Source organism: Ranitomeya imitator, chromosome 2 (assembly GCF_032444005.1).
Source record: "Ranitomeya imitator isolate aRanImi1 chromosome 2, aRanImi1.pri, whole genome shotgun sequence".
In the NCBI taxonomy this organism is placed as follows: domain Eukaryota; kingdom Metazoa; phylum Chordata; class Amphibia; order Anura; family Dendrobatidae; genus Ranitomeya; species Ranitomeya imitator.
In genome coordinates, this window is record NC_091283.1 from 415850311 (window position 1) to 415922399 (window position 72089).

The 72089-nt window shown below is 45.0% G+C and overlaps 1 protein-coding gene across 1 annotated transcript; it reads right to left on the reverse strand.

The window, feature by feature from the left end:
• Window positions 1-19960: 19960 nt before the first annotated feature.
• Window positions 19961-54815, reverse strand: FSCN2 (fascin actin-bundling protein 2, retinal). Its single transcript, XM_069750755.1, has 5 exons — window positions 53207-54815; window positions 28704-28860; window positions 27036-27157; window positions 23111-23278; window positions 19961-20684 (listed from the first exon to the last, which is right to left on the reverse strand). Exons 1-5 carry the CDS (start codon window positions 54027-54029, stop codon window positions 20479-20481), a joined length of 1476 nt encoding a protein of 491 aa, XP_069606856.1. The 5' UTR covers window positions 54030-54815; the 3' UTR covers window positions 19961-20478.
• Window positions 54816-72089: the final 17274 nt, after the last annotated feature.

Below are 72089 nucleotides of genomic sequence, written 5' to 3' on the forward strand. Positions count from 1 at the left end.
AGTCCATGGCTGCCGGACTACAGTCTGCAAGCCTCTTACTACCTTCAGCATGAGGCATCATGGGGGCAGCAGGGGTCCCGCAGGGAGGAGGCAGTTGGCAGCGCTCTGCTCTGACGGCCACCGGCGACTGACGTGTCCTACTAGTCTTGGTGCTCATCTCTTCTGGATTTCTTGGCATTGCAGATGTTCTCGGCAGCGCGCGTGCATGAGATGTCAGGACGTCTGATCCACAACGGGTGAAATCTGCTGCAAACCCACGACAGTAACGGCACAATTAGCTGCGCTTTATGCCGCTGCGGATCATTGGTCACGTACGGACGTACCCTCATTCATCAATGTGTCCTCATCGCATTCCAGATTACCAGGTGCTGGATTAAAGGAATTGTACAGACTCTCATAACCTGTTTATGTTGCGCCAGTTTTTCCTCGCCACTTGCAGGAAGTTTTCTGCTGATATTGTGAAGGAGGAGGCCGACAGATTTCACCTTACATGGTTCTTGCTTTGGCTTCCTGTTTGTATTGCAAGCGAAACCTGATGAACCTTTTAACGTGATCTTTGCCCTGAAACTGCTCCAGTGTTATTCCATAACAAGCATTTGTGCTAACCATAGTAATCTACCTGGAAACACGAAAAGTCCAGAGGGGCATGTGCCAGGCTTATCGACCCTGGTGGGCAACGTGGCTCACTGGGTGCCCTTATGCAGCTACAACCCCCATTAGATACGGCCTTCTACTGGGAAAACAGCGATGTTTCTGATACATAACTGCGGATGTTGCAGTCACACCCGGGCCCCTGTGCTTCAAGGGCCCAAACATTATCAGTGGCGTGAGATATGTGGGGCTCATAAGCTTCAAGCTACACTGCCGGTATAAAAAATTAAAAAAATTCTGCAACCTTTAGGCTGTGTTCACACGGTCCGGTTTTTTCGCGGTTTTTTCGCGGTTTTTCCCTATAAAAACGCTATAAAACCGCAAAAAAAACGCATACAAGAAGCATCCCATCATTTAGAATGAATTCCGCATGTTTTGTGCACATGATGCGTTTTTTTCCGCATAAAAAACGCATCAGGCACAAAATCCGGACATGCTCATTCTTTTTGCGGTTTTTATGCGGATTTCCCACTACAAAATGCATTGGGAAGTGTCCGGAAAAAAACGCGGAAAAAACGCGGCAAAAACGCGGCAAAACCGCGGGAAAAAAACGCATGCGGATTTCTTCCGGATTTCATGCAGAAAATGTCCGGTTTTTCACAGGAATTTTCTGCATGAATTCCTGAACGTGTGCACTTAGCCTTACATTTACTTTATGTATCAATGCCTCTACATTTACAGGATCTCTGCTTGCTGTGAGTGGATGACCTGACTCCCTTGTGCCACACATGGACTGTCCATGTATTTGGCTGGCGGCTCTCTCGCCCAATATTCCATGCACAGGAGAGCTCCAGCCATTGCCAGACATCTGACATTATGTCATACACAATAAAAGAGAAATTGGACATGTTGGATCCTTATCTGTCAGGGGAGAATCTGAGCCCCCCATACACACCAGATTGTCTGTGGAACTTGTTGAAATCGACAGGTTCAGTGTAAAGTGTATGCACATTCGACTAGGTTAATCATGCATGTGTTTTCAATAGGAAAAGAGAAATAAGCAGATTGCAGGGACGAGTCGGGTCACGCTCATGTACACCAGATTCGTCCCACCTTCAACGGATCCTACATTATCGAACTGGAGGGTCCATGTGCAGCACAGGCGCGTCTCTGCACTCCATATGGACCTCATATGCCCTAATACGGTAACTAAGGGTTACCACTTTAACCCATTATTACCATGGAACACTCCCGCCATGTGGATGGCAGAGGGCCATATCGGGTTATTCGCCTTGGCCATGAAACAGACATTAACCCAGTGCGGTCCAGATGGGTATAGCGCTCCGGCCCTGCCCTTTTTGTTACACGGCCTTTGTTTTTAAATGGGAATACTATGCAGCGCGAACGCGCCTCGTGGACCAATCCTTTACTTCCTCCTTCCAGGCTCTGTCCTTATAAGGTGAAACTTTAGAAATGTTTCTGTGTGAACTCTCCCTTACCCCTCCCCACTCACTGAGAGCCCAGCTCCAAGCCGCTGGCTGCCTGACATTCCTCTGACATTACTGCATAGTGTTGGAGAACATCCCTGCTAGGAGCTGTGCTGCACCTCTCCCCATTCTCTACTGGCTGCTGTACCTCCTCTAACCCTGTTATTTAAAGGGGCGGGAGCATTTAAAGAGACCTCATGCCATAAATGTTATATGGCATGCGATAAATGTTAAATATTTATTTTACTCTCTTTACAGACATCACCGCTGTCCCCATTGGGGTTTACAATATACATTCCCTATCAGTATGTCGTTGGAATGTGGGAGGAAACTGGAGAACCCAGAGGAAACCCACGTAAACATGGAGAGAACATACAAACTGCTTGCAGATGTTGTCCTTGGTGGGATTTGAACCCTGGACCACCAGGGCTGCAAAGCAACAGTGCTAACCACTAATATATATATAAATACATATATATATATATATATATATATATATATAAGATTTTTATGAATTTTCTGTTAATCAGACCCTTTCATTCAGGTGCTAAGCGGCTGATAACATGGGACAATAGCACAGATTTAGAGGGGTCCGCCTGTGTCCTGCTTTATATTCGCAGTGTTACATGAGCAGCTGCTGTGTACCAAGGGAACATGTACTCTGTATCCAGAGCTGTCACGGTGACTTCCGCAGGCCTTGGACAGCGGCCCCTGCATTATTCAAATGGTTTCAATGTCCCTCCTGAATGTTGATTTCCCTTTTTTACTTTTTTTTTTTTCTTTTTTTCGGGGCGTTCAGCCAAAGACAGAAGTGATTCCGTCAGTAGTGAAAGGGGCCAGGTTCCTCTCATGGCTAGTGTTAACAGTACGAGACCATGAACTGGCGGCATAGATCCGGCAATTAACCTATCTCTTGTTTGTTTTTTGGTTGTTTTTTTTTTTTTACAAATGACATACTTATGTGATATGACTAAAAGTATGTGAACCCCTGAAAAATTACCTCTGTGACACTAGAAGAGGAAGTTACATGAAATGAAAATCCAAATTGGTTTCCCCAAGAGTAGCTGCACTGAAGCTTGACGGTTTTATGACTGCACCATGCTTGGCACTGTTATGTGATTATTGTGGTTGCCTCACTGGCACTGTTATGAAGGCTCTCTCCCTGGCAGTGCTATGAAGGCTCTCTATCTTGTACCGCTATGAAGGCTCTCTCCCTGGCACTGTTATGAAGGCTCTCTCCCTGGCACTGTTATGAAGGCTCTCTCCCTGGCACTGTTATGAAGGCTTTCTCCCTGGCACTGTTATGAAGGCTCTCTCCCTGGCACTGTTATGAAGGCTCTCTCCCTGGCACTGTTATGAAGGCTCTCTCCCTGGCACTGTTATGAAGGCTCTCTCCCTGGCACTGTTATGAAGGCTCTCTCCCTGGCACTGTTATGAAGGCTCTCTCCCTGGCACTGTTATGAAGGCTTTCTCCCTGGCACTGTTATGAAGGCTCTCTCCCTGGCACTGTTATGAAGGCTTTCTCCCTGGCACTGTTATGAAGGCTCTCTCCCTGGCACTGTTATGAAGATTCTCTCCCTGGCACTGTTATGAAGGCTCTCTCCCTGGCACTGTTATGAAGGCTCTCTCCCTGGCACTGTTATGAAGGCTCTCTCCCTGGCACTGTTATGAAGGCTCTCTCCCTGGCACTGTTATGAAGGCTTTCTCCGTGTCACTGTTATGAAGGCTTTCTCCCTGGCACTGTTATGAAGGCTCTCTCCCTGGCACCGTTATGAAGGCTGTCTAACCGGCAATGTTATGAAGACTCTCTCCCTGGCACTGTTATGAAGACTCTCTCTCTGGCACTACAATGAAGGCTCTCTCCCTGGCAGTGCTATGAAGGCTCTCTTTCTTGCACCGCTATGAAGGCTCTCTCCCTGGCACTGTTATGAAGGCTCTCTATCTTGTACCGCTATGAAGGCTCTCTCCCTGGCACTGTTATGAAGGCTCTCTCCCTGGCACCGTTATGAAGGCTGTCTAACCGGCAATGTTATGAAGACTCTCTCCCTGGCACTGTTATGAAGACTCTCTCTCTGGCACTACAATGAAGGCTCTCTCCCTGGCAGTGCTATGAAGGCTCTCTTTCTTGCACCGCTATGAAGGCTCTCTCCCTGGCACTGTTATGAAGGCTCTCTATCTTGTACCGCTATGAAGGCTCTCTCCCTGGCACTGTTATGAAGGCTCCCTCACTGGCACTGTTATGAAGACTCTCTCCCTGGCACTGTTATGAAGGCTCCCTCACTGGCACTGTTATGAAGGCTCTCTCCCTGGCACTGTTATGAAGGCTCTCTCCCTGGCACTGTTATGAAGGCTCCCTCACTGGCACTGTTATGAAGGCTCTCTCCCTGGCACTACAATGAAGGCTCTCTTTCTTGTACCGCTATGAAGGCTTTCTCCCTGGCACTGTTATGAAGGCTCTCTCCCTGGCACTGTTATGAAGGCTCTCTCCCTGGCACTGTTATGAAGACTCTCTCCCTGGCACTGTTATGAAGGCTCTCTCCCTGGCACTGTTATGAAGGCTCTCTCCGTGTCACTGTTATGAAGGCTCTCTCACTGGCACTGTTATGAAGACTCTCTCCCTGGCACTGTTATGAAGGCTCTCTTTCTTGTACCGCTATGAAGGCTTTCTCCCTGGCACTGTTATGAAGGCTTTCTCCCTGGCACTGTTATGAAGGCTCTCTCCGTGTCACTGTTATGAAGGCTACCTCACTGGCACTGTTATGAAAGCTCCCTCACTGGCACTGTTATGAAGGCTCTCTCCCTGGCACTACAATGAAGGCTCTCTTTCTTGTACCGCTATGAAGGCTTTCTCCCTGGCACTGTTATGAAGGCTCTCTCCCTGGCACTGTTATGAAGGCTCTCTCCCTGGCACTGTTATGAAGGCTCTTTACCTGGCACTATTATGAAGGTTCTCTACCCAGCACTGTTATGAAGGCTCTCTCCCTGGCACTGTTATGAAGACTCTCTCCCTGGCACTGTTATAAAGGTTCTCTCCCTGGCACTGTTATGAAGGCTCTTTCCCTGGCACTGTTATGAAGGCTCTTTACCTGGCACTATTATGAAGGTTCTCTACCCAGCACTATTATGAAGGCTCTCTCCCTGGCACTGTTATGAAGACTCTCTCCCTGGCACTGTTATAAAGGTTCTCTCCCTGGCACTGTTATGAAGGCTCTTTCCCTGGCACTGTTATGAAGGCTCTTTCCCTGGCACTGTTATGAAGGCTCTCTATCCAGCACTGTTATGAAGGTTCTCTACCCGGCACTGTTATGAAGGCTCCTTCCCTGGCACTGCAATGAAGGCTTTCTCCCTGGCACTGTTATGAAGGCTCTCTCCCTGGCACTGTTATGAAGGCTCTTTACCTGGCACTATTATGAAGGTTCTCTACCCAGCACTGTTATGAAGGCTCTCTCCCTGGCACTGTTATGAAGACTCTCTCCCTGGCACTGTTATAAAGGTTCTCTCCCTGGCACTGTTATAAAGGTTCTCTCCCTGGCACTGTTATGAAGGCTCTTTCCCTGGCACTGTTATGAAGGCTCTTTCCCTGGCACTGTTATGAAGGCTCTTTCCCTGGCACTGTTATGAAGGCTCTCTATCCAGCACTGTTATGAAGGTTCTCTACCCGGCACTGTTATGAAGGCTCCTTCCCTGGCACTGCAATGAAGGCTCTCTTTCTTGCACCGCTATGAAGACTCTCTATCTTGTACCGCTATGAAGGCTTTCTCCCTGGCACTGTTATGAAGGCTCTCTCCCTGGCACTGTTATGAAGGCTCTCTCCCTGGCACTGTTATGAAGGCTCTTTACCTGGCACTATTATGAAGGTTCTCTACCCAGCACTGTTATGAAGGCTCTCTCCCTGGCACTGTTATGAAGACTCTCTCCCTGGCACTGTTATAAAGGTTCTCTCCCTGGCACTGTTATAAAGGTTCTCTCCCTGGCACTGTTATGAAGGCTCTTTCCCTGGCACTGTTATGAAGGCTCTTTCCCTGGCACTGTTATGAAGGCTCTTTCCCTGGCACTGTTATGAAGGCTCTCTATCCAGCACTGTTATGAAGGTTCTCTACCCGGCACTGTTATGAAGGCTCCTTCCCTGGCACTGCAATGAAGGCTCTCTTTCTTGCACCGCAATGAAGGCTCTCTTTCTTGCACCGCTATGAAGACTCTCTATCTTGTACCGCTATGAAGGCTTTCTCCCTGGCACTGTTATGAAGGCTCTCTCCCTGGCACTGTTATGAAGGCTCTCTCCCTGGCACTGTTATGAAGGCTCTCTCCCTGGCACTGTTATGAAGGCTCTCTCCCTGGCACTGTTATGAAGGCTCTCTCCCTGGCACTGTTATGAAGGCTCTCTCCCTGGCACTGTTATGAAGGCTCTCTCACTGGCACTGTTATGAAGACTTTCTCCCTGGCACTGTTATGAAGGCTCTCTCACTCGCACCACTATGAAGGCTATCCCTGGCACCGTTTTATGATTACTCAGTTTGGCTATAATGGGAAGACACTGTGCTATCAGCAATGTCACTACTGGTATGGGGGCACTGGGGCTTGCACTGTTATGAGGTCTTTCTTCTTAGCAATGCTACGTAAATATTGTGACTGGCGATGTTAGACTGGCTCACATATGGGGCACCCTGGGTAGAAGTGAGAATGAGGGGGTGCCATTTTCAATGAGCTGAAGCATTGTATTTGGCCCCCACATTCCTGGCCCTGCACAGGGAGAGGAGCCACTATCAGCCATTCAGGGCACTGGAGGGCTGTGGTACCTGGCAGCGCCCTGATGTCAATGGAATTCCTTGGGATGAATTAACTTTATCTTGGTTACATAAACTTTACAGAGACGTCTGTCCAGAGTCCTGGGAATGTGTAAGGAGCCGTCCAGAGACGGCTGGAGGGAAAATCACTCTGCAGATTACCTACATATGAAGACGGGAGGGGGGCTTTTTCTTCCTCTGCATTCCTGCCTAATATTAATTTAGGGTAATTGTCCCCCACCCCAGGTGACACCTAATGTGGACACTCAAGTTAGGGGTGACTGCAGTGCACCTCATTTAACCTTTGTCAGGCTGCATAATTTTACAACGTTAACAGGCTGCAGAGGTACAATTGTACCTTCATATATATTTTATTGAAATTTGGCCAATATATTCTGGACCAAAACTGCAGAGATGTCACGAAATTTCAGCCCTCTACGGCTTTTCAAAAAAAAAAAGTTATTGCAATTTTAAAACGGAATAGTTACAATTGTACCTACTCAGCCGGACGAAGGTTAAAAAATACAAATAAAACTGCAGCCTGTCAATTCTTGCAGCACTTCTTTTTCCATTGAATGGATGAAAAGATACTGACAAAAATCACGTAATGTGCACAGCGTTCTCCTGCAAGCACTTTGTGTTTTTCATGCTGCAGAAAAGCACTGTGTGAACATACCTTAGCAAATCCTGCTCCCTGCGGCTCACCATCCTGTCAGCTACTACTCATAGGTGGTGCTTGGGAGAGTTTCTTTTGTTCTGTGAGGGCAGTCCCACACATCCAGATAATTCCGGTACCGGAAAAATCGGTACCGGAATTATCCGTGTGCCCGTGCGTTTCTGTGGCACATCAGTGTGGCACACGTGTGCCGACTGGGTACCACATGCACCGTGCAGGAGACAGCGCTAGAGATAAGTGCTGTCCCCTGGATCTTTATTATAAACACGAGAAACAAAAAAAAAAGGATTATTGATATCTTCTCTACAGCAAACGCTGCTGCTGAGAAGATATGAATGGCGGCTTCAGCACCACATGGGGGGGACAACGCTTACTGTAGCGCTGTCTCCTGCACGGCACACGGACTGCACATGGACAACGTCCATGTGCGGTACGTGTTTTACACGGACCCATTGACTTTAATGGGTCCGTGTAATCCGTGCGCTCCCACGAACACTGACATGTCTCCGTGTTTTCCAAACGGACACACGGTCCGTGAAAACACGCTGACATGTGCAGAGACACATTGATTTCAATGTGTCTACGTGAGTCAGTGTCTCCGGTACGTGAGGAAACTGTCACCTCACGTACCGGAGCCACTGACGTGTGAAACCGGCCTGAGAGAGAGCTTTTTTGCATATTTTTCTCCCATGGAGCATTGGCTGAGCACTCCATACTCCAAGTCGTCCCCCCAACAACGAGTTAAATACATTTTGATAAATAGGACCCTACGTTCATCGATGACACAACTGCCTGTCTGAGGGTCCCCTAAACATATTTATCGCAGGTCGATAGGATCCGCTATCAACTTGTGATTGATGGGGAGAAGAGAAAAATACATCCTCTATTCAGACTTAGTTACATTTTTGTGAAATTGCAAAATTTGAGTTTTGCTGAGAAGCGGTAAAAATGGTGACATTTTACAGTTTTGCTGTGATCACAGCAAAAAAAATGCATGTCTGCATACTGTGGATGAAGATTCGCAGGACCTGGTCTAGCTGACACATTAGTAGTCCATGGTTGCCAGACCAAGACCCTGCGAACCTCACACAAGCCATGTGCCCCCTCTGATTTGTAGGCCACCACCATGTTGCGACTTTGCTGGGCCTACTAATCAGAAAGGTTTCCGTGGAGGTGCAGAGGTTCTCTGGGCTCTGGTCTGGACCACCGATGAGACCACTGGACCAGGGTCTCTTTGATTCTGAAATTGCATTTTTTTTTAAGTCTTATTGTACGCGAACGCAAAATTGAAAAATGCGTCAGTTCGCAGTGAAACGACTTGGAGATTTTTGATGCATTTTTCACCACATGGTCATCGAGGACTGATATTAATACACCTATAGTATAAAGACCACTCAGCCCGGATTGCAGATGTCTGCCGGTCATAGGGTCCGGCAGCTCTTGCCTCTCATGCGTAAGTGGAGCACATGTGGCCTCCCTCTGAAATGTCCTTATAAGGAAGGGTATAGAGACGCCTTGTGATTGCAAAACGCTGCCGCCTCCTAATGTAAAGCCCTGCAAACCAAGCAGGAAGCCGATGGTTATCACAGGGGCCGGAAACAATACACCCAGTCGTGACTGCCGTGCAGCACCAGGTTGAAAAGAATAATAATAATAAAAAAAAGTAAATAAAATTTTAAATTAAACAAATAAAAATTGAAAAAAAAATGTGATTATGCACGGCCTGACTACTGCTAAGCTGCACTCCCATTATCTGCTGACAGCACGAATCCAGCGGTGAGCTTGAGTTCCACAGAACTGACAGCATCGGAGGGCGATGAGACTTGGCAAAAGGTCTCCAGACGAATAAATCAGATTATATATGAATTAATTTAAGGGGCGAACCGACCTTTAAATGAATAGTCTGATTGTAACCAAAAGTATATTTTTCCCTTGGATTGTCCCAAAAATAAAACTGTAAGGCCACGTACACACGTTGCGGAAATTGGTGCGGATTTTTCCAGACTGATTTTGGTAAATCCGCAGGTAAACCGCACTGCGGATTACCTGCGGAATTACCACGGATTTACCGCGCTTTTTTTGTGGATTCCACCTGCAGTTTTACACCTGCGGTTTTCTATTATGGAGCAGGTGTAAACCGCTGCAGAATCCGCACAAAGAATTGACATGCTGCAGAATAAACCATGCTACGGTTCGGCACGTTTTTCCGCAGCATCTGCACCGCGGATTTTGGTTTCCATAGGTTTACATGGTACTGTAAGCTCAGGGAATACTGCTGCGAATCCGCAGCGGCCAATCCGCTGCGGATCCGCAGCAAAATCCGCAACGTGTGAACATGGCCTAAAGATATGGGACTTAAAACGGTTGGGAATCGAGAAAAGCTGGATGGGAGCCTCCCTTTTGCTTTTGTGGTAATTAGACATAAAAAGCAGTTCCCTAATAAAAATGTTAACAACCTGACCTCCTATCATGCAGGGGGAAGGTAGATGACGATGTAAAAGAGGACATTTTACAGAATGCAGATCACGGAACGGAGAGAATGGAAGGAGGTTTCTGCTCTGAAACAATGGATACTGGAAGCCTGTGCTAGCATTTCTTCTGTGGTGTTGCTATCAGTGGGTCAAGAGTGGGAGACGATTATTGCATTGACAATCCAACACAATGGGCAGCACTTTGAACACATTTTATAAGTGGTCATAAACTTGTAAATAACTCATGAAAGAATAAAGTTATGTTAAAACCAAGCACACCATTGTTTTTCTTGTAAAATTCTCTAAAAGTTTGATGTGTCACATGACCCTCTTCCCTTTGGAAAAAATAAAGTTGGATCCAAAATGGCCGACTTCAAAATGGCTGCCATGATCACCACCCATCTTGAAAAGTTTTCCCCTCCCATATACTAATGTGCCACAAACAGGAAGTTGATATCACCAACCATTCCCATTTTATTTAGGTGTATCCATATAAATGGCCCACCCTGTATGTACACAGTGACTGCACCAGCAGAATAGTGAGTTCAGCTTTGGAGCATAAGACACGGAATTATTCAGCTGCACATGCCTGATCGTAGGTCACTGCACTACAACATCAGGTAGTTGTCAGCAAGTGATACTTTACCTGACTTTCCTGGGGACAGGATATCTTCAAGACGCCTTATATGTATTGTAACCTGAGCCAGAGGAGTTAGATAGCAGCAGGACATCCCTAGCCTGGGCAATTACATTATGATGATTAACCCCTACATTCACTCACTTTTACTATTTTACTGCCAGTCTTCACTGTTCTGGCATTGTATTCATGAACCAGGAGGAACAGGATGAACCATATTAAATAAAAGCATTACAGCATAGCTTCTAATGCTTTATTTGTTGGAGGTAAAATAAAAGCAGAATGGCAACCCAGATAACCTGGCATCCACTAAAACCATCTGCAAGCAGGTTAGCTGTTGGTGAATTTGCTTTTATGTCTATCTACTGTATAATTGTCTAAGGGTCACTTCTCTCTTTCTGTCTGTCTGTCACGGATATTCATTGGTCGCGGCCTCTGCCTGTCATGGAAATCCAAGTCGCTGATTGGTCGTGGCAAAACGCCCACGACCATTGCCATGACCAATCAGCGACGAGCACAGTCCGGCGGCAAAATGGCCGTTCCTTCCTCCCCGCAGTCAGTGCCCGCTCCATACTCCCCTCCAGTCAGCGCTCACACAGGGTTAATGGCAGCGTTAACGGACCGCGGTGTAATGCACTCCAATAATGCAGCTATTAACCCTGTGTGACCAACTTTTTACTATTGATGCTGTGTAAAGATCTAATGTTACTAATAATAATAATAAAAAAAGGTTATTCTCACCCTCCGACGTGGCGCGCTGTCCTAGGCAGTGCAAGCGGCAGGTTCCGGTGCCAAGGATGCTATGCGAGAAGGACCTTCCATGACGTCACTGTCATGTGACCGCGACGTCACTGTCATGTGACCGCAACGTCATCACAGGTCCTGCGCTCATACCAACCCTGGGACCGGAAGCTGCCGCGTGCACCGCACACAGGCGCCAGGACTTCAAGGGGCAGGACTTGAAGGGGCCTTTGGAAGGTGAATATAAGTTTTTTTTTAATTTTAAGTTTTTTAACCACGCATATAGTGCCCACATTGCTATATACTACGTGGGCTGTGTTACATACTGCGTGGGCTCTGTTATACACTATGTAACTGTGCAATACACTACGTGACTGTTATATACTACGTGGGCAGTGCAATATACTACGTGCCTGTGCAATATACTACGTGGCTCTACAATATACCACATGGCTCTGCTACGTGACTGACCAAGATACTACGTACCTGTGCAATACACTACATGGCTGTGGTATATACTACGTGGCTGTGTTATATACTACGTAGCTCTGCTATATACTATGTATGCTGTGTTACATACTACGTAGCTCTGTTATATACTACATCGGTTTTGTTATATACTACGTCACTGTGCAATATAGTACATAGCCTGTGCTATATACTACCTACATATTCTAGAATACCTGATACGTTAGAATCGGGCCACCATCTAGTTTTATCATAATTATGTTTTATATGTACACCGCTTAAAGGGGTTGTCCAGCTACAGGATGTTGATGACTTTTAATTGAGAGAGGTCATCAAAATGAGATGGGTGGGGATCCAATACCCGGCACCAAAATCGGGTGGCCCAGTGTAAACATGTCGGACTGAGGAGTTGTATGTGTTTATAACCTATAGAAATGATATCACTACTTTCATCAGAGGTTCGGAGAAATGAGCGGTGCTGCGTACGTCCTCATTACAAGCTCTCTCCCCATAGAATGCCCCCTGCTAACTGCCACAGCTCTGAAAGGGGTTGTAATCCTGCTTATCCAGGGTCCTGAATGGAAAGAATGCCCGAATGTGTAATGATATTTACAAAACACACCAGGTATTGCAACTCGACCCCATTGAAGTGAATGAAGCTGAGCCACAATACCACACAGAACCCATAGTGTTTCTTACAGAGAGCAGCCATGTTTTACTAATCCTGGAGGGCCCCTTTTTATAGCACTTCCTACTGTCTGTCACCAGCCTTCCCATAGATAGGTCAGTATCGTGTTGTGCCCATTTCCTTTCCATTTAAATTCATTAATCCTAAAAACTTGCATACTATAAGGAAGCAGAGGTCTAAGGGGTAAGGTTTCTCCTTTTGGAGAGTGACAAAGCAGCTCTGTCACAAGGAGAAACGTTACCCCTTAGACCCCAGTCCAGAGCCTCTCACCTAGCCTAATCAGTTTTCACGCTTTGCACTGACGAGGGCCAAGAGCCCCAAACACCGTGTCTGCGAATTGAGATACTGATTTGGCTTTTATCCTAAGTCATATTGCAAGACTCGTTAAAGGTTTGATTGTGACTTGTAGGATCGCTACTTCCAACAGGTGGCGCTATAGAGTTCAAGATCTCTTTTTCTCTAAAGAGGCAATTTGCATATAAAGAAGCAGAAATTTTGATCAGGGTGGTGGGGAAAGTTGTAGTGGCAGCCATACCAGTTGTCACTCAACAGGTTGGGTCTTTACTTGTTTTTCAAGGATAAAAGGCACCTTGGGCAGTTGGCACTAGCTAGGCATGCAGGGCTTCCATGTGAGCAGCCGTGTGTTTTACAATGATGGCGAGGATCTATATTACGCAGCACACGATCTATAGTCACAGCCAGTTCTGCTTCCTCCTTCATGCGCAGTGTGGATGTCTATGTATCTCCTTATATAGAGAAATACGTGGTGCTGAATGTGATCACGTCCTGTAAATACCAATAACCACAGGGGGCATCACAGGAGATGCTGATAATCCCGTATAGCACCGATTGTCCAGAGGTGATCCTGTATAGTAATGCCCGCCATCACTCGCCTCTGATTGTAACATCGCTGCTGGCACCATTGGTGTTATTCACAAGTGCAGCCGGGTGTAGAAGAGGTCCATAATAGGCAGAGGGCTCATGAACAGACCTTGTGCAAAAAGGAGAGAAAAAAAATGGCACTATTCATAACTCACACAACTTGAAAGAGTAACGGCACACACCTCGCGATTATTCGGGAACTTCAGGTGCTTCATCAAATGCAAGATTTTAGTGAAACTTCAAAGAGAGGAAAGGCGGCACACTCTGTCCCATAAATATGTCTTTAACTACAGATTCATTAAAGAGTGGATGCAGGAGAATGCAGGTGCAAGAGACGGCTGACGTCTGTTTCGCACACAATGGTGCTTTAACAGGTCCAAACAACATCATGAACAGACCTAGGTATTGCTCTCGTAAATTGCTTCATGGTGCCTACTCACTACAGCAAGTGATAGAGACTAGGGGAGAATATTACCTGACTAGATAAAGACTGAGTATAGGCTCGGGCAGACTGTCTCAGGTAAGTGCAGACTATATCAAGACTAGTAGACTTTATTCTGAGAAAATGCAAAATAAGGATTTTGAAGAGCTGGTGCAGGCTATGGGAAGGGTAGGTGCAGGCTATGGGAACGGTGGGAGCAAGCTATGGGATGGGTAGGTGCAAGCTATGAGAAGGGTAGGTGCAGGCTATGGGAAGGGTGGGTGCAAGCTACGGGTACGGTAGGCCAATCTATGGGAAGGGTAGGCCAATCTATGGGAAGGGTAGGTGCAAGTTATGAGAAGGGTAGGTGCAGGCTATGGGAAGGGTAGGTGCAGGCTATGGGAAGGGTGGGTGCGAGCTATGCAATGGGTAGGTGCAAGCTATGAGAAGGGTAGGTGCAAGCTATGGAAGGGTAGGCCAATCTATGGGAAGGGAAGGTGCAAGCTATGGGTAGGGTGGGTGCAAGCTATGGGAAGGGTGTGTGCAAGCTATGGGAAGGGTAGGTGCAAGCTATGGGTATGGTAGGCCAATCTATGGGAAGGGTGGGTGCAAGCTATGGAAGGGTAGGCCACTCTATGGGAACGGTAGGCTAATCTATGGGAAGGATAGGTGCAAGCTATGGAAAGGGTACATGCAGGCTAGGAAAGGTAGGGGCAAGCTATGGGAAGGGTAGGCGCAGGCTATGGGAAGGGTAGACTCAGGCTACGAAATGGGTAGGCGTGGGCTATGGGTTGGGTAGGCGCCGGCAACGGGTTGGGAAGGCGTGGGCTATGGGAAAGGCAGATGTCGGCTATGGGAAGGACAGGCGTGGGCTATGGGAAGGGTAGGCTCGGGCTAGTTTTAGAGTAGGCCCAAGCTATGGGAAGGTAAGGCGTGGGCTATATAAAGACAGTGCAGGCTTGATGAGGAGTAAAGTGAATATGATCCAGACTGGATATACACTAAGGTGAAGATTTGGTGCTGACTAAATGAAGTGGTGACAGCTAATTACAGATTACATGCATAACCAATGGTGTATAGAGATTACCTGCAGATTATGGATATATACAGATTACATGCCTACCCCGGGTACGTACAGATTACATGCAGACCTCGGGTGTGTGCAGATTACATGCAGACCCTGGATGTATACACATTACATGCAGACCGAGGGGGAAGGTTTGCACAGATTACAAGCAGACCTCGGGTGTGTACAATTTACATGCAGACCCTGGATGTATACTCATTACATGCAGACCGGGGGGGAGGGGGTGTACAGATAACATGCAGACCCCGGGTGTGTACACATTACATGCAGACCCGGGTGTATACAGTTTACGTGCAGACCCCGGGAGTGTACAGATTACATGCAGACCCCGGGTGTGTACACATTACATGCAGACATCAAGTGTGTACACATTACATGCAGACCCTGGATGTATAAACATTACATGCAGACCCCAGGTGTGTACAGATTACATGCAGACACCGGGTGTGTACACATTACATGCAGACTCCGGGTGTGTACACATTATTTGCTGACTCCAGGTGTTTACAGATTACATGCAGACCCTGGATGTATATACATTACATGCAGACTCCGGGTGTGTACAGATTACATGCAGACCCCGGGTGTGTACAGATTACATGCAGACCCCGGGTGTGTACACATTACATGCAGAACCCGGGTGTCTACACATTATTTGCTGACTCCAGGTGTGTACAGATTACATGCAGACCCTGGATGTATACACATTACATGCAGACTCCGGGTGTGTACAGATTACATGCAGACCCTGGATGTATACACATTACATGCAGACTCCGGGTGTGTACAGATTATATGCAGACCCCGGGTGTGTACAGATTACATGCAGACCCCGGCTGTGTACAGATTACATGCAGACCCCGGGTGTATACACATTACATACAGACCCTGGATGTATACACATTACATGCATACCCCGGATGTATAAACATTACATGCAGACCCCGGATGTATAAACATTACATGCAGACCCCAGATGTATACACATTACATGCAGACCCCGGATGTATACACATTACATGCAGACCCCGGGTGTGTACACATTACATGCAGACCCCGGGTGTGTACACATTACATGCAGACCCCGGGTGTGTACACATTATTTGCTGACTCCAGGTGTGTACAGATTACATGCAGACCCTGGATGTATACACATTACATGCAGACTCCGGGTGTGTACAGATTACATGCAGACCCTGGGTGTGTACAGATTACATGCAGATCCCGGGTGTGTACAGATTACATGCAGACCCCGGGTGTGTACACATTACATACAGACCCCGGGTGTATACACATTACATGCTGACTCCAGGTGTGTAAAGATTATATGCAGGCCCCGGGTGTATCCACATTATATGCAGACCCTGCGTGTGTACACATTATATGCAGACATCGGGTGTGTACACATTACATGCAGACCCTGGATGTATACACATTACATGCAGACCCTGGATGTATACACATTACATGCAGACCCCGGGTGTGTACACATTACATGCAAACCACGGGTGTGTACACATTACATGCAGACCCCAGATGTGTAAACATTACATGCTGACTAAAGGTGTGTGCAGATTATATGCAGACCCCCGGTGTGTACAGATTACATGCAGACACTGGATGTATACACATTATATGCAGACCCCGGGTGCGTACACATTACATGCAGACCCTGGGCGTGTACAGATTACATGCAGACCCCGGGTGTGTACAGATTACATGCAGACCGGGGGGTGTACACATTACATGCAGACGGGGGGTGTACAGATTACATGCAGACCGGGGGGGTGTACAGATTACATGCAGACCCCGGGTGTGTACACATTACATGCAGACCCCGGGTGTGTACAGATTACATGCAGACCCCGGGTGTGTACACATTACATGCAGACTGGGGGGGTGTACACATTACATGCAGACCCCGGGTGTGTACAGATGACATGCAGACCGGGGGGTGTACAGATTACATGCAGACCGGGGGGGGGGGGGGGGTACAGATTACATGCAGACCGGGGGGGTGTACAGATTACATGCAAACACCGGGTGTGTACACATTACATGCAGACCCCAGGTGTGTACAGATTACATGCAGACCCCGGGTGTGTACAGATTACATGCAGACCCTGGGTGTGTACAGATTACATGCAGACCGGGGGGTGTACAGATTACATGCAGACCCCAGGTCTGTACACATTACATGGGGGGGGGGGTGGAGGTTTGTACAGATTGTGTATGTTTATGGTTGATAGTAAGACTATAAATATAGATGTTTCTGATTACAGTTTGCAGCACATAAAGGGTTACGTAAATTCTATTGAGGATGAGGGGAAAAAAAGCATTAGTTCCTCTGAGCCAAAATACTAGTGGCCAAAAAGGGACTTCCAATTTAGGGAAGGAGATTATGCAGTGGGAGGGCCCCGGACTGTGAGAGCAAAGGGTGCGATCCTCTCATCTCCCCACATATGGTAACGGCAAGGCCTGGTCCACCACTGGGGCTGACCCTCCCACTGCACGGCCATTGTGCAAAACAGGACAGGGGTGACGCTGCAACCTCAGCGGTTGCCTGACCGCAGCTCGGGGTGCATTGTGCAATCATGGCGTCATTACTGCCGAGTAGACAGCTAACGCTGGGGGGTTGAGCAACAACAAAGACCTAATGTACGATTTAGGCCTCCTGACAGAATTTGATCATTTAAAGGGATTGTCCACTTTGAATGTCCACTTTGCGCAGACAGGCTGCAGGGATGGCTTGCTATTGGCGCCCAATCATCTCCCATTGCAATCAACGAACCATTCCTACATGTGCAGGGGCTCTCCATCCTAGTGATAATGATCCATGGATGAAACTAGCTGCCATATATGATCCTAGCACACATTTTATTTTTTTTACATGGGGTCATAATTTTGAATCATGATTCTTTGCAGCAAATGCCACATTAATACCTTTACCAGCAGGTGCGGCTGCCATAAAGCATCCACTTTTACTGCTGTATGTGTGGGAGGGGCAGTGACAACCACTCTGTCCGCTGTTTCTCTTCTTCCTCATTTTTTTTGCCATCCTTTAAGCACCCGCCACCAATATTCTGGCTGCCAAACTACAAACACAGTGGCACGCCAAATTCAGAATGCTCTTGACTGATCCAGTTAAAGGGGATGTCCAGGATTAAAAAAAATATGGCTGCTTTCTTCCAAATCAGTGCCACCCCTGTCTACTGGTTGTGTCTGGTATTGCAGCTGAGCTCCACTGAACATGTTAGTTGTCCACGTAGATATTTGCTAAAATTTTTTTGCTTTAGGCGAAGTCTATACAGCGACATTGGCCGTCCTGCATTGCGCCACCATAGAAGTGAATAGTGACTCCTACACGGCTCAGGGCCAAGTAAGTTGCAAAAAATCCAACCCCATTCACCTCCATAGTCCCGCGATGTAGCAGTGAGCGAGCCTCAGTCATGGCCTGTAGCCCTAGCCTTAAAGAAAGGGTCCCGTATACATTGCCCTATAATATGGGGTCTTTTCAGCACAGCAATTAGTGACTGGGGGGGTTGTCTTCTCACTGCTTTGAAAAATGGTTCTAATGTTCAGTGTCTGTAGAAAAAAAATGAAAGCATTTCTTCACACAGGGTCACAGCTGCAGCTCTATAGACGGCGTGACCGCTTGACCCTTCGCTTTATTGTGTGCATGTATCTTTAAAAAAAGGGATTTTTTTTTTACTGTCCACACCATAATAGCAGTATAAGCTTCCTTCCTGCTGGAATTAACCCATTCTGTGCCCCTGCACATGCAAGAGAGATGACGCCGCTTTGCTGCACGGGTCGAGGGTCTTGGAGGGACTTTTTGGAGGGGCATTCTGTCCCTAGATGGCTGTGTCACTTGGGTTGCTTGCTTATTAGGGGGCATTCTGACACTATATGGATGCCCTAGTATGGTTGCTATGGGTTACAACACACTAGGAGGCATTCCAACACCACATGGATGCTCTAGTACGGTTGCTATTACCACATGGATGCCCTAGTACGGTTGCTATTGGTTACAGGACAATCAGCATGCATTGTAATCTGACTACTGCATAAAGAGGATCCAATGTGGTTGCCATGGGTTACAGTGAATTCAGCGTACATTCTGTGACGAGTGCTCTTGTTAGGTTGCTATGGGTTACAGCACATCACAGTGTGTCATCTCACTATATGCAGGATTCAGATTGATTCCTATGGGTTACAACAATTTGGGGCATTCCGCAAATGTGGTGTCTCCAAACTGATCGCTAAGGGCTACAACACTTGGGCATGCAGTCTGACAAAACATGGATGCTTTATTTGGGTTGCTATGGGTTACAGCACATCGGGGAGATCTTACTATTTAGAAGATCTAGTTTGGTCCCTATGGGTTACAACACATTTGTGAAGCATTCTAACACTACACGGATGCACTAGTTGGGTTGCCATGGGTTACAGCGCATTGAGAGTGCATTCTGTGATTGCATAGGTGGTTTTGTTGGGTTGCTATGGGTTACAGCACATTATTGATCATCCTGTGATTATTTGGTGCCTCCAGATTGGCTTCTATGGGTTACAGCATATTATAGGGGGAGCCAGCTATGGGTTACAGCTAATTTGGAGTGTTCTATGACTACATAGATGCTTTTGTTTGGTTGCAGCACATTATTGGGGTCATTTGGACACTATATAAGGATCCAGTTTGGTTGCTACAGGTTGCAGAACATTTTAAGGAACATTTAATCACTCTGTAGAGGATCAGCTTGGTTGCTATGGGTTACAGTACGTTAGGAGTGCCATCTGTGACTAAATGGATGCTTTAGTTTGGTTCCTGAGGGTTACAGCACATTGTGGGGTATATGGTCACTATGTTGAGGATCCAGTTTGGTTGCTATAGTTTACCAATTCACCCATGAGTTAGGCAAGTAACCCATTTTTTGCCAAGTCCATGAGTGGATGTATAAATATCTGTCATGGTGGTCCCACATGAGACGTATTCTGGAGTCACAGACTGAGAGCCACAAACGTTTCATGGATTTGCCAACAAGTTCATCTTTATTGATATTATGAGTGAATGCAGCACCTCAATTAAAAATGGTATAAAAAAGACCCCCTATCCGGTAGAAGGAGAGCCGCTCTCTCTGAGCTGCGTATAGCGTTCTCTTAACCCTCATCTGGCTGCATTGGTAGCCACTCTTCTAAATTACGCAGTATGTAATCGCTGCAATTGTCCAGCACGTGTCCACGTTTCTATTATTGGTCCCTCTAAATCATGTGCCGGAGAAGTAGAGGCTAAATTACATATCTAAACCTATGCTAATTATAATAAATTATTGAGATAATTACATGCATTTCCCATGAGCCTAGTGGGATGTTGTCTGTGGAGGGCAATTATGTCCATGGGACATTGTGAACCATAAATTAGAAGCTGGTCACCATTTGGCTCACTGCTCGCCTCTCTACGAACTCATTTGTTGTGCCAGTCTTTGACCCTTGTCCTCGAAGCTGACAATCTAATGTCCTCTAGACCTAAGCTGTGGTGGCTGGTGACTCAGTATTCCCAGAGGGTGGCAGAGATTACAGATTCTGCGTCTGCCTTTAGGGTGCCTGCTTGGTCCCCACGTAGATATTTGCCATTTTTGCCCTTAATGGCCACGCGGTTATATTCTCGAAACTCGAAAAAGAAATCTTCAGACATGTCTCCATCAGAGCAAATCATGCCATTGCTGGAGATGTACCAGAACTTTCCACCCTGACCTATAAGAAATAAAGCAGAAATTTAGTTTTATGAACTATAAAAGAAATAAACACACACTATACGGAGAAAACTATTGGGACAACCGTCTTAATTATTAAATTCACGCTTTTCAGCCAGTCCCAGTGTATAACATCCAGCCCCTTACATTCAGTGCATAACCGCCAGTCCCATTGTCTCCGGTGTATTACATCCAGCCCATCGTCCCCCTGGTGTATAACCTTCGGCCCCTCGCCCCTGGTTTATAACCTCTGGCCCCTCTCCCCCAGTGTATAACATCCAGCCCCTTACTTCCAGTTCATATCCGCCGCCAGACCCATTGCCTCCAGTGTATAACATCCAGCCCCTCGCTCCTGGTGTATAACCTCGGGCCCCTCTCCCCTGGTTTATAACCTCTGGCCCCTCTCCCCCAGTGTATAAGATCCAGCCCCTTACTTCCAGTTCATATCCGCCGCCAGACCCATTGCCTCCAGTGTATAACATCCAGCCCCTCGCTCCTGGTGTATAACCTCCGGCCCCTCTCTCCCAGTGTATAACACCCGGCCCCATTGCCCATGGCGTAAAATATCAGGCCCCATGCTCCGATGTACATATAACATTTGGTCCCTCGCCCCTGGTATATAATATCTGGCCCCTCATCCCCGGTATATAATGTCCAGCTCCCCACCCTGCTAAGCCGTTGGCCTTTACTAACATTACATAATGGCTCGTCTACAACAACCGATACAGAGCAATGGAAAAACAGGGAACCCAGGCAAGAAAGTAGGTGAAAAAATATATTTATATTTATTGGTTATAATAAAATGTGGCAAACAATATTCCATAAAATAAAATCATACAAACAATGCGCGCGTATGCTGGACCAGGATATAAAAGGTATGCCAGAAATATGTGCATAAATAATTATTTAATAGCCCCTAAAAAAGTCAATATATAGCTTAAAACCCATATACTTTGTTTAAAAAGTGAAAGTGACAAAACAAACAGGGAAGTATATAACTACATGAAGTAGTGAATTAAAGGACAATTAAATATGAAAGCAGTATTAACTGTATAAAAACAGTGCAATGTGAAAAACAATCAAAGTAATGTGAAGGACAAGCAGTTCCTAATATGACTCCGCGCTCTCTTTATAAGCCATAAAATGAAAATAGTGCAGCATGAGAGCAAGTGATATAACAGAGTATAATGGGTCTAAATAGAGATTGGTATACCTTTAGGGGGTTAATAGGTCCAGTATGCAAGCGCCCCGACGTGCGTTTCGGAACAAGTCCTTCGTCAGGGGTAAGATAATGGCTCGTGGTAAAAAGCTCCCTGATACCAGTGTGATATTCAAGCAGCTGCATGCAGCCTTACATCACCAAGCACAATGCCGAGTGTCAGATGGAGTGGTGTAAAGATGCCACTACTGGACTCCGGAGGAAACGTGTTCTGTGCAGTGACAGATCACACTTCTCTATCTAACATCGGATGAACGATTCTGGGTTTGGTGAATGCCAGGAGAACTTTACCCGCCTCACTGCATTGTGCCAGCTGCACAGTTTTATGGAGAAGGGATAATGCTATAGCAGCACTTTTCAGGTGTTAGCCTCTGCTCTTTAGGTTCAGTGAAGACATTTTGGATAGTTGTAGCTTCCAACTTTATGGAAACACAAACAAGGACTATAAAGAGATTGGGAAGTTTGGTGGGAAGAACATGACCACCCAGAGAGAACCCAGACCACAAACTAATCCAACACCTTTTTGATAAACTAGACCGGAGATTGCGAGCCTATAGATTTAGAATGGAAGCTCCTGTAGGTGACCCAATACTTTGGTTCATATAGTGTATGAATATTGATATGAGAGAAATAAATATTATATAGACTAGATGGCAGCCCGATTCTAAAGAATCGGGAGTCTAGAATCCATATATACTTTATTTATTCAAATGTAAGAATAATACAATTAATAAATAATAGTAAGAAAGAACAAAAATAATAGGCAGTATATGGAGAAAACACCAAACAAAAGTTCAAAATTGGTGTGAAAATGTCACTGAACCACTTCACAACTAAATATATATAGTTTTGGTAAATGGTATTATCATTTTTTTGACGAAATTCGGCAGGAGCTTGAAGAGCAACGTCACTGGGCCCGCCTCCACGCAGTAGAAACTTGCTGTGAGGTAAAAATTCAAAAATCACACCAAAATGGCGGGCGGAGTGTGTCACAGTACGGCACGTTTCTGATTGGTCGCTCGCAGCAGGCGGCAACCAATCAGACACTGGACACTGTTGACGTCACTTATCTCCGGACATTAGCTCCGGACATTAGCTCCGGACAGGAAGTTGGCACAAATTGCAGGAAGTAGTATTCTAGGCAATTATATATTAGATAGATATGTGATAGACAAATACACATGACTAGATAGTATGGGATATCTAACCTTTGATTTGATAGGCTCCGTTATTAAATATGATCTGAAAGACGTCGTAAGATGAGCGGTTTGCATCCAGAGTATTTGAGGTTTTATGGTAGCAGACAAATCCCAGATCTCCGCGGAGGACCAGAATCGGTCTGTTGATTAGTTTCAGTGTGAACTCTTCATCTTCACCTGCAGACACATGGAGGCCATGCTGTTAGTCACATTAGTCGTTCATCTATGCACCCACTGACTTGTTCAGTCGTGATGACAGGGAATGGTCTGGAGACCCCTAGGAATGGTCTGGCTAGCCAACAGTCCAATGGTGATCATTGTATAGTAAAATGTAATAACTCAGCCACATTTGTGGGGGAAGGTGTGTAGAAAAGAAGAGCTTGATATCAAAAGTGTTAGACCACCTAAGCTTTCCAGGCAGAGAAATAACTTGAAGAACCTGGCCCCTAAGCAAAATCTATAACCTAGCCCTCACCTACCATGTGCCATTTATAACACTGGCATCTTTTTATGTATAAGAGGGGTCAATATAATTAAATGAGCCTCAATAACTTCTCAGAAAGCCACTAAAAAGCCTCGCGAAAAAGCCGGTCTAATTGGCCATGTCACGTTCTGTCACCTCGCCTCATACAATACATCCTGCTGAGTAACAGATGTTCCTCATCGTTTCCATAATCAATGCCTGAACGCTGCCCCCCATAGTCATGGACTAAACTGGTGAGATTATCACTTTACTTTCTTTTGTTTCACTGTCTTTTTAAGAGCTCAGATTGACCATGTATGGAACCTCAATAAAAAGATATTTAAAGGGGATTGTCCAGTTTTGGAAGTGCAGGGGTTGTAAAATGTGACCTATCCATAAACTATCCTCTTACTATATCAGCGTTTAAAATGTAATCATTTAAAGGGGAATTCCATTTTTAGGTATCTTATAAAAAGATGTGACACGCAATGGTAGAAAGGAATAGATGTGGTGCTCAGTAAAGCCACTTAAACATGCTACTGGCTGTAGATTTCTGTAACTTGGACTCTTCTCTTTAAGTGCATTACTTTTTTTTCTCTAGAGTTCGAGATTGTACTTTCAATTCGGGAGAATAAAAATTGTGCCACGCAAAAAGAAGTGCACAAAGATGCGATCACCACCAAAGGAGAAAGCCCCCAACAAACTTTCCTTTGGCTCTCCGGACCTGAAGGCCATAGAGAGAAGTAGTAGTCTTTGGCCTCACACTTGGCGAAGTTTGGTGAGAGCCTGTCTTGCTCCCTGCATCCACATTGGCTGCCTTCCCTGGGAACTCAGAGCTCAGTCTAGATCGTCTTTCGTCTGGACTACTGCAACTCTCTACTGATCGATCTCCCTGTAACCAAACTTTCTCCTCTCCAATCCATTCTGAATAAAGCAGCCAGGGTTGTATTTCCGTCCAGCCGCTACAATGGCACCTCCACCTTGTGCCTGTCATTGCACTGCTTGCCCATTTGCTACAGAATACAATACAAACTTATCTCTCTCACCCACAAAGCTCTCCACAGTTCTGCACTTCCCTCATCTCTGTCTATTACCCTACCCGTGCCCTCTGTTCCACAACTGATCTAAGACTAACATCCCCCATAATCTGAACCTCGCACCTCTGTCTCCAAGATTTCTCTCGTGTTGCGGCAGATTTCTGGAATGCACTACCCCGGACAATTTGACTAATATGTAGCCTCCACGTTTTTAGGCTTGCTTTAAAAACACATCTCTTTAGACAAGCCTATCACCTCAATGCACCAAGGTAACTCTCCCCTCTTCCCTTTTTCTATATTTTCCTCCAAACCTGGTCTCTCCTTTTCAGCTGTATCCACACCTTCCATGCACCCAATAGTACTTGGCAACTGTTCCTAGACAGATCCTGGCTGGTGATCGCATCATGCAGCTTATTTGTAACGTCCTCTTTATTATAATGATGGCTGAACCATACATGACGAGCACTTTTTATCTATTGTGTCCCCAATTTCCATATAGATTGTAAGCCTGTGAGCAGGAACATCGCTCCTCCAGTAACTGGGGAACTATGTGTTGCTTTGTGATGCCTTTATTATTTGTACATGTCCCCACGTAATTGTAAAGTGCTGCAGAATATGTTGGTGCTGTAGATATAAAATTATTAGTATTATTATTTACTGTCGGAGGGGCAGTGCCAGAGGGGTGCAGAACTTGAAGGCCACGCACTCTTACCCTAGACCGGCCAGGAGTGAAGCCCATATGGGATACCGCACCCTTCAAAGTAATTTTTACAAATTCCTTGTGAAAAAGTGGACACATATGATAAATGAATAAGCAATTTAAAGTGTAAGGGAAGAGTCAGACAGCCGTATAACTCGGAACAGGATCGCAACGCAGTGCTCGGAGTGGCCGACTGCTGTCCTGACCCAAGTGTGACAGCTCCATAGAAACACATGCTGTCACACATGGGTCGGGAGAGCCGCCGGCCAATCCAAGCATTGCGTTGCGATGCTCTTCCGATAAACACGTCCATCTGACTCTCTACCCCAATACTGACCAGACTGGGAATTTAAAAAATGTTCAACGTAGCCAGAAGGCTCGGAATAAGGGTAACTGCTCACAAAAATGTAAGTGAAGTGCTGTGTAAGTGCACCATAACTTAAGTTGGGTCCCACAAACCTTTGAGTTTACGCACCCCAGGGACACCACTTCTAGGGCACTACTGCACCTTTGGCTCGCAAGCTGCTCATCCCATGGCTTCTATGCTCGGGGGTTAGGGACACCTGCAGTTGGCTACACAGGTAGCAGGATGGCCGATTGCTTAGCACAGAGTCTGTATGTTATTCCCAACTTTGCATGGGCCCCCTCTATACTGATAGGGCATTGTGAGCCCCAATGGGGACAGTGATGATGATGTCTGTAGAGTGCTACAAAATATGATGGCGCTATATTAGAAAGCAGTGAAAACCCAGTGTGCATTAGTGTAACCGCCTTACATCAGCAAGCCAAGCCCACACATAAGAATAGGCACTACATTGGATCTTAGCCAAAAGGCCAAGTGGAATATACTGTAGAGCTGAGCGGGATTTAGGTAGTAATCGGATGTTGGATTTTGGAGTTTCTGGCTGTAGTTGCACAGACATGTCTCACTGACATCTAGGAGGCAAGAACACACATTGGGGTTACGCTTGGCGTGATAGAGTGATGACTGACTCTTGTGCCATAAAACATTGACAAGTTGAAGGTTATGAAGTGTACCAATATGGGGTGATAAAACTATAATAGGGTCCCAGATAATTGACACACTTAAAAACTAAGACACAAAAACACTGGAGGTGGTAAGATAATGATACACTGACATTGGGGTAGATGATAATGTCCTGGGGTCCAAAATAATGACACACTGACACTCGGAACCCCAAAATATGACACAATAGTAGTTGGGGTCATATTGACACAGCAGTTACAGACTGAAGACAAACTGATACAGGACACATAATACTGATACGGGGGGGATTTAGAGTAATGACACACCGACACTGGGGTATCGAAAACTGACACTGTGGGCATAGAGTAATGACACCCTGACACTGGGGTATAGAGTAATGACACTGACACTGAGGTATAGAGTAATTAAACACTGACACTTGGACCCTGAGATGAAATCTACACTAGGATCTGTTTAGAAAGGCTGCATTCACACATCTGTGTGTCACGGTCCGAGTGCAGACCGAGATTTACAGACCGGTCACTGGTTTCCTGACTCAAACATGGCAATCTTATATGTGCCTATGTCAATTTTATATCAAGGGAACGACAACCTGTCTGTGAATCAAAGTCCATGCCCCATAGATGTGTGAATGCGGCAAAAAATACAGACCTCCTCCTGGTCGCATCACCTGGTCCTAGTACCATACTGACTGCATTAAACGGACATGTTTTCCATGCACTCACCAACTGAGTCGCACACAGCCGCCAGCTGCCCATTCTTCTTAGTACAGATGTATTTCCCATTACTGGCCCTCAGTGCGACTCTCCGACCTCTCCATTCAATATCAAACATTGTGTTAGCAGCTCTGTGAGTGACACAAGAAGAAATCCAAATCAAAAGCTATTGCCCTGTTGCCTTTATTACACTCTAGAGCTGCATTTAGAAATCTGCCGGCTGCTATTGAAATTTCTCAAAGGGTTTGTTGACAGAAGCAACTACGGTATGTTGTGACACTGAACAATCAGGTAATGCAGAGATGTGAGCTCTTTAGTTTGAAAAGCTTTTAAAAAAAAAAAAAAGTGTGGAGACTGTCTTCCAAAAACAGTGCCACTCCTGTCTACAGCTTGTGTGTGACGTTGCCGTTCTGTCCCAATCACCTTCATGTAATTAAAGGGCCACTGTCACCCCCTCCAGCCGTTATAAACTAAAGGTACCTTCACACATAACGATATTGTTAACTATATCGTTGCTTTTTGTGACGTAGCAACGATATCGTTAATAAAATCGGTATGTGTGACAGCGACCAACGATCAGGCCCCTGCTGGGAGATCGTTGGTCGCTGAAGAAAGTCCAGAACTTTATTTCGTCGCTGGATCTCCCGTGGACATCGCTGGATCGGCGTGTGTGACACCGATCCAGCGATGTCTTCACTGGTAACCAGGGTAAACATCGGGTAACTAAGCACAGGGCCGCGCTTAGTAACCCGATGTTTACCCTGGTTACCATCCTAAAAGTAAAAAAAACAAACACTACATACTTACCTTCAGCTGTCTGTCCTCCAGCGTTGTGCTCTGCACTCCTCCTGTACTGGCTGTGAGCGTCGGTCAGCCGGAAAGCAGAGCGGTGACGTCACAGCTCTGCTTTCCGGCCGCTGTGCTCACACAGACAGTACAGGAGGAGTGCAGAGCACAGCGCTGGAGGACAGACAGCGTTAGGTAAGTATGTACTGTTTGTTTTTTTTACTTTTAGGATGGTAACCAGGGTAAACATCGGGTTACTAAGCGCGGCCCTGCGCTTAGTTACCCCATGTTTACCCTGGTTACCGGCATCGTTGGTCGCTGGAGAGCGGTCTGTGTGACAGCTCTCCAGCGACCAAACAGCGACGCTGCAGCGATCCGGATCGTTGTCGGTATCGCTGCAGCGTCGCTTAATGTGAAGGAGCCTTAAGGCTACGTTCACATTTGCGTTCTGCCGGGCTGCGTTGGATTTCATGCGAAAACTACGCGGAGGGGAGCGGTGCCTGGAGCACCTGAAGATTTGAGTGACAGCAGTGTGGCGGTTCAAGAAGGGGGGTGAGGACCTGCCTACCTGGTGAAAGACAGACATTTTGGAGAAGTTATAAAATGCTTTATTTTGGGAATACATGCACCAAAAACTAAAAGAGCCACCTTGTTAGAATGCAGCATTACTGCTGCACAAGGTGGCTCTTTTATCAATATCAGACAAAAACCATGGACAGGTGTGGTGCTATTTCTAAAAGAAAGCAGACATGATTTTCTAATCTTTGGCCCAGTGTAACATTGCTCCCAGTATACTTCCTTGGTTCAGTAAAACAGAAGCTACTTAGATATATGGAAGAACTTCAAGATTCTGTTTTGGCAAAGATCTTTACTCTTACAGCAAGGACTTACGTTTCAGTGGCCGTGGACTGGATCCCTCCGTGACTCACAAGGGTCCAATACTTGCCAGAATTGGTATGGAAACTACACTTTTTTGTTTCCTTATTGATCTGCATCTGGAAGGTTTCGTAGTCCGTCTCCTCATCTTGGTTGGCAGAGACATTTACTCCTGGAGATCAGAAATAATAGATTCATTTACAAGACAAGAAGTTGTTATAGGGGTTTCGGGAAAGGCATAATTACAGTACAGGTAACAATAACACATTTTCCTCCAACCTCCTGGCATGTCATTAAAGAGAAAAATTTGAGTACTTTCTTACAAAAACAGCATCACTCCTGTCGACTGGGGGGCTTGTATTGCAGCTTGGCTATGCTTGTGTGAATGGGGCTGGGCTGCGATATCAAGCACTTTTTGTGGTCAGGGTCAGCACTGTTTTTCGAAGAAAGAAGCCATGTCTGATTAATCTTTGAGAACCCCGTTAAGATGCTATTTGTGAATTTCTATCCACATTTGTAACTATGTTTCAAAACTGCATTGTAACGCACAGGATGCCTGTTTTCTCCATTAGCAGGGGTCTCACTTTTTTAGACATTTATAGAAACACTAGATGGCAGCCCGATTCTAAAGAATCGGGAGTCTAGAATCCATATATACTTGAAATTCGGCAGGAGCTTGAAGAACAACGTCACTGGGCCCGCCTCCACGCAGTAGAAACTTGCTGTGAGGTAAAAATTCAAAAATCACACCAAAATGGCGGGCGGAGTGTGTCACAGTACGGCACGTTTCTGATTGGTCGCTCGCAGCAGGCGGCAACCAATCAGACACTGGACACTGTTGACGTCACTTATCTCCGGACATTAGCTCCGGACATTAGCTCCGGACAAAGCCACGGAAGTTGGCACAAATTGCAGGAAGTAGTATTCTAGGCAATTATATATAAGATTATAGATGTCTGTTGTCTATACAACTCTAAGAAGGTATTATGTGCGCCTGGTGAAGTCGAGGTGTGTCTTTGATCTACCATAGAAGTTCAATAGGCAATAAAAGGTCCACGGCACCATCTTGGCAGATGCAACGCTCGCGTGTGGCACACGTGGTTTGAGGTCCCACTGTGCCACAGAGCCAGGGTTACCTAGGATCGGCATGACTAAGGCTGGGTTCCCATTGCGTTATGGGACCGCGTTTAACGGACAGCGTTGCACGGCGAAATTAACGCCGTGCAACGCGTCCGTTAACGCGCCCATTGAAGGCAATGGGAACGCGCTTCACTAGCGCGTGCCATGTTCGGCACGCGCCGGTGATTCCTGGCGCGCCGCGGACGCTGCTTGCAGCGTCCGAGGCGCGCCCGCGGTCCGTTCCCCGCTCTCGCAGATCGGGGATCTGCGAGAGCGGGGACGTTACCGCGACCCCGACCGCAGCCCCATAGAAAACATTGCGTTAGCGCAATCCGCAATGTGACCCTAGCCTAAGCGGCTACCTTGTCTTCGCTAGAGCTCCTGATGGTAGAATTAGACTTGAGTTGCAGATAGCCACCAGGTACCCCTCCTAGGCAGTCCCCAGTACTGTAGCTGCGGACCCCAGGAGTCTGCCTGGCAGACATAGATTGGACTCAGAGTAACTGGCAGGACAGAATATGGACTCTGTTCAGACTAAACAGGTTCTAGATCCTCGGGCAGAACAGATATTGGCATGGAGTAACAGACAGGGCTGGATTTTGATATTGAAACAGTATGGACTCTGGACAACTAACCAGAATAGACACTGGTACTGGTTCAAGTACGGTTACTGCCAGTACCTCCTACTGAGGAGGATGCCTTTTATACAAGATGCCTCCCAGTTATTGGCTGAGGGCATTTTCAAAGTACACACACTGCCCCTTCAAGAACAGGGGAGCGTGAGAGCACTAGCTACGTCATCGGGAAGCCTGTGCGGTGTGCACAGGATCAGGACAGAGAGCAGGAGACTCATTGTGCGGCTGGTCGGTGTCCCAGCATGGAGGAGGAAGAGGATTTGGATGATTCTTGGCTGTTTGGATTGTATACTAATCCAATAGTAATGTATGTATAATACTCTGTAAAAGTTTTAGGTAGGTATGGAAAGAAATGCTACACAGTAAGAATACTTTCAAAAATAGAACTGTTAATAGTTTATTTTTATTAATTAACAAAATGCAGAGTGAATGAACAAAAGAGAATTGTAAAGCAAATCATTATTTGCTGTTACTGCTCTTTGTCTTGATCAGTTCTTCTCAATACACTTGCACATAGTTTTTGGAGGAACTTGACAGGAAGATTGTTGCAAACATCTTGGAGAAGTATATACACCAACTAAGAAAAACAGAGATCCCTAAAAAATAACTTTTATTAATATGATTAAAAAGACTATATTTATCCACAATCCAAATAAAACAGTATTAAATGTACCTAGTAGACCCTAGACTGAGCTACAATGAACCCTGCCTGACAGTGGAGGTTGGCACCCTACTTTACTGCGGTAGGCGCCCCCACTCCTCGACGGCTAGCCCTTACAAGCCCTATAAGGACCTATAATCAAAGAAAGACTAGTGAGCCCTGCTCATGAAATCTATGCTAATCACCTGCCTTACAGTGGAGGTTGGCACCCTAATTTTCTGCGGTAGGCGCCCCCACTCAGCGACGGCTAACCCTAGGGTCCCTAATAATCCCTATAATTTGGGATAGACAAAGAAATTTGTCCCACAAACACCACTGATACCCGTAGGAGAGAGAAAAAAACAAAACAAAATAGAAAAAGTAACCTAAGCAAAAAAATATAAACAACGAAAGAATGTGTACTAGCACCGTACCATACCAGTGTAGAAAAATGCTATGATGGAGAAAACATGTACTCCAGGTACTGTACAGTAAAAATACCTTAACCCAAATACGGGTATACTGGATGCAATAATATGTCCACAAGGAAATACCCAGCACTTAAATGAGGTCCATTCTTGTTACACTACAAAATATGCAAATGCTTGATGTAGAATAACCAATAGTGTATGTCCATAAAATATGGCACAATAACAATGACAAGAGATGGACAAAAAAATTATCTGGGGAATTATCTGACAGACGCTGGTGATGTTCATCTACATGTAACCGCCCTGTATTTTTGGCAACAGCCGGATCCACACCATGAGATTTCAGCAAATAGATGAGTACATTGGTTATAACATGAATCCGACTGTCTATTTGCACTAACGGGACGATTGAGTCCTTTAACCCTCACTATAATTACTCTGAGGAGCCCTCGCTATATTATTACCGAGTGGTGGTTGTGGTCCTGACTGTGTGCCTTCTAGAGGTACTTTCCTCGTTTTTTTTTTTGTTTTGTTTTTTTTGTCCATCTCTTGTCATTGTTATTGTGCCATATTTTATGGACATACACTATTGGTTATTCTACATCAAGCATTTGCATATTTTGTAGTGTAACAAGAATGGACCTCATTTAAGTTCTGGGTATTTCCTTGTGGACATATTATTGCATCCAGTATACCCGTATTTGGGTTAAGGTATTTTTACTGTACAGTACCTGGAGTACATGTTTTCCCCATGATAGCATTTTTCTACACTGGTATGGTACGGTGCTAGTACACATTCTTTCGTTGTTTATATTTTTTTGCTTAGGTTACTTTTTCTATTTTGTTTTGTTTTTTTCTCTCTCCTACGGGTATCAGTGGTGTTTGTGGGACAAATTTCTTTGTCTATCCCGAATTATAGGGATTATTAGGGACCCTAGGGTTAGCCGTCGCTGAGTGGGGGCGCCTACCGCAGAAAATTAGGGTGCCAACCTCCACTGTAAGGCAGGTGATTAGCATAGATTTCATGAGCAGGGCTCACTAGTCTTTCTTTGATTATAGGTCCTTATAGGGCTTGTAAGGGCTAGCCGTCGAGGAGTGGGAGCGCCTACCGCAGTAAAGTAGGGTGCCAACCTCCACTGTCAGGCAGGGTTCATTGTAGCTCGGTCTAGGGTCTACTAGGTACATTTAATACTGTTTTATTTGTATTGTGGATAAATATAGTCTTTTTAATCATATTAATAAAAGTTATATTTTAGGGATCTCTGTTTTTCTTAGTTGGTGTATATGCTTCTCTGGGATTCCGTATTATTGTGATTTGGTTTTTTTGATCTTGGAGAACTAACCACAGATCTTCCAAGGATGTAGGTTTGGCAAAACCTTTTGACTCTTCATGTAATCCCAGAAAAAAAGTCCATGATAGTGAGATCAGGACTCTGTGGTGGACATGTCATCACTTCGAGGACTCCTTGTTCTTTTTTATGTTGAAGAAAGTTCTTAATGATATTGGTTGTATGATCGGGGTCGTTGTCCTGCTGCAGAATAAATTTGGAGCCCATCAGATGCCTAGATGATGGTATTTCATGATGGGTAAGTATCTGCCTGTATTTCTCAGCATTGAGGACACCATTAATTAACCACCCGCCTACTCCTTCTCCAGCCTGGATTTCTTACAGGAGGATGACTCATTATCTTTCACTTCTTCCATATCAGAATACTCACTGTTACTCATTTCCTTTTGCCCAGGAGTAAAGGCTTTAAGGTACCGTCACACTTAGCGACGCTGCAGCGATACCGACAACGATCCGGATCGCTGCAGCGTCGCTGTTTGGTCGCTGGAGAGCTGTCACACAGACAGCTCTCCAGCGACCAACGATCCCGAGGTCCCCGGTAACCAGGGTAAACATCGGGTTACTAAGCGCAGGGCCGCGCTTAGTAACCCGATGTTTACCCTGGTTACCAGCGTAAAAAAACAAACAGTACATACTTACATTCAGCTGTCTGTCCCTTGCCATCTGGTTCCTGCACTGACTGCTGGCCGTAAAGTGAAAGTGAAAGCACAGCACAGCGGTGAGTCACACAGCGGTGACTCACCGCTGTGGCTGTGCTCTGCTTTCACTTTACGGCCAGCAGTCAGTGCAGGAACCAGATGGCGATTCAGCGATGTCTACGGGGAGTCCAGCGACGAAATAAAGTTCTGGACTTTCTTCCCCGACCAGCGATCTCCCAGCAGGGGCCTGATCGCTGCTGCCTGTCACACTGGACGATATCGCTAGCGAGGACGCTGCAACGTCACGGATCGCTAGCGATATCGTCTAGTGTGACGGTACCTTTATCCTCATCATCAGACTTCTCTTCCCCTTGGCACTCCATCTCCTCAACATCAAGCACTGGATCAGGACAATTGCTCCCATCTTTTGGGAAATCACTCAAAGGGTCGCCAAAGATGGTATTAAGAGCTTCACTCGAATCATCCTGAGAGGAGCTATGAGACTCTCTTCTAGCTTCACAACTGCTCCTTTTTCTCCACCTGTTTCCTCACATACAACTGGAAACTTTTTTTCCATGTATATCAACCCTACCAGTAGAATGATCCACATTTATGTTCCTGGGGAATATTTTTCCACCTCCTGTGGACCAATTTATTTAGCAAAATGACGGTACTTATGCTGGCTATCAGATGTAAATCATTCAGCTGCGGCAAGAAAAACTAAATCTCCAAGCACTAAAAAATACTCCGAGGACCCCCGAGCATGCTCGAGAAATCTCGAGTAACGAGTATATTCGCTCATCACTAGTCCTCCTCTAACAGCAAAAACCACATAAGGAGGAGAAAAAAAAAGAGGAATGAAAAAAAAAATCTCCAGAGCATTCTTACAACTGTTCTGTTAAATGAGTAAAGTGAAATCTATTTGAGATGGCCATCCAAAATGTTCTGGCCTTCTAAAGGGGTGGTCTTAAGAACAAAATAAAACAGTGTACAGGGGAAATCCCATTTGTCCAGTATTTTTTATATGACCTTAATTTTTCAAGAAAGCTTGTGGCCATTTCTCCACCAAGAATAGAGAGAGTGGACTTGCTCTTGCAATTGGTGACAGTGTCAATAGTAGGATACCACCAGTAAAGCCCCTCACACACATTATATTTATGTACTCAGCAGACAGCTATCTCTCTCACCTCCCCCATACCTTGGAGGTGCTCAGTTCGGCTACGTTCACATTTGCGCCGTGGGGCGCAGCGTCATCTACGCATACCGACGCATGCGTCATGCGCACCTATCTTTAACATGGGGGGCGCATGGACATGCGCCGTATGCGTTGTCATGCGTTTTATGACGCATGGATTTTTTTGGTGCACCAGACAGGACGCGGACGACGCTACAGGTTGCAGTTTTGATGCGTCACATTTCCGAAGAAAAAAGCATTGCAACGCACCTGCGTCGTAAATGCGGCAAAAAAACATCAGTGTCTATGAAAAACGCATAGGGCGCAGGTGCCTGCGTTGAGCCGCGTTTTTTGACGCATGCGTCTTTTGACTAAATGTATTTTTTTGGGGCGTTTTGGTTCTTCAATTGTATAGGACAACGCATGCGTCAAAAAACGCTGTGTTGTGTATGCGTTTGCCATGCGTTGTGCGTTGCGTCGACGACGCTGCGCCAAACAACGCAAATGTGAACGTAGCCTTCTCTATGAGACTTCTCTAGCAGAGGCTTATCTCCCAGAGAATAAAAGGATTAACAGTTGGAAATCCAAGGTGGAGGATCCTTCTCTCCCTTGCCATCATCTGTTGGGGGAGAGTTGGGATGTTGTTGGACAATTTCTACAATCTTAAGGGGCCTTAAGACATTTAATAAAGAAGAAGAAGAAATCAGCACTGTGCTGTCTGATGCATATGAAACGCAAAGTCAACAAGATGGTGGTCATAGTATATCTAAACAGAACGTCAAGTGCATCAGTTAAGAAAATTATGTATTTTTCTGCCCAAGAGTTTTTGGTGTAAGGTCAACTGACCGGGACAATACATCTCATGGTGTTACCTAGTGGGTAAAGGTGTGGTATCCCTGTTAAACTGTAAAGCGCTGTGGAATATGTTGGCGCTATATAAATAAAGATTATTATGCCAGGATATATTTTGTGCTGCCAAATTCACTGCTCATAGGGCATTAGTTTGTGAGCTGTGTGTTTAGAGCCTCATTGAGGCTGCTTATGGCCTCCGCTGGGGGCTTTTTTGTCTACTCTCCCATGTACGTTATTATCATTCAAGCACCACTTAGACAGCACTTCAGGGGCATAGATAATTAAAGTGGGATTGATGATAGGAGAGTACAGGGATCAGAGGCCACCTGAGAGCTGTCTACCAGCATGCTACCTCCTCCTTGTGCATGGACTGCCATCCCTGTGTGAGGTGCTGAATGAATGCATTCTTATCACATGAAAACCATGTGGCTGGAGAGGGAAGTCAGCGATTTGGTGCTATCGAGGACAAAGTGCAATTTTCCTGAACTTTACAAGGACTGAGCCGAGTTAACACATTGCGTATTTGCAGCCTCCATCTCTTGCATTTTTTTTGTCATGGGCCTCTCCCTAAATGTGTGTACAGAATACAATGCTTATATACTGTGTGATACCACATAATGTTCTCATGTCTCAGTTTTCCCCAGGTAGCTCCACTTTGTTTGGAATTGCATTCCTTAGGTTGAAATACTATTTTTTTAATACATTTCTTGCAAACATATGTTTCATGTTAAATAAAGGATTTACTGAATTTAGTACCCAGGAGAAACAAGTACTAGCTTTTCTAGGTCTAAAACTGGAATGAAAACCCAGCTTTTGGTGGACTCTGTCCACTCATCTCGATCACTCTTGGGTTGGCTGAGATAAGTGAAGTTCCTTTTTTCTGTCTTGGCATTCCCTGGAATAGCATCATGTCAACACCATAGTTTACCACTATGTTCAGATGTCAATACCAAACTGACCGACTGACTGAAGTAGTCATAGGCATGTCTTTCTTTCCTGATGCATGGAAAAGCATGTTTGAGTATGATGTTCAGTACAAAAGCATACAGCATGTTTCTTTTTTTTCCCTGGAGCCTTTGAGCAATGTTCTTCAGAACCTATATAGTGGCATATATTGGAGGTATACGATGGAAAACACTCTGACAGAAGGCTGGAACACACTGTGAACAGTCCTTGTAAAAAAAAAAACATTACCTATATGCTCCAGCAAGTCTTTGAGGCTTTTGTGTCATGTTCTAGACATGGACTAAGGCTTGACAATCCCCTACAACTTCAAAGAGGGTACTTGGGCCAAGAGGATGATGAGAAAATACCCTTTCCCATTGGAACGTAAAGTATATTAGAACTTCAAAGGTGGAGGTTGCCAGATACTTGGGTTGTCAGTTCTTGGTTGAATTGTCTAAGCATAAAAGTTCATGTCAGAGCAATCTCCTTTAAAATTATTGAGTAGAGAATGACACTACCATTGTCATGGCCCCACCTGTTTGCATCTTCTAAACTCTGTGTCTACTTGTGACCCCGAATAATCGTGTTTTTGCTCCCTCTGTACAGGCCCAAGCTGTTATTCTCTTCAGGCAGGAGTTATCAGATGAACTGCCTTTAATCCTTCTCGTGCCATGCCATGCTTAGTAGCCTGCACAAATTGTTTCCTTGAGGTTTAGCTCATCACTGGCTCTTTCTCACTTTTCTGCCACCTCCTTTTTGCCCAATCCAGTAAGTCTTCAAATTCCCTCCCTAAACAATTGGCACTAATTGAGCCTGTTAATCTGATTGCGGCTCTTTCCATCTGGCTAGCTGTTCCAGCTTTCGCGACCCTCACCCTCTTTTAATCTTGGCTGTTAGCCTTCGTTCTGCATAATCAGCTTTGAACGGGCTCAGCCAACTTCTCAGACTGCATGTATGTGCCCCTCCTTCACCGAAGAAAATATCTCAATGTAGACATTAGTCGTCTTAAAGCACGTTGCCAACCACAGAGAATATAAAAAAACATAAATAGACAGTTGCATTGCCTGAAGTGCTGTGAATCATCAGTATAATTTCATAAGAGCGGGAAAGCCATAACTCTTGGCTCAGCACACACTACTGTTAGGAAATTTCCTATAGGAGTCAGCTCTGCCTCAGGTAAGTAACTTTCCATGACTTGCCTGGCACAGACTAGTAAGTGAAATCATGAGAAAAACGAAGATTATTGATAACCAGACAGAGAAATAACAGAAATATTTCTTAAAGAAACTCTGTATTTCCTGTGTCGAGATCAGAATTTTGATTCGCAGGACCCTGTTCCAGTGGCCATGTTGTTAGTCCATGACCACCACACAGGAGCCCTGCTAAGCTTCTCCTATCTGTCAGCATACTTGGCCACCTCTTCTAGTTTGTAGGTTCGGCGTTATCATTACAGCATGACGCATGCATGACGTTGCATCGGTCCTATAAATCGATTCCACTAGGTAAGCAGAGACCCGCAGGGTTCCCATCTAATGGCCATGGATCACAAACATGACCACTGGACAGAAATCCTGCTAACCTCCTCCAACCTTCAACCATCCTCAGCAACCTCTTCTGGTCAGTAGGTCAGCATAATACACATCTATAATATAAGGCTGGGAGCGTCACTCTGTCCGAAGCCTTTATAGACTGCGCAAGTCTGGACCCCACAGAGTGACGCAGCCCAGGAGATCGCGGTATGCGTAAGCATTGAACGCACACCGCGATCTCCAATGGAGAAGCAGGGACGAGGCAGGAGGGTGAGTATAAGCTATATCCACCTGTCCCGTTCCAGCGCTGCGCGCCGCTCCATCTTTCGGGTCCTCTGCCTGTCATGTTCACAGTTCAGAGGGCACGATGACGCGCTTAATGTGCGCCGCCCTCTGACTGAACAGTCACAGCCAGAGGACCCGGAACACGGAGCAGCACGCAGCGCTGGATCAGGGCCAGGTGACTATAGCAAGTGCTGGGGGGCCTGAGCTAGCGGCAACTCCGGCACCTGACCCCCACAGCACGCCGGTGTCCCCGCCTGCTCAGGCCCCCCAGCACTCAGCGCCCAGCGACGATAGGTATGTTATTTTTTTTTTATATATCGCAGCAGTATACGGGGCATATACTATGGAGCATCTTATGGGGACCATCAACATTTATGGAGCAGTGTACGGGGCATATACTATGGAGCATCTTATGGGGGCCATCAACATTTATGGAGCAGTGTACGGGGCATATACTATGGAGTATCTTATGGGGGCCATCAACATTTATGGAGCAGTGTACAGGGCATATACTATGGAGCATCTTATGGGGGCCATAAACCTTTATGGAGCAGTGTACGGGGCATATACTATGGAGCGTCTTATGGGGGCCATCAACATTTATGGAGCAGTGTACGGGGCATATACTATGGAGTATCTTATGGGGGCCATCAACATTTATGGAGCAGTGTACAGGGCATATACTATGGAGCATCATATGGGGGCCATAAACCTTTATGGAGCAGTGTATGGGGCATATACTATGGAGCGTCTTATGGGGGCCATAAACCTTTATGGAGCAGTGTACGGGGCATATACTATGGAGCGTCTTATGGGGGCCATAAACCTTTATGGAGCAGCATACGGGGCATATATTATGGAGCATCTTATGGGGGCCATCAACCTTTATGGAGCAGCATACGGGGCATATACTATGGAGCATCTTATGGGGGCCATCAACCATAATGCAGCAGCATACGGGGCATATACTATGGAGCATCTTATGCAGGCCATCAACCATAATGGAGCAGCATATGAGGCATATACTATGGAGCATCGTATGGGGGCCATCAACCATAATGGAGCAGCATACGGGGCATATACTATGGAGCATCTTATGGGGGCCATCAACCATAATGGAGCAGCGTATGGGGCATATGGATGGGAGCAGCAAATTACAGAACGGTGGCGCAGAATGGGAGCAGCACATGACAGAACGGAGGCGCAGGATGGGAGCAGCACATGACAGAATAGGGCAGCACATGACAGAACGGGGGTGCAGGATGGCAGCAGCACATGACAGAACGGGGGTGCAGGATGCAAGCAGCACATGACAGAACGGAGGCGCAGGATGGGAGCAGCACATGACAGGATGGAGGCGCAGGATGTGAGCAGCAAATGACAGAATGGAGGCACAGGATGGGTGCAGCACATGTCAGAATGGAGGCGCAGGATGGGTGCAGCACATGTCAGAATGGGGGCGCAGGATGGGAGCAGCATATGTCAGAATGGGGGTGTAGGATGGGAGCAGCATTTGACAGAATGGGGGCCAGGATGGGTGGAGCACATGACAGGATGGGTGCGCAGGATGGAGCAGCACATGACAGGATGGGTGCGCAGGATGGAGCAGCTCATGACAGGATGGGGGCGCAGGATGGGAGCAGCACATGACAGGATGGGGATGCAGGATGGAGCAGCACATGACAGGATGGGGACGCAGGATGGAGCAGCACATGACAGGATGGGGATGCAGGATGGAGCAGCACATGACAGGATGGGGACGCAGGATGGAGCAGCACATGACAGGATGGGGACGCAGGATGGAGCAGCACATGACAGGATGGGGACGCAGGATGGAGCAGCACATACCAGAATGGAGACCATATACCAATATAAATGCTCGCCACCCGGGCGTAGAACGGGTTCAATAGCTAGTATAATGTAATGCTGGTCCGTCTCCTCTGGAACCCATACCAACAGACGGTGTGGTCCCGGAGGAGAAGGCTCGCAGGGCTCATGTGGATTCGTTTCACTTTAGTCTTCATAGGTCTTCTGTTAGCTAAGTGTGAGAGCTATGCCCTGCATATGTCTCACTCACATCAACCAGGGAAGGGGTTTGAAGCTTCTGATCCCCAATGCAAATTCCTGAAACCATCCAATGCAAGTTAAAGAGCTTTTACCCTCTTTGGTGGCAGACATAACATCGGGTTTCCTTAGGCACTTTGGCATGGATGTAATTGGTAGGTGTGCACCCACTCCAGCTATACCACTGACGCCACCCCTTGTAAAACACAGATGGTCCTGATGGCGACTTGTCACACTAAGTATCATGGTTGTAGCTTCTCCAACCATTTGGGTGAGTTTTTCCTCAAAAATAGCCCTCTTGAATGGTATATTATTTTTCATTTGATCTCCAAAATAAAATCACATGGTTCGGCAATGATAATGGTGGAGCTAAATATGATCAGTATAACCCTTTACCTGACCTTGAAACATCTCAATACTCGGGTCGTTTACTATGGTTATTGTTTTTACTGAAGTGTTGTCAATTTATTATCACCTCACTATTATGGTTAGGATATCATAAGTTACTCTGGTTCAGTTGTATTTTTTAATGAAAGCTTGACATTGTTCTTCTCTATCATTGAAATCTCAGGCTAATGATCCATCCTTCCTCCGTGCTTTACACTGCAGCTTTCCTTTTTCAAATTGGCTGCTGTGTAAGAGCACAAACTCAACATGATTCCCCATACTTTATTTTCATTCCAGAAATATCAATTCCATGCAACTAAACCACAAGTGAGACGATCAAGTAGCTGGCATGGGGGATCTCTTCGGTGGATCTTGAAGGACAGACAATGACTGAATACTAAAATTGTCCATGTTACATGAGGAAAGTGTCTGAGTATTTGCCTGACCAAAGCTGTCATCACTGAGAGGAGAAACCGTACAATATATGAGAGCAGCTCTTGAATTATTAATAGGCGGAGGAGACGGTCTCATCATTTCCTGAGCCAATACAATGGAGCTTTTTTACACTGATTTAAGGAAAATATCATTTCTGTCCCATTTCGATCGCATTAGATGTTTTGAACAATAGACAGAGAATCTCAGAGACGTTGGTCAGTCCATGTGTAATATGCCAGAACTCATATTGAAGGGGTTGTATGCAGTTGCCGCACCTTCATTGATTTTCTTGACACAGTACAATGCGCATAGGAGGTGTGCCAAGGGCTGCAGCTAAGCGTACTTGGTTGGACCCCCATTGATGGTCTATCGTAAAGCTCGCCAAACACTGGAAATAGTTATGGATTAAGCGCCCGACTAAGTGTCTGTATGTTCTGAATGGGGAGAAGGGTACAAGCCATTGCCAGACTCTTCTTAATCCCAATAGCAGATGTCACGGACTCCTCTGTACACATTAGATGGTCAATTGTGTGGCCAGCTCAATGTTTTCAATCAGCAGACAGCCATCATCTCCCGACTCCCCATACACACAAGCTCTCGGCTGAGCATTCACGTTTTCAATGGGGTGAGAGAAGAAAGCTGCTGGCAATAGATTTTCTTCCCTGAAAAAAGCCCAAAGGATTGAGTATTGAAATTCCAGCTGCCCGATCCTTCTCTCCACCAACATCACCTGTCTAGGAACAGTTTGGAGAGTAGACTCATGTATTCAGGCGGTCCTTCCAAAATCGGCAACTGACTTTCATCTAACATCTATGAGAGCCTTAAAGGGAAGGGGTTGTCCGGTTAATTCAAGTTAACACCTATCTTGCAGATAAAGTTCACAAAAAGAATCCAGTTGGTACTCCAATGTATTGATGTATTGCAGTGCTTGTGTGTAGGGATGGCTTCCTGCTTTAAATCACTACACAATTTTGCCAGTCTTCTTACTACTGATTTCTACCGTCAGGATAGGTGATAACATGCTGATCAATGGATGTCTCACTTCCGGGACCCACACCGATAGGCAGATTGGGGAACTTTTATCCACAACAGGGAACTATAATCCCAGTACGGAATAAATGGAGCGTAGGTCGCACGTGCACACTGCCACTCCATTCTTACAGGGATAAAAGTTCCCCATTTTGCCAATCGCTGCTGGTCCGAACAGTTGTGCCACCACCGATCAACAAATTATCACCTATCTTGTAGATGGTTGATAACTTATTTTTACCGTACAGCCCTTTTATGTCCCAATAATGCAATGCTCTCCAGACTTAAAAATGTATATTTTATCTATAGTTACCGTACCTATATTTCATGGGATTGTGTTCTAGGCTGATTATCTAGGTACATCCCTGCCAGCAACTTTTTCTTTAGTAATATCACCATAGATCTACATTCTATTTATTTCTTTTGTGTGGTGGACATGGCCATTCTGGCAAAGTGAAAGTGTCTCTGAGTCTGTGGCCTAAAAATGGGAGCAACCTCACTTTGATGACAGTGAAGAAGGAAAAGACACCAAGTAATCGTATGCACTTGTGAACTTGTAATCTGAGAAAGTGGCCAGGAAACCAGACTACAGTTCTGAAGGTTGTCATATTTGACCTACACCTCATTGAAATGACACTGGTAGAATTTGAAAAAAAACCTGCAGAACTTTGGAAAAAAATGCCCCCCACTAATTCCCTCATGTGATAGGAGACAACTGAGATTTAACACAGTATTAAGGGGCATCAAAAACATGAAGCAATCTGCAGATTTATAACCTCAATTGCTAAATGGAAAGGGACAATAGACAGCAACCCCCTTTGAGAAAGATAGTGACTCTAGCCACTAGGCACCATGTACAACCTTCTGTAACACTTAAATGAAAACAATGGTAAAGAGGGACAACCAGTCCTGCTGGGAGTTTTCGTCTTTTCTGATGACCTCTTTAATGAAAATTACCTAAGGACAGAACCCATTTGGAGATCACAAGTAGGTAGTGACTTCCACACTGTAAATCTCTGGAACCATCTTCCTTACCTGACCTATCTATCGCAATTAACAACATCACACTTTCCCCCGTACCGGAAGTCTGCTGCCTCGGAGTAACCCTTGACTCTGCCCTGTCCTTCAAACCTCACATCCAAGCTCTTTCCTCCTCCTGTCGCCTCCAGCTCAAAAATATCTCCAGAATCTGACCTTTCCTCAACCGTCAATCTATTAAAATGCTTGTGCATGCCCTCATCATCCCCTGCCTTGACTACTGCAACATCCTTTTCTGTGGCCTCCCTGCTAACACCCTTGCACCTCTATCCCATCCTCTGGAATTCTTTACCCCAACACATCCGACTATCAACCACATTCGGATCCTTCAGACGGAACCTGAAAACCCACCTCTTCAGGAAAGCCTACAGCCTGCACTGACCCTGATGCCTCCTCACCACTACCGAAGCTACCGCCTCACCCACACCGGAGCTCCTGCAACCCTCAGACTACTGTCTCCTTCACCACCATCCTGCAGAATGTAAGCCTGCGAGGGCAGGGTCCTCGCCCCTCTGTGTCAGTCTGTAATTGTTAGTTTGCTTACTGTAAGTGATATCTGTAATTTGTATGTAACCCCTTCTCATGTACAGCACCATGGAATCAATGGTGCTATATAAATAAATAATAATAATAATAACCATATACAACCTCGTGTGGAAATGAAATGAAGGTTTTAATAAAGAGAAAATCCACCAGTCTTACTGATTGTGTGTATCTTGGGAGCTTTTCTTATTAGTTGTTCTCTGATGGGTAAATGATGAACATTTACATCCATTGATTTAAACAGAAATTCAGACTCTGGGAAATGAGTTGGATGTGACTCCTTAGCTTTTTGAGATCATTTCAGAGAGATACAACACTTGATCTTGTTGGCGGTCTCACTTGATCACTGACAGCCGTCTCCCGCGTAGAGAAAAGGGTGTCAATCAATCGGCGACTCCACCCTCTGGACTCAGGATGTATTTCTCCAGTAGTGGGAAGGTTTCAGTAGCCTAAGAAATAAGAATATCTGCTATATAGGCAAACTATGTGGTCACTTTTCGTCTCTTGGAGAGTCAGGGACCAGCCCTCTTTGGTACTAGTTTGTAAGAATCTGTGCATATAATTTTTTTTATCACTTAATAAAAGTCAGAATTGACAGTGAAGGTCTACGTGGTGTGCATGGGAAGCTTTAGTTGAGTTGGTTTCAGCTGTTCAGGACATTACTAAGATGGAGTTGACCTGTTGACTTGGTTACTGTAAGTTGCTTTTGACAGGGTATCAGATGTGACCAAACAAGAGTTGTGTTACTTGTGGCCACGGCTCCGAGCATCATCTTACACTTTAGGCTTCAGCTGAAACAATGACTGTCTAAAGAGCTCATTCGTTGCTCATAGATGCTCAACAAGCCCTGTACCCCTCGGGAAACATAAAGGGGTCATAAACTATAAATAAAGCCTAATAAATTAAAAGTTCTGTAACTAAAATCAGGGGCATAGCTATAAGACGTGCAGAGCTGACACCCTGGTTCTGGTGCCTGAGGTGGTCCATGAGCCCCAATTCAATAAGTAGGACAGTATATGGGGGCCATGTTACAGATTTTTCAGTGGAGTCCAGGAACTTCAAGTTCGGCCTCTGTCTATTTTACTTGTGTTTCGATTTGTCCCTCTTTTCAAGATATATGTCTGCTTGCTGTCAGTGAAGGATGGCATTGTTGCCTACACCTTTAAAAGAAAATGTCATCAGTACGAGTGACCAGTTCATTAAGCTGTACAATTAATATCCCATTTAGTTGTTTCTAATTTGGTCTTACGCATTAGTCAACCCCTTTCCCTTTTGGGTCATATGGACACCACACCATAGAATGGGGTCTCCCACTTGGAACCAACCTCAATATAGGCAGACCCTAGAACTACTATGCAGATGAAATGTCTGGCTTGGCGAAGTTTGTGCTGGAAAAATCAGATGTTTGCTGTTTCAGCGCTAACCTGAGGGGCACTTTTATAAGGGTCCAGTAGACCTTGAATTTAAAAAAAAATGCATTCTTATGTAGAGCTACATTCACCCCTTCACCATACTAGTCTATCTAAGCATCACACTGGTCATAAACCAGGAGAATGAGGATGAACATCATTTATCATTACTGACGCAACGTTATGATAGTTTGGTAATGGTCATGTCTATGGCTAGCCTTCATAAAGCTGCTTCTATGTATGCAATCTATGGTGGACTCCTGGTTTAGCTCTTTCCAATGGGCACATATTTATTGGTCGCAGTTAGAGGAAACTTCTTTATCGATAATTGAGCCTTATTGCTCTTGCATGATTAAGTCAGGAGTATACAAACCAAAAAACAACATATAATAGATGAAGTGCATCCACCAAGTATAACACAACCTATAAATATGATGCACGACTCAATACCTGTAGAAAATAATGATTTTATTAAAGAAAAATAATAAAATAGAATAATGCAGGAGATAACAATAAGGTAGATAAAATACAGGGTATCACAGGGTATCAGTAAAGTACAATGACGTGATGTGTACAAGCGGAACGGACAGAGCGCACAGAGTAGGAAGAGAAAATTCAGTGTGTCAGGATGTCATTATCTATATATTTATTGTGTACACAGCACTTTATATATTATTATAATTACTAATTTATTACTCTATATGCCATTACCCTATCAGATGTTTGAGATTATGTAATGTGGTTACCCAACTATATGGGCTATATTATCCACAAAATCTTGTAATTTATATACTTGTTATATGTTATTATATATTATGTGGTACTTTACTGATACCCTGTGATACCCTGTATTTTATCTACCTTATTGTTACCCCTGCATTATTCTATTTTATTATTTTTCTTTAATAAAATCATTATTTTCTACATGTATTGAGTCGTGCATCATATTTATAGGTTGTGTTATGATTAAGTCAGGAGTGTGATGAATAAATCTTATATATTCATATTATCTGAGTAACATAACCCGGGTAACATACATATGTGTCCTGTAATAAGTATCTCTTAAGATGAAAGGCTCCCTGGTCAATAAACTGCACATTCATCATTATAATCACTCATCATCCTCTAATTATATCATTTCCGCAGATTGATGGGAGAAATTAGCAATGAGTAACAATGCCTAAAAGGCTAAGGACTATGCACAGTGGACCTGGTCATATCCCAGGACAATGACCTCTCCCAAGTGTCTAGAATCCATATATACATTCGACTGAAACTGCACTCATCAAAGTGACCAATGATCTTCTGACAGCAAAACATAACGGTGAAAACTCTCTGCTCATTCTTATCGACCTTTCTGCAGCTTTCGACACTGTTGACCACCCTCTCTTACTCTCTAGGCTCCAGTCACTAGGCATTAAGGACACTGCTCTCGCCTGGTTCTCCTCCTATCTTTCTGACCGCTCCTTCAGTGTTCTGTTCTCTGGCTCCACTTCATCTCCTCTTCCTCTCACTGTCGGGGTACCTCAGGGCTCAGTCCTTGGCCCCCTTCTCTTCTCCCTCTACACTGCCCCAATTGGACAGACCATCAGCAGATTTGGCTTTCAGTATCATCTTTATGCTGATGACACACAGCTATACACGTCATCCCCTGACCTTACCCCAGTTGTACTACAGAACGCCACTGACTGACTGTCTGCAGTCTCCAACATCATGTCCGCTCTCTATCTGAAACTCAACCTCTTCAAAACTGAACTTCTTCTGCTCCCGCCATCGACTAACTTTCCTAAATCTGACATTTCCCTCTCTGTGGGTGGCACCATAATAACACCCCGGCAGCAGGCGCGTTGTCTGGGTGTTATGCTTGGCTCCGATCTCTCCTTCACATCCCATATACAATCTCTTGCCCGCTCGTGCCGCTTACACCTAAAGAACATCTCTAGAATCCGCCCTTTTCTCATCATGGAAACAACAAAAACCCTCACTGTTGCCCTGATCCACTCCCGCCTGGACTACTGCAACGCTCTATTAATTGGCCTCCCCCTCATGTGACTTTCCCCTCTCCAGTCCATCCTTAATGCAGCAGCCAGGGTTGTCCATCTGGCTAATCGTTACTCAGACGCGTCCGCTCTTCGCCAGTCATTACACTGGCTGCCCATTCATTACAGGATACAATTCAAAGTACTTGTTCTCACCCATAAAGCTCTCCACAGTGGAAATGCCTCAAGACAAGGAAATGATGTTCAGTTGTGTGTGTGTTGCCTCCATGTGCCTGTATGACCTCCCTACAATGCCTGGTCATGCTCCTGATGAGGCGGAGGATGGTCTCCTGAGGGATCTCCTCCCAGACCTGGACTAAAGCATCCGCCAACTCCTGGACAGTCTGTGGTGCAACGTGACGTTGGTGGATGGTGCGAGACATGATGTCCCAGATGTGTTCAATTGGATTCAGGTCTGGGGAATGGGCAGGCCAGTCCATTGCTTCAATGCCTTCATCTTGCAGGAACTGCTGACAAACTCCAGACACATAAGGTCTGGCATTGTCCTGCATTAGGAGGAATCCAGGGCCAACCGCACCAGCATATGGTCTCACAAGGGGTCTGAGGATCTCAGTACCTAATGGCAGTCAGGTTACCTCTGGCAAGCACATGGAGGGCTGTGTGGCCCTCCAAAGAAATGTCACCCCACACCATTACTGACCCACTGCCCAACCGGTCATGCCGAAGAATGTTGCAGGCAGCAGATTGCTCTCCATGGCGTCTCCAGACTGTCACGTCTGTCACATGTGCTCATTGTGAACCTGCTTTCATCTGTGAAGAGCACAGAGCGCCAGTGGCGAATTTGCCAATCTTGTCATTCTGTGGCAAATGCCATTCGTCCTGCATGGTGTTGGGCTGCGAGCACAACCCCCATCTGTGGACGTTGGGCACTCAGACCATCCTCATGGAGTCAGTTTCTAACCATTTGTGCAGACACATACACATTTGTGGCCTGCTGGAGGTCATTTTGCAGGGCTCTGGCAGTGCTCCTCTTGTTCCTCCTTGCACAAAGGTAGAGGTAGCGGTCCTGCTGCTGGGTTGTTGCCCTCCTACGGCCCCCTCCATGTCTCCTGGTGTACTGGCCTGTCTCCTGGTAGCGCCTCCAGCCTCTGGCCAGTACGCTGACAGACACAGCAAACCTTGCCACAGCTTGCATTGATGTGCCATCCTGCATGAGCTGCACTGCCTGAGCCACTTGTGTGGGTTGTAGAGTCCGTCTCATTCTACCATGAGTGTGAAAGCACAACCAACATTCAAAAGTGACCAAAACATCAGCCAGAAAGCATTGGTACTGAGATGTGGTCTTTGGTCCCCACCTGCATAACCACTCCTTTATTGAGTGTGTCTTGATAATTGCCAATAATTTCCATCTGTTGTCTATTCCATTTGCACAACAGCATGGGAAATTAATTGTCAAACAGTGTTGCTTCCTAAGTGGACAGTTTGATTTCACAGAAGTCTGATTTACTTGGAGTTATATTCTGTTGTTTATGCGTTCCCTTTTTTTCAGCAGTGGATATATATACAGTATATATATATATATATATATATATATATATATATATATACACACACACACACATTATGGACTGTCCAGGTAAAAGAAGATGGCATCAAATACCCAGATCAAAATCAAACTCCCTTCTGAACCAAAGCCAATAGATGACCTGGCTCTTGAATCTCCTGCCGTCCCATCCCTTGTAGCAGAAAGAGTCCTGGATATGTGGTCACTTTGCATATTAAGATTTTCTGTGGACAGAGTGAGCCGTGTACTGCTTGTGAGATGAAAAAAAGTTCCAGCATTAGTTCACATGACCGTATAAGAAGGTTTGGCTGGTTTTAATTTTACTCATATGACTTCATTCTAAATTATTTGGTAATTTTATGTTTCTTGTACTCGATCCCACCGACCGTGGAGGGTAGGGATGGGTCAAGCCGAACTTGGTCTATCTTCTACAGCAGTGGTCCCCAACCTTTCTTACTTGGAGAGCAACATTTAGCTCTGAAAGAGTGCGTGACATCCTGCTCCCGAACCCATCAAAGTAGTGACACCCATAGTCTGCATCATATGTATGTCAACCAAAGCTTTCCTACAGAGGTCACACTGATATAGTATATGTGCATACACGAGTTCCCACCTTACTCCCTTTTGGTATTCTTGCATCAAGCACTCCGACCACACTATCACATCCATTTCCTCCAACTGGCAGTATAATCCAATCTTCAGCTTGTATACTTAATTTATCTCTACACCCCCAAGGCAAGCATACAGTATGTGCATTCAGATTTTCTCTTCTGTGTGGGGCTACTCACAAAAGTCACCATCTGGAGACATACTCTTCATAGCTGTTTGCTAGACCTGGTGCTACTGCACGAAGCTCACAGAGCGAGCTACACAACATGAGCACACGAGTCACATGTGGCTCCCAACACAGGCTGAGGACTTCTGCTCTGCTGGGTCCACAGTGAACAGGATGCCTCCATGATATGAATGCCCTTAACTTGATGTTTTTTTGTATTCGTCTTAGAAACCAGTCAATCATTGAGACTTCTGAGTTTGAAGTTAATATGCAGCGGCATTGATGGTCATCTTGCATGCGGTGCTTCCAATGTGCCAATCACAGTGCCAGTCAGCACCCTAATTAGTGTCAGTTTTTGACCCCAAAAATGTCGGATAGAACTTTTTGCTAGCTAGAACGAACATACAAATGAAAAAAAAAAATATTCATCCCATAAGTCCGTTCATGGTGGCTCACCATTTATAACTCCAATGTCCGTTACCATAGTCTCATAAGTGTCACCCAAAGAATCACAAGTCAGAAGTAATATTCTATAAACCACTGTACCACGGCACAAAATTGTTCATCTTCTCTGTGACTCATGTCATTTTCTCTAACTCCCAGTAATTTCTATGGAGAGTGGCCATGAATGGACTCTTCTGTTCTTGAAGTTATTGGGTGTCAAAAATGCTGGATCCCACTGCTTTCTTTGACGTTAACTAAATCCCTGATTTATTTTATACTTTCAAAAGACTGAAAATTGTCTGTTTTATTTTTTTTACCCCAGCGGACTCTCAGTAGTGAACGTCCTTCTCTCTCCAGACATCTCTGCTCTCCACATGGTCGACAGTGATATGTGCAGCCTGGGGAGAATTCCAGTACATGGTGATTATATGGTGTCATTGCCACCCCCGAGCCATGTAAATCACTGCCGTCTGTGCCGATAGCAGGGAATAATTGGTAGCATAGAAATATTTGGAGATGTGTGCCGACTTACTCCATCACTGGTTTTCTATAGATATACAGTCCATCTAGCACGCTCACGTAGCTACAGCCGTAAGCTGCACACCGGCTAAGAGCGTACAGGCGGAAACGAGATATGAGAGAATCTAATTGAAATATTATTAAATGGCAATTGGTTTTCCAGCTTGAAATAGGAAAAGAATCTATATAACATTTGCAGCCACATTGCTCCCACAATTGCGGTTAGCTGTTTTTGGCTGCGTTAACCACATTGCAGCTAAAACAATGCATTTTTGCAGAAGCTTCAGAATTGTAGCAAATTGCATTGTTGTTACCATTAAATTTCAAATTGCTGCAAAGCCGTTGTTTTTACCACGCTCTCACCCAAATCGAGGAAAAACATCAGTTTGTGCCGCCATTCTGGTGAAAAAATTGCTGTAAAAACTTTCGTTTTAACACGATTTTGAATACTGTCACAAAAGTACAATGCATTTTTACTGCCATATTGGAAAACAATGCTGAAATTTTGCACCACTGTTGCAACGTGTGAACGCACGCTAATACTAGTCAGAGACTACTGGAGGCTGACATGACCACCTGAGGACAGATTGGTCACCAGATTTCACAATACAAACTGCATACCTTATGGAATATGAACGCTTAGCCCTGACGAGACTGGTGTCCTTACTTTGAAAATCCATATCAGAATGGCTGTATAATCCTGATACCAAATTTTAGCATTTTCTAAGTCAATCTAGGCAGGTAGAATTTTGAAATGGATTATAAAGCCATTCTGCCATGGATTTTCAAAGTAAGTACACCAGTCTTGTCAGGTCAATGAGCTTTGCTCAATATTGATACACTACTTTATAGTGAAATCTGTGGACAGTTTTTCACTTATTACAGTATTTTATTATTCCCATAAAATAGGTTGATCACAGTTAGTCCAGTAATTGCTAGGAGGACCCTGTAACAAGTGTTCGATATCCATGCAGCACCACCACAGGGGAAATGAACATAGTGCCCATTCAGGTCCCAGACATATCAGGTCCATCAGAGAGAGAGAAACTCTTCTTCACACAAAATGGGACTCCTCTTTATTAATTTCCATGTTTTTTATAAGGGTGTGTGAAAATGTTTTTTCTAAACCAGAAATTGGAAACCATTTAAAAAAAAACCTTATACAGATAAACAGAAAGAATTATATCCAAATGTTTTTTTGGAGAAGAAGCACCTTACCCTCCACCTTTAGAAAAGGGAAGTGACACCTGCTATTGGCCCCAGAAGTGTTTTTCCTCCTAGTGTGTTGTCAGTACTTGGCACTTCCATTAGTTATAGGAGCACCTTCTGCAGTAACGTGCTCCAGACCATACAGTGTGACTTTTCTATGTAGGTTGACTTGCTTTTCAGCAGACTGGGCACACGTGGCACTTGTATATCCACAAAGGAGGATAATAATAATAATTATTCTAATGGGAGGGCCATCAGCTCACATAGCTATAAATATCCATGGAAAGGATGTGGAATTTTTCACCTCATTATGACTCACTCGATCTATGGTATTGTACAAAAGATCCATAAGATCCCCCCAAAAATCACTAGTCCTTGAGATGTTCTCCATCAAGATATTACCAATATTACAGCACTCACATGGATTAGTTTCTCAGCATCCCTATGTGGCAAATGTGTATTGTTATGATTGTTACATCTACTCTCCCTCTTTAAAGTGGACCTGTACTTCCCCACAAAATATCTATTAGTGTATTTAGATCATCCGTATACAGGATTTAATTACCTAAGTAATACCTTGATCTAGTTACCAGAAATTCTATATTCTTGAACAAGCACATGGACAAACGAGCTGCCCATAGAACTGTCCAAACCATTGATTATTGCTGCTAAGATGCTATACAGTGATACAATTAGTATTACCTCCACTAAGGAATGAATTTTGCCTCTTTTTGGTTATGTTACCCTCATCACTTGAATTACTGTAATATAAATGAGAAACTTTGGGAATCAACATAGATGGTAGGAATCACGTATCCTGCACAGGAGACTCAAAAGTCAGTATGACCACATCTTGGCCAACTCAACCAAGCTGTGACCAAGATCCAATCGATCTGGTGTTCCAGCTGCCAGACTCCTATCTTTCTTATTTGTATATCGTAAATAGATATTTTGGATTCACACATTTTTAAGGAACAATAATCCCATAATTTAGAAGGTTACATTATGAAGGATCTTAAAAAAATACTGAAAGAAGATCAACATCTAAACCTCATTGGCATGACACCATATCCAGCTAATTGAGGTGGATTTTCGCATTTGGGATGTGTGAAATATAGACAGGAATGCATCCAAAAGAGAGCCATTGCCAACCTCTACCAATTTGAGCTTGTCTTTCTAAAACCACTTTGGAAGAGAAATGTAATTTATCAATACTTTTTACATTTCTAGAATGTTTTGTGATATTTTATAAATCTGTCACCACTTGGACTTGATACGTTTCCCTCTAGTTCTTATGTGCCTTCTATATGCACCAGACATCTTACATTAAAAATCCACTTAAGATTCAGTTCTAAAATTTCAGTGTGAAATTCCATTAACTATTGGTTACCATACAATAATATAAGGGTACACAAATCAGCATTTCACCAAGGAAGGGTACACTGATATATTGACCAATGACTTCACAAAGGTACGGTAATGACATGAAGATTTTAGGAGATTACCTTGTCTGATTGAGATGTATCTTTTGTTGGAGGCCATGAAGACAACCTGGGGATGACTTTCTTCAAGATCAAAAAGTTCATCTTTGCCAGGTTTGGAGCTCCGCCCAGATTTCAGTGTTCCTGTAGGCCCCATGGGTGTCAAGTACTTCCCACTACAATCTTTGAAGGCCAACTTTCCACCCTTAAACTCCAAAGTATAGCCTGTGCCATTATCAGGATCTTTAACCAACTTTCCATCATTACGTAGGTACCTGTTGTCACAAGTTTTCAAGCAGTACTTTTTATCTTGAAACACCAGGGTGATGAGGGAGTCCACACCCCATGGTATATTACTGTCTGTGGAAATTTCATCTTGAGGGCTCAAATGTGCGTACCTTCTCCTGCTGACGCTGAGTAAGTTAGCTTGTGGATGAATGGCCAGATGCACTGCCCAGAGCTCTGTCTCCGTGATGGTTTGGGCAAAACATGACAGCTTGTCTTCTGAACCTCCAAAGAACCTCTTGTGTATATCAGACTGAAGGGCCCATCTGCCATCAGACTGGGCAGTTATGGTAAAACGACAATCTCCCTCTGGCTTTTCTGCCTCACATGAAACATTCCCATCTTTGTCAGCGGACAAATATCTTGCCAGGTGGTGGCTTTTGAGGTAGACCACTGAGCTGTCCACCTCGTCCTGCTCTAAAGTCCATATCTGCTTTTTCTTCAGGCTTGGAGCAGAGGCATAAACTTTGAAGCCAAAAGCTTCTGCAGTCAGATACTTGTTATCACAATTTATCAAGCCGAACTGTATTTTCAGAATTTGGTGTATCCCATTGGTTGGCATTTTTTTCTCGGTCTTTCAAAATATCTTGTAGATTCCTAAGCGAAAGTGTCTCGTGTTACCAGCAGCCTGAACGCAAAAGGTAGGCACTTAGCAAGCAGCCCTGGGAGATCTGGATTAAAATGAGTGAACTTAGAAGCACCTCAACTTAACACCCAGTGACGCGGTTGTGATCCTCGTCCAGTTGCCCGTACTTTGGGCTGCGTCGGCCGCCTTCCTATAATCTGCACATCGCCATCTCCCTCCCAGACTGGATGCAGAGAAGCTGGACTTTCCTCTTCACATATTAAGCTTACACAGACTGCTCAGCCAAGTGTTTGCTGCAGCCTGTTTAATTGGCCACATCTAGGATTACAAAAGCGATGTCCCTGGTTTTCAATGAACCGCGAGCCGCCAGTAACCAATAGTGGGGCTATTGCATAAACCACAAAGGGCCTGTATATCGGGAAACAATGCTCCTTTTGTTGAGTTGCTTTTCAAATATTAAACTCAGCTGAGTGAACACTTTCTCTCCTCTTAGGCAGAAGCTCTTCCATTCCTCCATCAAAAGCTTCTTTCTCTTTGGGAAGATGTCTTAATTTAGTCTTCCATTGCTGACCATAATAATAATAATAAAAAAATTCCTGACTCCCTGTGTCCTTCCTCTGACTAAAATGGTACAGGTGGAAAAAAAAGAGTCAGGTAACCTAATCCCCTCCCTCCTCCTCATCGACCGAATTCTGTCTGTATCTTTTCCTTTTTACTCCTGGCTAATATTACCTGCGTCTCTGATTCCTGCAGCATTCGTGTAGGTCACCTCCTGGTTCCCCGCTCGGAGCCCACAGTATAATCTGCTTAACAATTATCCTGATATTTTTTTCCACGTTTAATCCGTTTAGGCTTCCTATGGCTCCCCACTGTGTTTGCCTCCATCTGTCTATAGTCACTTCTAAATACTCGTACCTGGGCTAAGGCGAATCTGCCTGAACAATAGTGAACGCTACACGCCAGCCTCATCCCCAGTCGGTACACGTGAATAACAAATGAGATGCAAAACAACATGTATGACTTAGTTACAGCCGTAAAAGCTCATGGACTCAAGACTTTTTCAAGGTCATTTTCTGAATCTTATATTGCACCCTTAGTGGAAGTCAAGTACTCATAGCTGATCGTACCTGCATTCTGAATGGGGAGAGGGAAGCAAGATGCTACCAGACACCACTGACAAAGGCTTATCTTCCCTGAGAACAAAAGGATCGGACATGCTAAGATCCAACAGTCTAATCCGTCTTTCCCTTCCGACATCTGCTGTTGGGGTAAAGTCAGGACACCCACATATACACTGCTCAAAAAAATAAAGGGAACACTTAAACAACAGAATATAACTCCAAGTAAATCAAACTTCTGCGAAATCAAACTGTCCACTTAGGAAGCAACACTGTTTGACAATCAATTTCACATGCTGTTGTACAAATGGAATAGACAACAGATGGAAATTATTGGCAATTATCAAGACACACTAAATAAAGGAGTGGTTTTGCAGGTGGGGACAACAGACCACATGCATATCAGTACCAATGCTTTCTGGCTGACGTTTCGGTCACTTTTGAATTTTGGTTGTGCTTTCACAGTCGTGGTAGAATGAGACGGACTCTACAACCCACACAAGTGGCTCAGGTAGTGCAGCTCATGCAGGATGGCACATCAATGTGAGCTGTGGCAAAAAGGTTTGCTGTGTCTGCCAGCGTAGTGTCCAGAGTCTGGAGGCGCTACCAGGAGACAGGCCAGTACACCAGGAGACATGGAGGGGGCCGTATTAGGGCAACAACTGTTGTGAATTCTGTGGTCGAGCTCCCTCCTGTGGTCACAAGTGGTACTTCGGCTGATTCTGTCTATGGGCTTCCGTTGGTGGATGTGAGTGGTACTGCGGCTTCTGAGTTTCCTTCCTCAGGTGATGAGGTTAAGTCGTTAGTTGCTGCTCTATTTAACTCCACCTAGTGCTTTGATCCTGGCCTCCAGTCAATGTTCTAGTATTGGTCTTGCTTCCTCCTGGATCGTTCCTGTGGCCAGTCTCTCCTGCATAAGCTAAGTTTTGCTTGTGTTGTTTTTGTTTGCTATTTTTTCTGTCCAGCTTGCTATATTGGTTTTTCTTGCTTGCTGGAAGCTCTGGGACGCAGAGGTAGCACCTCCGTACCGTTAGTCGGTGCAGAGGGTCTTTTTGCCCCCTCTGCGTGGTTGTTTGTAGGGTTTTGTGTTGACCGCAAAGCTATCTTTCCTATCCTCGGTCTGTTCAGTAAGTCGGGCCTCACTTTGCTAAAATCTATTTCATCTCTGTGTTTGTATTTTCATCTTAACTCACAGTCATTATATGTGGGGGGCTGCCTTTTCCTTTGGGGAATTTCTCTGAGGCAAGGTAGGCTTATTTTTCTATCTTCAGGGCTAGCTAGTTTCTCAGGCTGTGCCGAGTTGCATAGGGAGCGTTAGGCGCAATCTACGGCTACCTCTAGTGTGGTATGATAGGATTAGGGATTGCGGTCAGCAGAGTTCCCACGTCTCAGAGCTCGCTCTATGTTATTAACTATCAGGTCACTTTGTGTGCTCTTAACCACTAGGTCCATTGTGGTTCTGAATTACCTATTCATAACAGTACTGGAGGCCCAAAGTACTAATGCTTCTCAAGAGAGGGAAAAAAGAAGTTCTGAGACCATTTTTTTTTCTTTGCACTGTGTTTTGCCTTTTTTTTCCCCTAGACATTTGGGTGGTTCAGGACACAGGTGTAGTGATGGACATTAAAGGTCTGTCTTCATGTGTGGATCATCTCATTGCAAGAGTACAAAATATTCAAGACTTTGTGGCTCAGAATTCTATGTTGGAACCAAGAATAGCTATTCCTGATTTGTTTTCTGGAGATAGAGCTAAATTTCTGAGTTTCAAAAATAATTGCAAACTGTTTCTGGCTTTGAAACCTCGCTCCTCTGGTGACCCAGTTCAACAAGTTAAGATTAGGGTTGAGCGAAACGGGTCGTTCATTTTCAAAAGTCGCTGACTTTTGGCAAAGTCGGGTTTCATGAAACCCGATCCGACCCCTGTGCGGGGTCGGCCATGCGGTACGCGACTTTCGCGCCAAAGTCGCGTTTCAATGACGCGAAAAGCGCCATTTCTCAGCCAATGAAGGTAAACGCAGAGTGTGGGCAGCGTGATGACATAGGTCCTGGTCCCCACCATCTTAGAGAAGGGCATTGCAGTGATTGGCTTGCTGTCTGCGGCGTCACAGGGGCTATAAAGGGGCGTTCCCGCCGACCGCCATGTTACTGCTGCTGATCTGAGCTTAGGGAGAGGTTGCTGCCGCTTCGTCAGAAGCAGGGATAGCGTTAGGCAGGGTCCATTAACCACCAAACCGCTTGTGCTGTAGCGATTTGCACTGTCCAACACCACCTTCGGTGTGCAGGGACAGTGGAAGCTACATTTTTTTTTTTCTCAGCGCTGTAGCTCATTGGGCTGCCCTAGAAGGCTCCCTGATAGCTGCATTGCTGTGTGTACGCCGCTGTGCAAACCAACTGCTTTTTTCAAAGCACAAATCCTCTTGTTCCTTCCTTTCTGCACAGCTATCTTGTTTGTTTGTCCACACTTTTTATTTAATTTGTGCATCAGTCCACTCCTTATTGCTGCCTGCCATACCTGGCTGAGATTACTGCAGGGAGATAGTAATTGAAGGACAGTTCCTTTTTTTTTTTTTTTTTTGTGGGAGATTAAGATTGGCATTTCTGCTAGAGTGCCATCCCTGTCTGTGCCATCTCTCACTCAGTGGGCCATAGAAAGCCTATTTATTTTTTTGCTTGATTTGGGTTCTAAAATCTACCTGAAAAAATCACTACATCAATCAGTGGGAGAAAAATATTGGCCTCAGGGCTTGTGTGCCACTCCTGACTCCTGTGTGTGCCATCTCTCACTCAGTGGGCCATAGAAAGCCTATTTATTTTTGTTGCTTGATTTGGGTTCCAAAATCTACCTGAAAAAATCACTACATCAATCAGTGGGAGAAAAATATTGGCCTCAGGGCTTGTGTGCCACTCCTGACTCCTGTGTGCATCATCACTCACTCAGTGGGCCATAGAAAGCCTATTTTTTTTTTTGCTTTATTTGGGTTCTAAATTCTACCTGAAAAAATCAATAAATCAATCAGTGGGAGATTAATATTGGCCTTTGGGCTTGTGTGCCAGTCCTAAGCGTGCCATCTCTATCTCTCAGATAGTGGGCCATAGAAAGCCTATTTATTTTTTTTATTGGGTTTATAAATTTTCCCTGAAAAAAAAAAAAAAAGAAAGTGGGAGATTAATATTGGCCTCTGGGCTTGTGTGCCAGTCCTGAGCGTGCCATCTCTCTCACAAATAGTGGGCCATAGAAAGCCTATTTATTTTTATTTTTTTGGTTTTATAAATTCTCCCTGAAAAAAAAAAGGGAGATTAATATTGGCCTCTGGGCTTGTGTGCCAGTCCTGAGCGTGCCATCTCTCTCACAAATAGTGGGCCATAGAAAGCCTATTTATTTTTTTGGTTGATTTGGGTTCTAAATTCTACCTGAAAAAATCAATAAATCAATCAGTGGGAGATAAATATTGGCTTCTGGGCTTGTGTGCCACTCCTGACTCCTGTGTGCGTCATCTCTCACTCAGTGGGCCATAGAAAGCCTATTTTTTGTTTTATTTGTTTTCTAAATTCTCCCTGAAAAAATCGTTTTATTTTATTTGGTTTCTAAATTCTTCCTGAAAAAATCATTTTTTTTTATTATTTTTTTTTTCTAAAGTCTCCCTGAAAAAAAAAAAAAAATCAAATCAGTGGGAGATTAATATTGCCCTTTCTGCTTGTGTGCCAGTCTTGACTCCTGGGTGTGCCATCTCTCTCTCTCTCTCTCCAATTGTGGGCCATAGAAAGCCTATTATTTTTTTAGCTTGATTTGGGTTCCAAAATCTACCTGAAAAAATCACTACATCAATCATTGGGAGAACAATATTGGCCTCTGGGCTTGTGTGCCACTCCTGACTCCTGTGTGCGTCATCTCTCACTCAGTGGGCCATAGAAAGCCTATTTTTTGTTTTATTTGTTTCCTAAATTCTCCCTGAAAAAATCGTTTTATTTTATTTGGTTTCTAAATTCTTCCTGAAAAAATAATTTTTTTTTATTATTTTTTTTTTCTAAAGTCTCCCTGAAAAAAAAAAAAAAATCAAATCAGTGGGAGATTAATATTGCCCTTTCTGCTTGTGTGCCAGTCTTGACTCCTGGGTGTGGCATCTCTCTCTCTCTCTCCAATTGTGGGCCATAGAAAGCCTATTATTTTTTTTGCTTGATTTGGGTTCCAAAATCTACCTGAAGAAATCACTACATCAATCATTGGGAGAACAATATTGGCCTCTGGGCTTGTGTGCCACTCCTGACTCCTGTGTGCGTCATCTCTCACTCAGTGGGCCATAGAAAGCCTATTATTTGTTTTATTTGTTTTCTAAATTCTCCCTGAAAAAATCATTTTATTTTATTTGGTTTCTAAATTCTTCCGGAAAAAATCATTTTTTTTTATTATTTTTTTTTTCTAAAGTCTCCCTGAAAAAAAATAAAAAATCAAATCAGTGGGAGATTAACATTGCCCTTTCTGCTTGTGTGCCAGTCTTGACTCCTGGGTGTGCCATCTCTCTCTCTCCAATTGTGGGCCATAGAAAGCCTATTATTTTTTTTGCTTGATTTGGGTTCCAAAATCTACCTGAAAAAATCACTACATCAATCATTGGGAGAACAATATTGGCCTCTGGGCTTGTGTGCCACTCCTGACTCCTGTGTGCGTCATCTCTCACTCAGTGGGCCACAGAAAGCCTATTTTTTGCTTTATTTGTTTTCTAAATTCTCCCTGAAAAAATCATTTTATTTTATTTGGTTTCTAAATTCTTCCGGAAAAAATCATTTTTTTTTATTATTTTTTTTTTCTAAAGTCTCCCTGAAAAAAAAAAAAAATCAAATCAGTGGGAGATTAATATTGGCCTTTCTGCTTGTGTGCCAGTCTTGACTCCTGGGTGTGCCATCTCTCTCTCTCTCTCCAATTGTGGGCCATAGAAAGCCTATTATTTTTTTAGCTTGATTTGGGTTCCAAAATCTACCTGAAAAAATCACTACATCAATCATTGGGAGAACAATATTGGCCTCTGGGCTTGTGTGCCACTCCTGACTCCTGTGTGCGTCATCTCTCACTCAGTGGGCCATAGAAAGCCTATTATTTGTTTTATTTGTTTTCTAAATTCTCCCTGAAGAAATCATTTTATTTTATTTGGTTTCTAAATTCTTCCTTAAAAAATCATTTTATTCTATTATTTTTTTTTCTAAAGTCTCCCTGAAAAAAAAAACAAATCAGTGGGAGATTAATATTTACATTTGTGCTTCAGTGACAGTCCTGCGTGTGTGGCATCTCTCTCATTTGTTGCCACCAAAAACAGAGTGTGTAACATTGTGCCTGATTTTCCTTGCGGTCTCACCCACCTGTAAAGGGGTAGCGAAATCATACTGAATATGAAGAGAAAGAAAGTGGCAGCACTCACCGATCTTCTTATGCAGGTGTGTTTATTTGGTAAAAGTCTTCACGGCACAGGGGTGTATAACATAGGGATGCGGGAGCAGAACGACGGCCGTTTCGCGCCGGTCTGGCGCTTCAACGGGTTCAATGGGGGATCGGACGTGACGCCTGAAGTAGTGTGAGCTGACATAGCTCCTCCTTACAGGCTCACTCCTCCCCCCCAAGGTACAAACTTAGGTTAAAAAAAACATTAAAATCAAAGGTATATGCAGACAAGTGTACATAAACGTTACAATTGAACTGACATCTTAACTGTACCTAAAGCATATAGCGAGCGACAGAATTCAGCAACATTCAATACTGAACACATAAACCTTATATCCTTATGATAAAGACTGTTAGCGCTTACACTCACTTATTCTCTATATTTCACTATTTTTACTATTATACCTCCTTCTTTTCCTCATATATAACTCTATTGATAATGTCTTATCCAACTACACTAGCGAGATAACAGTCCCAAGGTAGACCATATTGTCCCTATATGGGATATATCGATTAGGTAAAGAATCATACGGAAAACTAGAGATGCGTGTTATATACCTAAAATGAAGATAACGGTCACAAAAATATGGACATGTCTATTTTGTCGTTAAGACCAGCGGGGCCCATGGCTCCCGTTTTCATGATCCAAGTCGCCTCACACCTTAATAATGTATTGTGATAATCACCTCCTCGTGTGGGCGGTTTAATCTGTTCTATCCCTGCGAATGACAATACACCCGCATTACCTCCATGTTCTTCCCTTATATGTATTATAAGCCTGGGTGCACCTTTTTCTGTTGTTACGGATCTGCAATGTTCTCTGAACCGCACTGAAAGGCATCTAATGGTCTTCCCTATATAGAAACGCTCACATGGGCAGTATATCACATAAACCACGTGTTTAGTTTTGCAAGTTATAAATTGCATCACTTTGTGTTTGACCGGTCCAATATGCAAAATCCTGTCTGTGACATGCTGTTGACAATACTTGCAATGTCCGCATCGATGATTCCCTAAAGGGACCCCTCGTTCTAGCCAACTATTGGTTTTAATGGGAGTAATCCGATTCTGCACTATTAAGTCTCTTATTCTGGTACTTCTTCTATTTGAGACCAAAGGACCTCTGGCTACCATGTCAGCTAAATCGCTATCTCTACTCAGCAAGTGCCAATTATTTCTGATGGCTGCTCGAATATGCTGGTCCATGGGGCCATATTTAAAGCAGAACATGAATTTTTTGTCCACGGGAATATTGGTATTACTGCTTCCTACGGATCTATTGTTCAGTTTCTTTCGTGCTTCCTGCAATACCTGGTCAGGATAACCTCTATCTTTCAGACGGTGTTCTAATTCCTGTGTTTGTCTATCAATCCCCCTTGTGTGTTATTGACCCTTCTAGTCCTTACAAATTGACCATACGGCAGTGACCGCTTTGTGTGACTAGGGTGATAGCTGCTAAAGTGCATTAGTGGAAACTGATTTACGGTATACGGACGTTTGTATAGCCCCGTCAATTACATCAATTGCCACGTCTAGGAAATCTAGATGTAGTCCTCCGAAGGTAGATGTAAAAGACATCCCCATCGTATTGCTGTTCAGGGAGGATGTGAAATGTCAAACTCCTCCTCCGATCCGTCCCAAATGAGAAACATGTCATCGACATAACGCAAGTATAATTTGATGTGCTTCAAAAAGAGGTTATTGAGCGAATACATGTATACTTCCTCGAAGTGCCCTAGGAAAAGATTCGCGAACGTACAAGCTGCCGGAGTCCCCATTGCAGTACCAACCACCTGCAGGTACCAGAGGTCCATAAAAGTAAAAGCGTTATGCGTTAAGATAAATTGGAGACTATCACAAATGAAATTAATAACCGAACTTTCCTCTTGTGTGGTTTCCAAAATTAAACGTATAGAATCTACTCCTTGTTTTTGTGGAATACGTGTATATAGATTCGTGACATCAATTGATGCTAATTGGAAATTGGGTTGCCAAATAAACTGGTGAATATGCCTCAAAAACGCCCCCGTATCTTTAGTGTAGGATGGAATATGTACTAATAACGGACGTAATAACCAATCAACATATTTGGAAAGTGGTTCCGTTATAGATCCCACCCCCGACACAATGGGTCGGCCGGGTGGGTCTATAAGGGTATTGTGAATTTTGGGGACATGGTACCAATGCGGCTTAATGGGGAACTCCGGCAGCAACTTTTCCGCTCTATTCTTATCAATGACATTAATTTCTACCGCCGTTCTTAGTAGTGTCCTCAGTTCTTTTTTGAAATTTTCCGTAGGGTCACTCCGCAGTCTTCTATAAGTATTCTCATCACTCAACTGCCTATATGCCTCTTTGATGTACATATCTCTTGGGATCAATACTGTCTTCCCCCCTTTATCCTCTGGTCGGACAATAGTATCATGCCAATTTCTGATTTCTTTTAAGGCATTATGCTCTTCTGCTGATATATTCTTGGGGGCTTTGGGATATACCAAAGCTTCTACATCCCTGATGACTTGTGTTTCGAACAGATCTATAATGTTTCCTGGTGAAACTGGAGGCATATATTTGGATGTAATGCCCCCTTTGAACGATGTTATGGAGGCTGGATGATATGTCGGGTTATGTGATTCGTCCTCTGTAAGATCCAACAGCAACGCCGCCTCCCCGTGGACATCAGATAGTGTGTTTAAACCTGCTCCTGCCATGAACCCCAGGGGTCCCACATTGCAAGGTTGAGCAGTCATGGCTGCACCCTGTACTGGGGAACTGTGCAAAAAATGTTTATACAAGTGGATTTTACGGACTGACTTGAATAAATCGATCTTGAACTCTGTCACATCAAAGTCATTTGGTATGCAAAAATTTAATCCTTTTGCGAGTAGTGAAAGGTGAGCGGCATTAAGTGTATGGTCGGTGAGATTGACTACATGCTGACCGTGGAGTTCCATTATCTCCTCTGTCTCCACGACACGAATTTTCTCTTGCGTTCTTGCACCTGCCGGTCTTCTCTTGCCTCCCCGGCGTGTCCGTCTTCTCCTAAAGGGAGATCTGCCCCGGGGGTTCCGACCATACCCAGGCCTTCTCTCAGGTTGCCGGAGGTTGTAGCTCCCTCACTCTGGCTGGAATCTGATTCGGTAGTAACATAGTCTCTTCTAAGGGAAGTACGACGTCTCCTAAATTTCCTTTTATTCTGACCGAATTTATTAGAACCGTAGTTTTGTATGCCGTCTAATCTCTGCTGCTTATTCCATGTGAAAACTTGTCCGAGTTCAAAATCTTTCTTATCACGTATAAATTTGTCACGCTTCTTCTGTTTAATATCGGCCTGTATAGGGACGAGTCTTGTTTCCATTTTCTTTTTGAGTGAGACCCACTGACTGTCTGTGAGTCTGTTCTGCAATTCCGCTTGTGTCTTATGTATATCTGTTTCAATTGTCTCGTAGTTCTGAATGTTGGATTTAAGCACTAGTGCTAACAACTCCTGCGAGCACTTGAGCATAATCTGCTCCCATTCAGTACGGAAATTAGAGTCACCGGAAAAATGCGAGATCTCTTTCCAGACCCTCAGACCTCTTGGTACTCGCCCACTGTCTACATAGGAAGTTAAGGAGTTGTTTGTCCAAAACAATTTAATTTCTCTTTCTGAGAGATTAAACAATCTGTGCTCCAAAGCCTTGGTACTTAACGTTTGCACCACATCTGCTTCCTCGCATTCCTTAAAATAATTATTTACACCTACCCGGCTGGCTTGAACTCCCATTAAAACCAATAGTTGGCTAGAACGAGGGGTCCCTTTAGGGAATCATCGATGCGGACATTGCAAGTATTGTCAACAGCATGTCACAGACAGGATTTTGCATATTGGACCGGTCAAACACAAAGTGATGCAATTTATAACTTGCAAAACTAAACACGTGGTTTATGTGATATACTGCCCATGTGAGCGTTTCTATATAGGGAAGACCATTAGATGCCTTTCAGTGCGGTTCAGAGAACATTGCAGATCCGTAACAACAGAAAAAGGTGCACCCAGGCTTATAACACATATAAGGGAAGAATATGGAGGTAATGCGGGTGTATTGTCATTCGCAGGGATAGAACAGATTAAACCGCCCACACGAGGAGGTGATTATCACAATACACTATTAAGGTGTGAGGCGACTTGGATCATGAAAACGGGAGCCATGGGCCCGCTGGTCTTAACGACAAAATAGACATGTCCATATTTTTGTGACCGTTATCTTCATTTTAGGTATATAACACGCATCTCTAGTTTTCCGTATGATTCTTTACCTAATCGATATATCCCATATAGGGACAATATGGTCTACCTTGGGTCTGTTATCTCGCTAGTGTAGTTGGATAAGACATAGTAATAGTATAATAGTAAAAATAGTAAAAATAGTGAAATATAGAGAATAAGTGAGTGTAAGCGCTAACAGTCTTTATCATAAGGATATAAGGTTTATGTGTTCTATATTGAATGTTGCTGAATTCTGTCGCTTGCTATATGCTTTAGGTACAGTTAAGATGTCAGTTCAATTGTAACGTTTATGTACACTTGTCTGCATATACCTTTGATTTTAATGTTTTTTTTAACCTAAGTTTGTACCGTGGGGGGGAGGAGTGAGCCTGTAAGGAGGAGCTATGTCAGCTCACACTACTTCAGGCGTCACGTCCGATCCCCCATTGAACCCGTTGAAGCGCCAGACCGGCGCGAAACGGCCGTCGTTCTGCTCCCGCATCCCTATGTTATACACCCCTGTGCCGTGAAGACTTTTACCAAATAAACACACCTGCATAAGAAGATCGGTGAGTGCTGCCACTTTCTTTCTCTTCATATCCACGCTATCTGGTTTTCTGGCTATAGTACCCGAGATCGGGGGATCAGCTGAGGCTAATTAGCCTGAAGCGGAGGTAGTCAGCTGCAGCGGTGGTGCGGTCAGCTGTGCTCTCGTAGATGATTTAAATCATACTGAAGTTATAGCTCACCGTGTAAGTTGTGTGACAGCAACAAATACCGTTAGTTTGGTTACGTTTTTAAAACAATGAGGAAGTCTGGTGGAAGAGGTCGTGGCCGGGGGCGTTCATTGTCAGCTGGTAATGAGGGTAGTGGTAGTGGTGGAGCATCAGGTGGTCGTGGGAAAAAAAATATTGCACCTAAGTCTGGAGCTGTGGAGCCAGGTTCGTCGTCTGGCTACACAAGGCCTCGAACGCTCCCTTTTCTGGGAGTAGGAAAACCGCTTTTAAAGCCGGAGCAGCAAGAGCAAGTTTTGGCTTATCTTGCTGACTCAGCCTCTAGCTCTTTTGCCTCCTCTCGTGAAACTGGTAAATGTAAAAGCAGCGCGTCGTTAGTGGATGTTCACGGTCAGGGACAATTCGCTTCCTTGTCCTCTTCAGCAAAAACAACAACAGAGAAGAATGCAGCAGGCGACACAATGGGTTACTCCATGAAGCTCTTTACACATACCGTCCCTGGCTTAGAAAGTGAAGCAGTTAACAGTCCATGCCCATTACAAGTTGAATCTGACATGGAGTGCACTGATGCACAGCCACAGCCAGACTACTATGCTGGTCCTTTGACTCAGACCACAACATTGCCCTCGCAGGGTAATGATCAAGAATCAGACCCTGATGAGACTATGTTGCCCCATCACGAACGCTATACCACCGACCGACACGGTGACACAGACGAAGTTGCACACGAGCTACAAGAAGAGGTAATAGATGACCCAGTTCTTGACCCCGATTGGCAGCCATTGGGGGAACAGGGTGCAGGCGGCAGCAGTTCTGAAGCGGAGGAGGAGGGGCCGCAGCAGGCATCAACATCGCAACAGGTTCCATCTGCCGGGCCCGTATCTTGCCCAAAACGCGTGGCAAAGCCAAAACCTGTTGGAGGACAGCGTGGCCATCCGGTTAAAGCTCAGTCTGCAATGCCTGAAAAGGTATCCGATGCTAGAAAGAGTGCAGTCTGGCATTTTTTTAAACAACATCCAATTGATCAGCGCAAAGTCATCTGTCAAAAATGTTCAACTACCTTAAGCAGAGGGCAGAATCTGAAAAGTCTCAATACAAGTTGCATGCATAGACATTTAACCACCATGCATTTGCAAGCTTGGACTAACTACCCAACGTCCCTTAAGGTTGTAGCACCCTCGGCCAATGAAGCTAGTCATCAACGCAACATCCCTTCCGGCAGTGTAGGGCCACCATTTTCCGCACCACCTGCAGTATCTGTGCAGGTTTCTTTGCCAGGCCAAAGCAGTCAGGGTCAGGGAATCACCAGTTTCGTAGTAGGAAACACTGCATCAAAGGCACCGGCGGCAACAATACCATCTCCCACCGTCTCTCAGTCTGCCATGTCCACCGGCACCCCCGCTAGTTCCACGATCTCCAGCTCTCCAGTCCAGCTCACCCTACATGAGACTATGGTTAGAAAAAGGAAGTACTTAGCCTCGCATCCGCGTACACAGGGTTTGAACGCCCACATAGCTAGACTAATCTTGTTAGAGATGATGCCCTACCGGTTAGTTGAAAGCTAAGCTTTCAAAGCCCTGATGGACTACGCTGTACCACACTACGAGCTACCCAGTCGACACTTTTTTTCCAGAAAAGCCATCCCAGCCCTCCACCAGCATGTTAAAGAGCGCATCGTCCATGCACTCAGGCAATCTGTGAGCACAAAGGTGCACCTGACAACAGATGCATGGATCAGTAGGCATGGCCAGGGACGTTACGTGTCCATCACGGCACACTGGGTGAATGTTGTGGATGCAGGGTCCACAGGGGACAGCAATTTTGGGACAGTTCTGCCTAGCCCACGGTCTAGGAAACAGTTGGCTGTAGCCGTTCGCACCCCCTCCTCCTCCTCCTCGTCCTCCTGCAGAAGCGAGAGCTCGTCCACAGACCGCAGTCGCACAACCACTCCATCCGCAGCTGCCACTGTTGCACACCAGGTCTCCCATTATGGGGCAGCTACTGGCAAACGTCAGCAGGCTGTATTGGCTATGAAGTGTTTGGGCGACAACAGACACACCGCGGAAGTTCTGTCCGAGTTCTTGCAGAAAGAAACGCAGTCGTGGCTGGGCACTGTAGATCTTGAGGCAGGCAAGGTAGTGAGTGATAACGGAAGGAATTTCATTGCTGCCATCTCCCTTTCCCAACTGAAACACATTCCTTGCCTGGCTCACACCTTAAACCTGGTGGTGCAGTGCTTCCTGAAAAGTTATCCGGGGTTATCCGACCTGCTCCTCAAAGTGCGTGGACTTTGCTCACATATCCGCCGTTCGCCCGTACACTCCAGCCGTATGCAGACCTATCAGCGTTCTTTGAACCTTCCCCAGCATCGCCTAATCATAGACGTTGCAACAAGGTGGAACTCAACACTGCACATGCTTCAGAGACTGTGCGAACAGAGGCGGGCTGTTATGTTTTTGTGGGAGGATACACATACACGGGCAGGCAGTAGGATGGCAGACATGGAGTTGTCAGGTGTGCAGTGGTCGAAGATTCAAGACATGTGTCAAGTCCTTCAGTGTTTTGAGGAATGCACACGGCTGGTTATAATAATAATAATAATAATTTTTATTTATATAGCGCCAACATATTCCGCAGCGCTTTACAAATTATAGAGGGGACTTGTACATACAATAGACATTACAGCATATCAGAAATACAGTTCAAAACAGATACCAAGAGGAGTGAGGGCCCTGCTCGTAAGCTTACAAACTATGAGGAAAAGGGGAGACACGAGAGGTGGATGGTAACAATTGCTATAGTTATTCGGACCAGCCATAGTGTAAGGCTTGGGTGTTCATGTAAAGCTGCATGAACCAGTTAATTAATTTTTTTTTTTTTTTTTAATATAGGCCACACAGGGATCGTTAGGTTAATGCATTGAGGCGGTAGGCCAGTCTGAACAAATGAGTTTTTAGGGCACGCTTAGCGCAGACAACGCCATAATAAGCATGAGCATCCCCCTAATGCGTCTGCTGATGCAAAGTTTGACGCACATAAAGGATCAGGCGTCTGCAGCTGAGGAAGAGGAAAGCCTTGATGACAGTCAGCCATTGTCTGGCCAGGGCAGTGTACAAGACGAGGTAGCGGGCGAAGAGGAGGAGGAGGACGAGGAGGATGATGGGGATGATTATATTTTTAATGAGGAAGCTTTTCCAGGGCCACTGGAAATTGTTGGCGCGGCAAGGCCGGGTTCTGGTTTTTGGAGGGACACAAGTGACGTGGATTTGCCTGAAACTGCCCCTCAACCAAGCACAACCACAGATTTGAGAACTGGAACTTTGGCCCACATGGCGGATTATGCCTTACGTATCCTCAAAAGGGACACACGCATTACTAAAATGATGAACGATGACGATTACTGGTTGGCCTGCCTCCTTGATCCTCGCTATAAAGGCAAATTGCAAAATATAATGCCACATGAGAACTTGGAACTAATATTAGCAACCAAACAATCAACTCTTGTTGACCGTTTGCTTCTGGCATTCCCTGCACACAGCGCCCGTGATCGTTCTCACACGAGCTGCAGGGGCCAGCAGACCAGAGGTGTTAGAGGGGCAGAAATCAGAAGTGGCGTTGGCCAGAGGGGTTTTCTGACCAGGTTGTGGAGTGATTTTGCTATGACCGCAGACAGGACAGGTACTGCAGCATCAATTCAAAGTGACAGGAGACAACATTTGTCCAGTATGGTTACAAACTATTTTTCATCCCTTATCGACGTTCTCCCTCAACCGTCATTCCCATTTGATTACTGGGCATCCAAATTAGACACCTGGCCAGAATTGGCAGAATATGCATTGCAGGAGCTTGCTTGCCCGGCAGTTAGTGTCCTATCAGAAAGAGTATTCAGTGCTGCAGGTTCAATACTAACAGAAAAAAGGACTCGTCTGGCTACCCAAAATGTAGATGATCTAACCTTCATTAAAATGAACCACAACTGGATTTCGAAATCTTTTGCCCCACCTTGCCCGGCTGACACCTAGCTTTCCTATGAAAAGGTCTTGCCTGTGGACTATGAATGACTTTTCCAATATCGTAATTTGCTGCACCTGATTGTCCAGCATACGACATGTTTACACCTCCCTAAATGGCCAAACTCCCCACACAGGGCCGTGGTATCGCCACTTGGCGCCAGCACCCGTGAGAGTGCTGTTTTTTTTCTGAAGAGGTGGGTGTGCCCACTTTTGGTCGACGGCACTGCCACTGGGTCCCTCATAGTACAATAAAGTGTCTCTGGTGGTGGTGGTGCGCACCCAATGTCAGACACACCGTTGTAATATGAGGGGCCCTGGGCCTGTACCGCCGGCCACAAGACAGTTCCCCCCCAGCTCAAACAGTGCTCTACCACTTGCAAAATTATCTCTCACAGCTCCACCAATGTTTAGTCTATGCGCTGACATCCTTCAATGCCTGGCACTGACAATACCATTGTATTGACATTTTTGTTATGTTAGGCCTTCGAAGCCTGTCTGCGGTCCCTCCTTCCACTAGGCCTCCACTGACCATTGTACTGCTGCCCGTGTACCCCTGGAACCAATTTTAAATTGCCAACAGCCCAATTTTGTTATGTTAGGCCTTCGAAGCCTGTCTGCAGTCCCTTCTTTCTACTACTACTACACTGACCAGGCCACTGCTGCCCGTGTTCCCCTGGAACCAATTTAAAATTGCCAACAGCAATGTGTTATTATGTTAGGCCTTCGATGCCTGTCTGCGGTCACTCCTTCCACTAGGCCTCCACTGACCACACCACTGCTGCCCGTGTACCCACGGAACCAATTTTAAATTGCCTACAGCCATGTGTTATTATGTTAGGCCTTCGATGCCTGTCTGCGGTCACTCCTTCCACTAGGCCTCCACTGACCACACCACTGCTGCCCGTGTACCCACGGAACCAATTTAAAATTGCCTACAGCCAGCCCAATTTTTTTATTTTAGGCCTTCGATGCCTGTCTGCGGTCCGTTCTTTCTACTACTACTACACTGACCAGGCCACTGCTGCCCGTGTTCCCCTGGAACCAATTTAAAATTGCCAACAGCAATGTGTTATTATGTTAGGCCTTCGATGCCTGTTTGCGGTCACTCCTTCCACTAGGCCTCCACTGACCACACCACTGCTGCCCGTGTACCCACGGAACCAATTTTAAATTGCCTACAGCCATGTGTTATTATGTTAGGCCTTCGATGCCTGTCTGCGGTCACTCCTTCCACTAGGCCTCCACTGACCACACCACTGCTGCCCGTGTACCCACGGAACCAACTTAAAATTGCCTACAGCCAGCCCAATTTTTTTATTTTAGGCCTTCGATGCCTGTCTGCGGTCCGTTCTTTCTACTACTACTACACTGACCAGGCCACTGCTGCCCGTGTTCCCCTGGAACCAATTTAAAATTGCCAACAGCAATGTGTTATTATGTTAGGCCTTCGATGACTGTCTGCAGTCAATCCTTCCACTAGGCCTCCACTGACCACACCACTGCTGCCCGTGTACCCCTGGAACCAATTTAAAATTGCCTACAGCCATCTGTTATTATGTTAGGCCTTCGAAGCGTGTCTGCGGTCCTTCCTTCCAATAGTTCTCCACTGACCAGACCAATGCTGGCCGTGTACCCCTGGAACCCAGCTGAAAGTGCATGTAGCCTCCTTTTTTTCTTTGTTTTATATTTAGAAAGCCCAGATGAACTACGCTGTGCAACGGTTCAAGCTACCCAGTCGACATTTCTTTTGCGAGAAAAGCCATCCCAGCCCTCCACCGGCATGAAAAAGTCTGCATTGTCATAGCACTCAGGCAATCAAACAGTAGAAAGGTGCACCTGACAAGAGACGCATGGACCAGTAGGCATGTCCACAAAAAGTTACGTGTCCATTACGGCGCACTGGGTTAATGTGTTGGATGCATGGTCCACAGGGGACAGCCTACAAAGTCTGTCTGCAGTCCCTAATTCCAATTTTCCTCCGCTGACCACACCACTGCTGCCCGTGTACCCCTGGAACCAATTTTACAGTGTCTACAGCCTAATTTTGTTATGTTAGGCCTACTACGCCTGTCTGCGGTCCCTCCTTCCAATACTCGTCCACTGACCACACCACTGCTGCCCGTGGACCCCTGGAACCTATTTTTAATTGCATAGAGCATCTTTTTTTTAATAGTAGGCGTACAAAGTCTGTCTGCGGTCCACTATTGAAATTGTCCTCCACTGCCCAGAGCACTGCTGCTTGTGTACCCCTGTAACTTTTTTAAGCTGCAGTGAGCCACATTTTTGGGTTAAGTCCTACTACCTGTGTCTGTCTGCGCCACTCAATTCAGCTGTGTTCCTTTGAAAAAAGCTGAGCGTCAATAGTCTTGTTTTCAGCCTCTAGGAATTTTAAAACTGCATTGGGGGTACAACTTTGGTAGGGCCTACTAACGGTGTCTGCCTCCCCAAGGTGTGCCCCAGGTTTCCTCGCCATTGCTTCGATCTTAATGCT

Coding starts and splice junctions, on each gene's coding strand:
- FSCN2 (XM_069750755.1), bottom strand. CDS start 54,029: ATGCCAACCAATGGGATACACCAAATTCTGAAAATACAGTTCGGCTTG. Junction 27,158..28,703: donor CAGTCCACGGCCACTGAAAC/GTAAGTCCTTGC, acceptor TGTCACTCACAG/AGCTGCTAACACAATGTTTG. Junction 20,685..23,110: donor CGGAGCCTATCAAATCAAAG/GTTAGATATCCC, acceptor TATTTCTTATAG/GTCAGGGTGGAAAGTTCTGG.